The 72,089-nt window shown below is 38.4% G+C and overlaps 1 protein-coding gene across 2 annotated transcripts; it reads left to right on the top strand.

Annotated features, from left to right (window-relative positions):
• Positions 1-3,674: 3,674 nt before the first annotated feature.
• On the top strand, positions 3,675-43,326 carry CLDN17 (claudin 17). Of its 2 annotated transcripts, none has more exons than XM_084800542.1 (3): positions 3,675-4,649; positions 39,485-39,622; positions 43,210-43,326. In XM_084800542.1, the coding sequence occupies exon 1, from the start codon at positions 3,911-3,913 to the stop codon at positions 4,583-4,585; it is 675 nt and encodes a 224-aa protein (XP_084656668.1). In that variant the 5' UTR covers positions 3,675-3,910; the 3' UTR covers positions 4,586-4,649; positions 39,485-39,622; positions 43,210-43,326. The 2 variants fall into 2 exon arrangements, with proteins under 2 accessions (XP_084656668.1, XP_084656667.1); XM_084800541.1 differs by lacking the exon at positions 43,210-43,326 and adding an exon at positions 40,281-40,313.
• Positions 43,327-72,089: the final 28,763 nt, after the last annotated feature.

The raw sequence follows: 72,089 nt of genomic DNA on the forward strand, positions 1-72,089 counted from the left end.
TGAGCTAAAGATAAAGGGGCAGCAAGCCTGATAATATGACAGGAGCAAATGAGGTGAATCTCAATAGCAAACATTTTCTGCTGCGTGTTCCCTAGGGGCCAGACATTTTGCACACATTACATAAATGTAATCTTCAAAGAAGCCCCATGAATTCAGTGGTATTGTGATTATTTTTTTTCATAGAACAGAAGATTTAAGAGATTTAAAAGCCCACTCAAAAATAGTTAGCTACAATATCATAGGGCTGAATTTCTTCACCAACATTTGTTCTTTTGTCTTTCATCAAAAGATGTTAATTCCAGAAAGACCCAGAAAACAAAACTATGGAAGGACTCATTGGTGATACTAGCCAGTATGTCTGGATGGTTTGTCACATTTCCAGTATACTGGAGCATCAGTGATGTTAGGTTGACTCCAGTGTGTGGAAAACAAAAGTGCAAGTGAAATAAAATATGAATGTTCATACATGACCAGTGTTGCGCACTCAGAATTTAGATATCAATGATACAGACACAGACACAAGGGTAGATTAACGGATGCTAAGCCACTTGGGTTGACAATGCTTACCACAAGAATCTTAGACTAAGAAAAGAAGTGTAGTATGCTAGAGAAATTTCTTTTTACATATTTTGTTAAAGGAGTCCTATTGACTCCCAATACAACACAGGTTGTTGATTTGTCCCACAGTTTCCCCTCAGAGGTAGAAGGAAAGCCCCTATTGTTAAAGAAACTGTAGACGTAGAACACAGATTTTGGGTGATTCAAGTTGGATCACCCTGAAAACCTCCTTCCTTTGGTTTAGCTTCCATAGTACCAGAAAATACTATACAACCTGACAGAAGAAGGAAGCAATTAATAATTCTCCTCAGCTATAACACCCAGGATCCCCAGCAATCACAAGTGTGTCAGGCTACCCAAAGGTAGAGTAAGTGGCATTCACACGCTGATGATAACCAGTAGCTACCTAATGGACTTAAGGCCCACTCAGTAGAGGGAAATCATGACTGCTATTAGAAACCCAGGCTACTTTTGGGGACTAATGAGGCCATTGACCTTAGCAAAGAATCTATTGCCACCATTTAGCTAAACTGTCCTAATTCCCAACTAAATTCTAAATCCTATCTTGACATCTGCAGATGAGTATAGCTACTACCCCTCATCAAAGAAGCTTATAGCACATGGAGACTATGGAAAACCACTACTGGACATAAAGCATAGATTAACAGATCATGAGAAGCCCATCCCCCGTGGACATTTCCATCACTGCTCCTGCGTCTGAAACTCAGAGACCTTTGTGGAAGAGAGAGCAGAAAGGTTTTAATAGACTGTATAAAAGGATGTATGCTGTGAAACAGTCTCTTCGAGAAATGGGTACATAAACAAGATTGGAGCAATGGCAATGTCAGTGGACATGCTAATGTGGGAGAGAGGAAACTTCAAGGGTTCCCACCCTTAGACAAAGAATTACTGGAAACTGATGATGAGAGAGGAAAAAATAGACTCACACAGGGGTAAGCCTCCTTGTTAGATATTCAAATCTAAATGGTCAGGCCTGAAACCATATAAACACAAACATCAAAAAAGACTCAGCAGGTTACATTTACATACTTGTGAATACATATATGTGTTTGTGTGTGCAATATTAGTAATCAGCGATAAAGAAACTATCAATTTAATAGTGATACATTTGGAGGCAGGAAAGAAAATAGGCAAAGCGATATTATTCTATGCTAAAACTATATAGTTTTTTTTTCAAAACACAGTGGAAGATCTTTGGATATGCTTGTTTTCTAAAGAGTAACTTGGAAAACAAGAGAGAGCTCATGTGTAAAGAAAAGAGAAAATGGAGGATGGGAAGATGTCTCCCAGCAGGTTGCAGGTGATGGGGCCTTAGCAACACTGAGAGGAAAGCAATTTCTTCTCCGGAGCAGAGAAGTGAAGGCAGGGTGACAACTGGGACTGACTTTTAAGCACACATGCCAAAGGTTCTTAAACTATTTATGATTCTGAGATTAGTCGTACATGCAGGATATGGCACTCTGTTCTAAGTCAACACACTCTCACTTGTGGATGCTCCTAAAATGGGCCAAATGGTCTCGCTGGGGGTGGGAGGCTGGGAGGGGCAAGAGGGGTGGTGGAAATCAAGCAGCTGGAAAAGAACAGCAATCTGGAACCTTCCACAACCAAGTGAAGATAGGGCTGAAATCAATTGGAATGAGGAAAAGCAGAGGGAACCAGGAAGAAGAACTGAAGGTTGCAAAATCGGAGTTCTGTTGGCCAATCCTGGCAGGGTGGGAATAGCTAAACTTGTGTGTCAGGACCCAGAACAAAGGGTCCCAAAGCCTTTCTTCCTGGCTGCTTGCCGGAAGCTGTCAACTACTCAGATCATCTCCTTCCTCAGTGACTCACGCCCTACAGAGAGGGAGCTCTCAGCCCATCCATCCTTAACACCCATGACTACAGACGTCTGATAGTGCTGGCCTACCCATTAGTTCTTTAGTCTGTGCTTTGCTAGAATAGAAGATCATTTGCCCATTACAATATCTCCCAGGGAAAAGCTGGCTGACACATTTACATTTGATTAAAATGATTCCCACGGGGATGTACTAAACAGTTAGCAAAGTCCATGCTCCTAATGTGAGGCCCAGGGCAGTGCAGTCCAGAGTGCAGAAGTCGCACGTGACTTTCAAAACAAGCACAGTTGGATGTTGCTTGTATATAGTTTGAGATAAACGGAGAGGAGGTGGTGGTCAAGCGTCAGATTCATATGAAAGTATTTGACAAATGCGTCTCTCCAGCCTGCCCTTGAACCAGATGAAATGTAGACAGGAAATCAGGGAGCGAGTGCAAAGCTTGCCCCTGGGCAGATATCATCCCAAACACCGTAGAGCTCACACTCCGTGTCTAGTAAATGAAAGATGCGGGTTGTAAACTGCGGCGATACCTTCTTGCTCTGAAGAGATGGGTGCACATGAAAATTTTGAGTGATACAGCAGCTCAAAGGGCAATTTTAAAGTTTTCCAAAAAAAAGTGGAATGTCACCTTTCAGCCTCCCTAAGTACGATGTCATCAAGCTGTCATTGAACAACAATCTAATGACAGTTTGCATGTTAAGTGTCTTTCAGCAGGGGGAGAGGTGCCATGAAGCAGCTAATAGAATAATTGCTAGCATATTCAAAACATTATAAGCAGTGATCTAGGTCCCTTCTTTCAGCATCAGAAGAGTAAATGTGAAATTTGAATCCCGTGCCAAGGGCTCTTCCTAAGTATTCTTAGCCTTAATAGAAATCCTGATGAAATATAAGTAAACATTTCTCTTGATCCATACGCCTTAATAAACTCAGAGTTCATGAACACCATTGGGAAAAGAGGCTTTGCACAAAAAGAAACTAGTGGCCTAAGTCAAGAATGGTTATCATTTTATCTCAGAAATACTGGCCCGGTTTTGACATCTTCGAATTCTGCCTTAACCACATATGTTTAGGCTTTCATATCAAACTGCTTTCTAGATGGATGTTTTCAGCTCTGTAATTAGCAATGCACAATGGAGCCTTTGGTACTTAATTACAGCATTGCTAAGACAATAATAACATGAGAAATGCTAAAATTGAAGAGAGTATTTCTTGACACACCTCTGGCTACATTCTTATTGGCTGGGAAAGAATTATATATGCTTAGTGAATAAAGCAAACAGAAATGAAGGTGTGTGCGGGAGCAGCACACAAGAACTCACAGCAGGTACTTCAAGTTCAGCCAAGTCCAGGCGCTGCTGCTGATTTGCACTAACACATCATGGGCCCCAGGAGTAGAGAAGACCGGGCACTCCTCTAGACTGGAAGAGCCCATCACATTCAGCATCTGGAGCATCTTCTACCCTTACAGGCTAGGACCAGTCTGAGAAGAAAAGACCATGGCTTTTTATCCCCTTCAGATTGCTGGACTGGTTCTTGGGTTCTTCGGTTTGGTTGGGACGGTTGGCACAACGCTTCTGCCTCAATGGAGAGTATCGGCTTTCATCGGCAGCAACATTATTATCTTTGAGAGGATCTGGGAAGGGCTTTGGATGAACTGCATCCAGCAAGCTATGGTTACACTGCAGTGCAAATTCTATAACTCCATACTGGCTCTCCCACCAGTGCTGGAAGCAGCGCGTGCGCTCATGTGCGTGGCGGCGGCTCTCGCCTTGATTGCTCTCATTATTGGCATCTGCGGCATGAAACAGATGCAGTGCACCGGCTCCAGTGAGAGGGTCAAAGCCTACTTGCTGGGAACCTCAGGAGTACTCTTTATTCTCACTGGAATCTTCGTTCTGATTCCAGTGTCCTGGACCGCCAACATCATCATCAGGGACTTCTATGACCCAAACATCCACGCAGGGCAGAAGCGAGAGCTCGGAGGAGCACTCTTCCTTGGCTGGGCGACCGCGGCTGTCCTCTTCATCGGAGGGGGGCTCCTCTGTGGTTATTGCTGCTGTAACAGAAGGAATCGGTGGCACAGATATCCAGCCCCAGCATATCGTGTACCACAAAAAGATAACCAGAGGAAGGTGACAATGCCTAGCAAAACTTCCACGAGCTATGTCTAAGGCATGCTTCCAACATCAGCCCACGGCTTATGCTCAAGTGTTTTATAAAGCCATCCCAGAAACTGTGAGTACATCAGGCAGAAGAACTACCTTCATAATAGATTTAGACTGAGATGAAAGTTTCCATTTTTTTTTTTTAAACCTCAGGTAGGAATATAAATGACTCATTTGGACATTGTGATTTCCTATGCATTATCTGCGCTCACGCTTGTTGAACTCAATATTTATTCCAATTTATATAGTAAAATACCAAGTATATTCCTCATTATGAACATGTGATGATGCTCTATTCGTTTTTGCTTGTCATGTATTCTGATAAAAAAGTAAAATTTCAAATGATATATTGCATCAATAAAACATAAACATATTTTCAATGGTAACCTGTGATTTTTCACTCCAAATTTTTTATTACATACACAGTAATAGCTAAATGGTGATAATTATAAGGAAATAGTCTTGAAAAGTTCACAGAATAAATACATTTGGTTGAACTCATCAAATAACATTTAAAAAATTTTTCTGGGAAACTCATACTGAAAATTCAACTTTTTTTTTTTAAAGGATAAAGGAGTTCTGGTTTCTCTATGCAAGATGATTTTCAAAGCCTCCAATTTACATAGGTTAATCTTTCTTAGACCCAGCCATTTAAAGAAAATAATTTATAAATGAAAATAATGTACTCCCAAAGTTTATGATTTGTACATTCAAGCAAACTGAATCGTCCAGCTGGATTAGGTAAAGAAATAAATCGAGACAGATGAGCTTCTTGTTGAAGGGATTTACTGACTCAAGCACTGAAGGAATGGCGCCAGTTCCTCACCTGACGCCAGTGTACAGGGTACAGTGTACAGGTCTAAACACGCTCAGAAAAATGAAGATCCAAGGTGCTTATTCAGACGATTAGTCAGGCTGAAATAACTCCCACCTTTCTTACTCTCTAGTAGACAAATAGTGATGCCAATGCATTTTGTTTTGCTTGAAACGTTTTCTCAGTTTTTTGCAACCCATGTGTACATAACAATATCAAGGTTAAAAGTGGTGAGGGGCTTGAGAGCTTAAGATGCACATAAAGTGTTAGTGACGCAAATCTATTCTTGTGGGTGGCTCCTAATGGCTTTGCTCTGCTGTGAATTAGTGTTTATATATTCAATATTAATCCTTAAATGGCATATTTATTTTATAATAGAATATTTAATATTCAGAATGTAATTTCACAAAAAGGTTTTAGCTAGTTCACCAAATCTTTTTGTGTTCATGTTTATCATAATATAACAAGCTAATAAAATAACTATGTCATCCAATGATGTTGATTTGTTTAGTTACACGATTAATTGAAGAATGCATATCTATCCATTAGTTAACCTATTAACTGAAACATTAGTGTAACAATAAGCCAAAACTAAGTCCTGTGTGAAACTCTTACTATAGTCTACAAACCAACCAAGTCTTCATTACTTCAAGCCGTTTAAAAAAACAAAATTTTGCCTATGTCCTTGGTCTTTTATTTAGTTATGGGTTATCTTTCTGCTTCATCATTTGGCCTCAATTAAAAGTCCATTTGTCTATCTAGGTACCTGAATTATAAACCTAATTAGATAGCTTTTTCTTGGTATCTCTTCTGTGAGAATAATTATGTTCTAGGAATTTCTGTACCTTCCAGTGCCCAAGGGTGACATATCCTCACTGCTGAAATTTGTATACAAATTTATAGGCAAGATGAAAAATGAGAGGTAGGGCTGGGAGTGGGAATCTAAATTTTACTTTATCTTTGGCAATGGACTTTTAGAGAAATAAATGAATGGGTTGTGGTTGTCATGTGTACCTACAACCTCTGGAACTAGAAACACCTGTAAAACAGTTCTTCAGGTTTCTACACAGTAGAACTAAAATGAACTTTGAGTGTCCTCTCCATGTTTGAGATAGCAAATCTTGTCTATTAAAGTACTTATTAAAAGATTGGAATAATGAAAAAAAAAACAAAACAAAATTATACTCAAAACATTAAGATGTTAAAGGTGACATGGAACATAACTAAATATTTTCAAATAAAAGCAATAACAGTATTTTAAATATAGTCATGTCAGAGAGGTTTTCTGATGACTTTCTTTTACCTGTAGAAATCTAATATGGTTGTACTGAGAAGGAGTCATTTATCTTACACAGCTGAGTAGGTAAGCCATAAAGAGAGTGAAGACAGATGCTTAATGGTTGTCAGGTAATCATTTGTCTTACCTTTTCATTCACCTAGAAACAATTAGCATTACAAGAATGTCCCTTTAATCCTAAATGGAATATGTCTTTCTGCTGGCCAGTGCATCAGAGAGAACAAGTTTTATTTTTGGGTGGAGTCATGAGACAGCATTAGCTACCAAATATTAGGCAAAAGCTCACCAAGAGATTTGTTACCTGCTCTTCCATTAATCAAGGCATCCTTCTGAAATGTTAATTTTTAATCTTTCAGTGGGCTGTGATATTTTCTCTCATACAACAAAATGAACTTACTAATTTTCAATAAATTTCAAGACACATTGCAAATGAAAAGTACCTATATTAAACCTGGGTTATACAAAAACTTTCTTATTCCCTAAGGTTTGACTGAAATTCAACTTTGTGGAAGTCTCATCATGTATTACCAAGTTCATAGAATTGAGGCAGGATTTGTGACATTACTAATATGCAAAACCCTACATGATTACTAGGTCCAGACTTAATAAATATTTGAGGATTGATTCCTAAGTGATGAACAGACTGTAAAATAGTCGCAGGTTTTAACCAATATGGGCCCATTCCTCAGGGAAGAGATAAAACAAAAGAACTCAAGAAATATAAAAGCAGTTACTATTTTTCAATCTGAATGTATGTGTCCTGAGAAAACTCTAAATAAACTGTAGCATAGCTCAGTGGAACCATTTGTTGCTCAAATTTAGGATTATAGAATGATTTCCTAATTAAGAAATTAAAACAGTGGGGGCAGGGCTCACACCTGTAATCCCAGCATTCTGGGAGGCAGAGGCAGGCCGATCTCTGTGGGTTTGAGACAAGCCTCGTCTACAAAGCAAGTTCAGGACAGCCAAAGCTACACAGAGAAACCCTGCCTTAGGGGGGAAAAAGTGAAACAGAATACCGTAGTTAAGAGGCAGTAAATAATATTATCTTTAGAGTACATGGAGGGTGCCTCCTCTTATTTTTTTAAATACTTGAGAACAGGACTCAGGAAAATGAGGAAATCTCAAGCAGATTGAGGAAGAGGCCAGATAGAGCTATGTCCTGATTTATATGGGGTGAGGGTGGGGGTGGGAGTGGGGAGCATGGATGAGTTTTCAACAATCCATGTAGGACATAAGGAGATAAAAAAGTGATAAGAATATATGATGTGTTTAGTCTGAGAGATAGAAAAAGAAAGTCTCGCCAAGGTTTCTACAACTAAACCACTGTGAGAATGAAGAATATCACCCCTTACACACACACACACACACACACACACACACACACACACACACACACATGAAAGAGAAGGCCTTTGTATCCTTGTCTTTCCACTAAGATCAGTCCTTTCACCTTTGTCTCATGGAGTTTGTGATAACAATATTCTATGCAAAGTAGGTAGTGGGACTGTCATCCTTGGTGCAGAGGGTAGTGGGACTGTCATCCTTGGTGCAGAGGGTAGTGGGACTGTCATCCTTGGTGCAGAGGCGTCATCTATAACATATTACAAAGCATGGGAAGGGGCAGAGGGCAGAAAGTGCAGGAGAAATGATATAATAACATTAAATTTTTAAAATAAAAATTATTGTTTTAAAAATTATAGATATTAAAATGAGCCAAATGCTACAGATCTTTTCTATATTACTTTGAGTTGGTGACTTTTCTAAATAATGCCAGATATAAAAAAAAAACTGTTGCTTAAAGAGAAAATTAAAACATTGCTCAATTTTCTCAATGCCCAAACAAAACAATAAGAAACAACAACAAAATATCTACAAAAGTGTCATTGAGCTATTTTTTGTTGGCCATCTACTAGTGGTCGCGGAACATACTTTTAAGTGTGTTTTGTATGCCTACTAGAAAAAAATGATTTTGTCTTTGAAAATGGTTGGAAACTGGAAAAAAAAAAGCTTTTGGTGAAGGGTGAGAGATTATGTCTACTTAATCTTCTTAGCACTGGGGCTACTTCTGGCTTGAACCTGTGAATGCCATGTGTCCGCTGCCCTGGTCTCTGTAATTTCATGTGTATCAATCCTGTTGTATGTGGAAGACACTGTTTTCTTGGTGTCACCCATCCCCTCTGGCTTTTACAATCTTTTGGTCTCCTGTGTAGCTTCCTGAGCCCTGAGGGAAGGGATTTGACAGAGAGATACCACTTAGGACTGAGTATTTTAAGGTTTCTTATTCTTGTCCAGTTGTGTGATTCTGTATTAGTTCCCATACATCAGTGGGACATTTCTCTGATTTTGCCTAAATCACTGGTCTGTGAGAATAACAGAACTTTGTTAGGAGTTATTTTATTGCTGTTCCTTTGGTGGTTTTTCCCCTAGGCTCATGCCCTATCCAATCTTAGGTCCTTATTCTCCTGAGCAGGGTCAGGGATGAGTTCCATCTTTTGGCCTTAAAGCCATTCAGACAGTTGCTGGTTGCTCTCACAGCATGTAGCACAGCGTGCAGGCAGCTCATCATTGTAGACTGCGTGATTTGTAGCTAGGTTGGTGTTTGCCTTGCTCTTCAGGTATCATGCAGAATACCACCAACTTCTCTGGTACCATGAACACTAGTTAGTATGGGTGAAGCCTCCAGTTGGCACCAGCTGCCCTTCTCCATGTGGGTCTGGAGTCTGCAATCAAACACATGCCACTCCCCAAACCCAAAGAACTGAGAAGAGTCTTCATTAAGTAACTTACATCAACCTGAGAGCTTAAAACAAAACAAAACAAAAAGTTAAGTATGAGTCTTTAAAACAGTTATATGTATAAGCCAAAACACCTGGCACTTGGGAGCCGGCAACAATTTACAGATAATGAATATTTCATGAATTAATGAAGGAAAATTTAATCAGCATATAATAAAATATGGCACCTGGGGGAAATCAGATCTCTTAGTAGTCTTGCACTTTTAATACTGCTTTAAAAGAGGATTTCCAAGAAAATATTTATTTAATAGATAGATACTGTTCACTGAGGAACCATTCCAGACAAAATAACATGTAAAAAGCAGGCTGTAAAATGCAGCAAAGCTGTTGTTTCAATTAAGACGGTGACTTAGGGAACCCCAAGAGTTTCTAGCAAAATTGATGATGGAAACAATTACTCAGAAGATTAAAAAGTAGATAATGCCACAGCAGAATCACGGACATGCTTGATATGATAAAGGTGTATCTGATATTTTTTAAGTTTGTCTGACATTTTGACATCATATGCTTGAGAATTGTGCAATCAAGTTATAAAAATAAATTTTAAGGTGTTTTGAGTAAGTTTGCAATTTTGTGTTGGGGGCACATGCATCCTGGGGTACATGCTGACTATGAGGTCAGGCTCTACACACCTGGTAGGGCAAAGAATACTTTCTTTGAGGCATATATATCAGCTCACACCATGAATAACAAAGTTGACTCTGGGAATATGTGGCAGAAACGTGATAACTAGATTAGAAGAAGCAATCACATATGCAAGGAAAGATCAAAGCACAGGTTAGAGCTGATGGGAAGGCATCATTGTGAACATAGAGAACCCGGCAGGGGAGGTTTATATTTGTTCCGTGTTTCAGAGATTTCAGTCTGTCTTGGTAGGGAAGCTATGATGACTAGGGTCTGTGTGAGACTCTTTCTACATCATAGCAGATCAAGGCACAGAGAACAAGGGAGGAACCAAGGGCCCAAGTTAGAACTGGCAGATAGGTCCCCGGTGATCTGCTTTCACCAACTCTTTCACATAACATCATCTGAAAGTTCTACAGCATTCTTCACCTCTAAATTGTATCAATATCCAGGGAGAACATGTCACAACATGACCTCGTGATCCCCCACAAATCATAAAGAATAAACATTAAGGAAAGGGAACACTCAGTTTCATCCTAAAGAAAGACATACTGTGAGCATTGGCACTTCGGTGGTGAGGGATACTCTCAGAAGCACTGGGAAACCCACGGCCACGTTAAACATCCCTCTTCTTCCCTGATTCCAAGCCAACGCTGCCAACTTGGTAAAACTCTAAGTCTCTAAGTGTCGGGAGCGTCCCTAGATACCTCCTTTTCAGTCAAGATATCTGACGCATGCAATGCCACATTCCAGCCGTGATTCTGGAGACCTAACCTGCCTGAGAAAAACTCACCCTTCAACTATTTCCTCACACTGCCTGGGATCCATTAGTACTCCCTGTCAGAAAGTCCAAAATCCACAATAGAAACGCTGTCCTTCCCTTTTCTACCTTTGATCTTCCATTCACATTACATTTTGTGCCCTTGTAATGACTTTTATCCTCATTATCCTCTAAAATATCCAGTTCATTAAGATCCTCAATACATGTCAATAATCTTGTTGTTTTAACTTGCACCTTTCAAATTTAATTATTTTTTTTAAAAATTATTATTGCCACTTGTCTATACACTTTGGAAAGACACAGTTTGCCTTCTTTTTGTATATACCTACCTTTTGAGAACCCACTTAGTCCCCCTATTTCAGGAAAGCCCAAAAGGCTTAATAGACAAAGCACTGGCCTAGGAGATTTGAGTTCATTATTTGCTTCCTCCAGCTAAACTGAGCCTCAATCGTTTCATTGTTAGAACAAAAACAATATGCATAATATTATATATGTGAACTATATATAAATTGAACTATATCTAAACAAAACTTTACACATGGAAGCAAAAAGGTAGAATATTGATTCTATTTTTTTTAATTTACAAGTTATAGAAAGAAATTAATACAAGGAGGCTTTCTCTCCTTTCTAAGGACACACTGTGAGGACATTGCTTCCCCACTGTCTCAGAAAACATACTGAAAGGGCACAGGCTGTATAGCTCCCTTCCTCTTCACATAAGGAGGCTGATGGGACTCACTCCCTCTACTTGAAGGGCCACTGTGAGGATAAAGTGAGGCAGTGCCTGTGAAAGCCTCTTAATCACAACACATTATGTAAATGTAATGTATAATTACTATTATTATCCCCAAGCAGTGCAAGCCTTAAGCTCTTTACATGTCTTTTGCTTTCTCCATCCATAAAGCATTTCACTGTCCTGTTGGACATAAAAGGAGGCAAAATAATATTCATTATGTTTTTCAAGATTTGTTTAAACATTTTTTCATTTAAAAGCCACAGTTTATTTAGTTTTTTAAAGAATTGGAATGACTTTTCATTCTGGTTTAACCCCTGTTTTCCTGGAGTTTTTAAAATAAGGTAACAATTTATGTAGACACTTCATTTCTTTCAGTATCACATTGGTTATGAGTGGTGGTGAGGTGCTCAGTATTCTAAGCCACCTCAGTCATTCTAATAATCCTTTTTGAAGTCTCTGACATACAAATGAACTCCAAGCTCTATTAAATGCAGCCTACATGTGTTCTAGCACATTGGTACACAAATCACTGTTCTCTAGAGCTATGGTTGAAAGAGCAATGCTTTCTTGACTCGACTTTGTTTATCTTTTAGTACAACTGTATATCAGTGGCAATAGAATTTCTTTTCTTCCTTTCATTCATTTTCTACTCTTCCAATGTCTTTCCAATGTGCAAGAATGTCTTTGAGAGTCCTAGTGGACTACACAGACTTTTCCAAAATTGTTTTGCTATCTCTCTGTGACACTATTAAAAAGTAGGAGGGAGAAAAACAACCTCCCTACAAAAAACTCTGGTCTAAAACTTACCCTACCTACAAGAACTGCTGGGATAAAGATAGAACAGATAGAGAAGAGGCTGAGAGAATGTCTAACCAATGCCTAGCCCAACCAAAGACTGACCCCATCAAAGAGAGCAAACCCCTGATACTATCAACTAATACTCTGCTATACTCTTAGACAGGACCTATTAGAGTTGTTTTCTGAGAGGCTACACCCATAAGCAGTTTGTACAGATGTTGAGACTCACCACCAAACATTGGGCAAAGCCAATTAACCAGGGCCCAGAGGGGCCTGCAGAGTCTGAAGCATCAACCAAGGACCATGCATGGACTAGACCTAGGTCCTCTACATAGATATAGCCAATTGACAGCTCAAGTTTCACGTAGGTCCACTAGTAAAGGGAGTGGGATTTGTTTCTAACTTTGACTCTGTCGCCTGCTTTTTGATCACTTCCCCTTGACAGGTATGTCTTGCCACATCATAGGGAAAGAGGATGAACTGAGTCCTGACGCAATTTGATGAGCTGGGGTTGGTGGTGGGGACTCTCCTTTTCTGGGTAATAGGGGAGGGGGAGCAAGAGGAGGAGGAGGAAGGTAGGGCTGGGAGGAGAAGAGAAAGGGATTATGACTAAGATGTAAAGTGAATAAATTAGTTTATAAAAAATAATCAAAAATCTAAATATCTGAAGGGGGAAAGTAGGTGCTTCCACTTTTAGATAAACTCACCATTAGAGCACTGAGTAGCTTTAATAGGTTTTTCCAAGCCATCAGCATCTTCTACCAAACTGCAAACCTCTTCTTTTGTTACTTCTATCTCCTATTCCCTGTGTACAATGAAAACTCATATTCTTTGGAGAGAAAAGTCAAGCAACAAGACATATAAACAAAGATGAATCATAAAAGCATTGCAACATGATCCAATCTATTATAACTGCCATAGGAGATCAAGGTGCTCTCAGAATGCAGGAGACAGGGTATGAATAAAGATGCTTGGGGCATGCTTCCTGAGAGAACTGCAGTCAACCAAGCCTGGCCCAGAGGAAGGCAAAGTAGAAAAGAAAACACAAGTCAATTGATTACTAATTGATTACTTAATGGCAAATAGCATGCTCAAAAAAAAAAAAAAAAAAAAAACAAAGTTACAAATAACTTACAGACTGAGCAGGTTGTTGTTATCTATTTTGCTGTGTGTGTATGTGTGTGTGTGTGTGTGTGTGTGTGTGTGTGTGTGTGTGTGCGTGTGTGTCTGTGTGTGTGTACTTACCAACAATTAATGGAAGAATGAGATCATGAATTTGAAAAGAGTGGGGGTATGGATATGGGACTGTTTGAAGGAAGGAGTGGTAAGGAAGAAATGATGTAATTACATCGTAATCATAACAATTAAAAAATGCAGAAGTGGATATGCAGATATTCAAGCCCTTTGAGTAAACCCAGGTAAGAATCTACAACAGCGATCAGCTTGAGATGTGCTAAGTGTTCAGAACAGGGAACATGCTGAAACAGGATGCAAAGCTGTTTTTGTTGTTGTCTGTTGGAGGAATTTGCTCAACAGAACTGTGTCCTCACCAGTGCCCTAATGTTTTCTGAAGCATTGTAATAGACTCTACAGCTTTATCTTCATATTACATATTCTTAGCTTAGATACGCAAATATTTAAAAGGTGTCTTCCATTCCTTGTTGGACACTAAGCTCCTCAAAGCCACTAGTATGTTAATGTGTGCTATGAACATATTAGTGTACCTTTATTATTTGGAGCTTAGCTAGAAGCAAGGAATGTAGACACATACCTGCATAACTACATAGTCCGGAAATAGCTCCTGTTCAGCAGACAAAACAGTCAACAAAACAAGAAGGCCACCTATAAAATGTGAAATAATATTTGCAAGCCATATGTGCGATAAAGGCTTAACATTAATCACCTTTGTAAGTGGACTAGTTTCTGTAAGTGTTATTCATCTCAATTCTACTCCGTAAAGCTAAAGCTATACTCTGAATTTTAAGGATTTTCTTTAAGGTAGCCATATTATCACTCGCTGTGCTTTTAGTGAGTTTCCTCTTTTATTTCAAATAATCTGATGTGGTTGACTATGGATAATGTCCTCTGAACCCATTTACAGCAGCCAGCAAGATGGCTTTAAATGGGTGCCTGCAGGTGTGTCCATAAAGCCCACCACTGCCTCATTTCTATTAGAATAATGGTTTTCTGTGGGAGTCTAATTTACAAAAGGGGCTTAAACTTGCAGTGGCTTTGAAGTGAACTGCAGTGATCACTCCTGACGTACATCTGAACAGGACTGCATCCTTGGCTGGCTTGATGGCGTCTCACCTGCTGCAGAGCTGGAATTATACCTACATCTTAGAGGCCACTTTGTCATTTTTTACCCCTAAACCCATCACTTGCAGTATCCTATGCTTCAAACAAGTATAATCACTCATCCAGGGACACATCTGAAATGCACATCTTAAATATCAAACTGAAATTAACTAACTTATCTGATGAGGATTAAGTATAATAAAAACCACAATCTGTGAGTTTCTTTTTGGAAAACTCATTCTCCACAGGAAGATAATAATTGTTATTTTAATTGGCTACCTGAATTCTCAGACCTCGCCTCTCACCTTGTGCATGATTATCCTGTTTTTTCTTAATTACTTTTAGGCTATTTCTCGTCTTATTTAATCCACTCATTTTCATCTTGATCTCTCACAGTGATATCTCCAGGTAGTAGATCCTAACAGAGCTTTGCTGTGGAGGGCTGGGGGTGACAAAAAGCAAAATTCAGTTTCCCAAAATGTAATGTTAGGCTTGGTGAGATGGCTCAGTGGGTAAAGGCACGTGCTGCCGAGCCTAGCAGCCTGGGCTTCGTCCTTATGATACCTATCATGATACCACCTACCTATGGTAGAAGGAGAAAGGTGACTTGCAAGTCATCATTTAATTACAGAAGCTGTTCTAACACAGCAGTAGCTCCTGAAGCCCCCCCTTCTCATCTTACCTGTAGTCTTGGACATTCACCCTACCTTGCTAAGACTTGCTGTCTGGGACTTTTGAGGCTTTCTTCTCTAGCCTTGGGTTTGGTAATACCAGCAAGTGGACTTTGCACTCGTAATGCTTCCTTCATCTTTCCTCTCCAGGGTCTGTAGACTTGCAATAGAAAAGAATTGGGTAGTCCTATTGTTTGTGTTGCTCTGTGGAGCTCAGGTGAAGGCAGGAACAGTGTATCCTAGGTGAGTACTGTACCTCTGACCTACACACGCGTTCTCAGGTAGCTGTGAAAAGCCCAGCCCGCCATCCTTCTTTTACCTAGGTGGATAACTAGTGTTTGTATTTTCTTTTCAATTCTTTTTCCCTCATAGTAGTGATCTCTTGCAAATCCCCATGGTGTATTAGTCACAACCGCTCTCTAAGACTGAAATCTAACCAGGCTCTTACTATTCACTGGCGTTTTCTCCTTAATCCTTTCCAGAGAACAGCTTGCCTTCTGAACCTCAACATCCGCAGGGCTTTTAATGAGATCACCCCACCTACTTTTTAAATGCCACCTCCTGGTGTTCAAAAGCACACCCAGAACTTTAAGCCACGCTGATTTACTGGCAATTCTTGAAATGGGCCTCAGGAGCTCATGATTCCAGGGTTGTATGCTCTTTATGTGTGCTTTCTTACCTCTGAGGTCCCCGCCTCCCAGCAAACTTCACAATTCAGTTTTCAAGGCAAGGATTTCCTTCCTGGCATTTCCTGGGTTTCCGAGATGAGTCAAGAACCTCACCCACTGCCTCCATGAATGATATAAATGACATCACTTCAGCTTTCTTTCTGGCCTCTCCTACCCATAGCATAGATGGATAAATCATTTTCTTGTACAAAATTTAATTTTTTTTAACATTCTGACTTATGGACTCTACCATTTTGCTTTCCTAATCATATTTCCATAGTTACTTTCTTAAGTTATTTACATATAGATCCACTGGGTTTTCTGTTTTTGATTATGGAAAACTACCTCCTATCTTTGCCAGAGTTGGTTTTGTTGTTGTTGTTGTTGTTTGTTTGTTTGTTTGTTTTTTTGCATGGTGTGCTTCTCCTGTCTGAGCTCAAGACAGAGAAATAGGCATCCTTTAGGTTTCAATCTTCTGTCGCCCAACCACAAATCTTCCAATTTTACCCTTTTCAGTTGACCAAATAGAGACGCTCTATTGTCTAACATGATGTTTGTAGCCTTTTTGTGCTTTTACACGAATCTAAGGTGTCTATTGACTGAGGAGTTTAAACTCGCTGAAGACAAGAGCTTTGCATGCCTTTGGCAATCCTCTTGCTCTGGAGTCAAGCTTGACGGTTGGCAATAGCAGGACCTCCCAAAATATTGGCAGACTTAACAAATAATAATGACCACACTCTGAGTATTTGTTCCTTTGTTCTACAACTAGAATACAGATAGAATATTCTAGAGATAGAATATTCACACCACTATAATGTCATTATTGTTGTACCAAGCAGTATCATATTATATGTATGGTAGTGTTGATCATCAGCATGACCAAATCCAGAATCGCCAGGAAGATAGGACCCTGGATGTGTCCTCATTGCAGGATTAGCTTCAGTGCATGGATTGAAGTAGAAAGACATGAACCGTGAGTGACGTCATTCCCTGGATGGGATCCTGGGCCCTATGAGTGGCAAGATGAAGCTGAGCAGCAGCACGCACTGCTGTTCTCTACTCCTGTGGAGAGGATGCTCTTCAGGCTGCTTCTTGACTTCATTGCCAGGATGAACAGTACCTTGAATTGTAAGGGGGAAAAAACCCTTCTCCTTTCAGCTGCTTTTGGTGTATATTTTATCACAGCAACAGGAAAAGAAACTAAAATAGTGTATTGAATACAGAGCCAGTCAGTAAACAAACCGCTAATCTCATAAATTACAAGATTATTTTATCATAACTTAAAAGATAAGTAGTATAAATTTGGCTCTACTACCGAAATATGTCCATGTCCTCTGTCAATCACAGTGAACTGCAATCACTGTGTCTTGACAGTGACTTAGGCTCAGTAAGCCTTAGTCTTCCTGCCATTTTGATGGTGTAAAGCAATTTAAACTGCTTCCTTGTAGACACCAACCAGGCTTCTGTGGTGTACAGTAGAGATTAAAGTAAATAAAGTTCCACTGTGAGAGACCTAGCATAACAAGCACCTAAACCAATGTGCCTAAATTCCCATTTCCTCACTGGATGATGTCAACAGAAGTGAACTGACTTCTCACAGGGCCTAAGCAACCTGTGCTTCTGAAGATTCAACTTTTACATTATTGGAATGAAAATAATTCATTCCCTAGAAACGAAACGTTGTTACATTTTATTTTACTTAATATTTAGCTTCCAAGGCAGACCAGAACATTGCTGCCTCCTTCTGCCCAGTCTTCAGCATCCTAGGTCCTGTTAAGATGCTCAGTCAGACTGTGTGATCGGTAGTGACAGAATGATGACGTGACATTTCTTACATTGTTGTAAAAGGTTTTGACTTTCATTTCAGGCACTGTGGAGGGAACAAGTGTAATTTTTGTGAGCTGCTGTGGAGAAGACCACATGCCAATAAAGTGAAGCTGCCTCTGGCCAACAGTAGCACCAGAGGAGCCGACTCTAAGAATAACACATGGGATAGATGTAAAAAAAAAAAATTAGTCATTGCAGGGATTTTGAAGTGTCCTCATTCCTTGTCGATGCTCCAGGAGTTCACCTTTCCGGGGACCCTGAGCTTGCAGCTTGCAGCCCCGACTTGACGGACCCCAGGTCCCTCACTCACAAGAACAGTGCCGTAGTTTCTGCTCCCAGGAGCTCCTTGGGGATGCTGTACTGTGCTACAGATAATTAAGGTAAGTATCAAGCAGACTTATTTTATGCATTGTATACCTGCATTATAGCGCCATCACAAGGATATCCATATCTTGTAAACAGTGGGCTATTTATACATGCCAAAAGAAAATAGAAAGGCAGGAAGAAGATAACAAGGAGGAAGAAAGAGCAGAAAGATTCCCTTAAATATGTTTTCGTCATATGCCTGTGGCTATGGCATATTTTAGGGATGAAAAGACCTACACTGAACTAGAACTCATCATTAGGATGGAAGTCTGGACTGTAACCTCTCTCTGTGATAGACGCATCATTTATTTATTGAACACTGCCCTTCTGGATGCTTCTCTTGGTTTTCAAAGCTTTCTGTGATGACTAACTTATCCAAAAAGTTGATTCTATCCATTATTACCATGTTCAACCAATATTTTCATGTTCAAAGATTCAAGTTTCTCCACATTTCTAAGGGAAAGGGCTAGATATGAATTGCTGAATTTTCCACTGAAGAGATACCTCAAGTCTGGTTCAAGGGTCTATTAGTTTAAAAGCTGTTTGGGAAATTTGGGGGGCTATTTGTCTCGGATATAAGAAGTGAGCTGAGGATAATATATGTACTCCTTGCAAATATTTCAATATTTTGTGTAGCAGAAAATATTCTAGCTCAGTGGATGCTGGGTTTAGAGGTGGCAAGAAATTTTACAGCAACACACACAAGATCAATGTAAGTCAGAAGTTCAAAACACACTTGAACAAAAAGTACCCTGCCAGGCAAACACTATGACCAAAGATCGGTCAACAGATATTCACCTAGTTCTTACTGGAGATTATGCATGAGATTCTACGACAGCGTGGTGCCAGACAGGTGAGGTCTAATTGTATGATTTTGTTGGTATATTGAATACATTATCAATATTTTCCCACAATGTGTGGGCTAGAAACCCACATATAAGAGGAGTCTTCAATCTTCATAACAACAACCTGACATGATTTCATTAATGACATCATTCAGGTATATGAAAACATATAAGAATTACCCATATCTGCTATGCATTCGCCTGCTCTTCTGTTGATTTTTCTGCTTAACAACGCCTTGGGTGGAGCAGGCAGAAGTCAAAGAAGAGCTTTGGTTGAGAGCCTCAAGGGCTGAGTTGGACTTCCAGGTTTGGGCTGTATTTTGCTGTTCTCCTTTGTAACATCTCTGCTTAGTTAATACCTAAATCATAAATCTTAGCAACATGGTGTGACTTCTCATCTTGCCAGGCCGGTAGCTCCAATGGAAAGCACGTTACCACCTGGAGCTCTGTGCATTGGAACAAATTGGTGTTATTTGTTCAATTACTAACTCCAGGACCAGTAGCTACGACCTAGGGGATGACCAAACAATCACAACCCTCCTTGGCGTGTATTATTCTCTCATAAGATATAGAGTATTAGAAGTTGTGGGGAGGGGGGGAATCTGATAATCAAAACTATTCCTTACTTGAATCCACGATCCACTTTAATCTTTCAACCTTGTCTTTCTTCTTTCATGATTTTTCTAGTTATCTAAATTTATGTAGTTTTGAAAGTTATACTCAAATGTGTTAAAGTTACATAGGATTGAAAAACTGAATGTTTATTTCTCCTATTAATATACATCTTGCATCATAGTTTCTTCTGCTTCTGAAGGATATAATTCAGTCATAAGCTGTGTAGTCAGTCACTCTTCCATTCCCGGAGTAGTTTTACACAAGCATGACAGTGACTGAATCAATCTGACCGCAAGGTTTTGTAATGATGAAGCCCCACCCTGAATTATGACATCACTCAAAGTGGCAGAGACTGCCGCTCACATCTGCTGCCACGGAGAGCCCATCTAGTGTCTTGAGCACAGACTCCTATGAACATGTCCAGGTGACATTTTCGTGGCTCCACCCTCTGTGAAAGACTTCTTAACTCTAGTAGCTTAGGGCATCTCATTAAAATACCTATTACAAGCACTGGCTTCTGAAGGCTTTTACTGTGATTTTACTATTTCTCACATATTCTATTGTAATAGAAAATCAGAGATTTTTCTCATTGAAACAATTAAGTTTTATCCTTTTCTGAGGAATAGGGAAGGGAGCAGGGAGAGAGGGGGGAGTGGGACTGGGAAGAGAGGAGGGAGAGGGCTATGACCAGGATGTAAAGCAAATAAATAAACAAACAAACAAACAAACAAACAAACAAGCTACTGGAGAAACAGTATAAAGCCGGGCTTTACTTATACCGTATATATAAGGGGAAATCCAGGAATGTGGACCAAATGAGTAACTCAAAGATACAATTACTTTCCCAAGTGTTCAAATTCTACAAAAAGGTTGGTTGTAAAGCATAGATTTGTGTTTATTTCATACTTGTAATGACCACAACAGTCAGAGAAATGGACAGTTTAAAGCATAAACTAATTTAAAGAAACTCAGAAATTAAATGAACTATGAAACTATCGATTTCTTATTTACACCTGGATCCTGCTCTATTCTGCCTAACAAATGTTTGTTCCAGTGGAACTTGGGCAAAGAATACTGGCTACGCTGGAATGTCCTAATGGCGTGGCTGGCTCCAGCTGGAAGTTCCTGGTATGTGTGACGGAAGGCAGTCCTCTGGCAATTCTGGGTTCCTGGGTAACCTGGGAAGCAAATGGAAACGACTCCTTAGTTAATTGGCTTCTTGTGGGCTGTCAAAACCAGAGAGCAGAGGTTCCCTCACCAAGGTGTTCTCAAAACATTCTGGATGATGACAGCTCCATTTGGCAAAATTTGCACCATAAATGCACAAATATATATATGATCTTCCTAACACACTGGAAGTGATAGTTTTAAATATATTGAAAACACTCCACTATATTTAACTATTTTTGTAAATATCTAATATTACTAAAGTTTTACTGAAGTATTTTTAGACTGTCAGTATTATCTGAAAATGATGATATAAATAATGCCTTTTCCTTTACATAAACTCTTGATATTTTCAGTTTATGAAAGTGACAAAATATAAGGTCAACTTATGTTTAATATTAAAAAAAACATAAAACCCACTTTTGTTAATTAGTGTCCTAAACTATTTGATATAACCAACTAATGCACACAGATTCTTTTGTAGATAGTGATACACAATTGATGTGAGCACTCAATGAAGAAGACAGATACTTTTCAATTCTGGGGCCTGCCCTGTAGCATCCAGTCAAAGAGACCTCTAGCATGATGTTTCACAATTTTAAAGACTTCTCAGCTTGCTGCGTCTTGGCTGTGAAACCACAGATCCTTCAGACAGTGGAAAGGTGGGAATTTTGAGGAGCCTGTAGGATTCTATTTGAGACCTAACCCAGATTCTTGTTTGGGACCTAACCCTATCTAAGGCTTACACCGTATACGGAGTCAGCCTAGAGCAGATGGAAGCAATACAACTCTTCAGAATGTTCAGAACTCCCTGGCCTGCTAACCTCTTCATAACACTCACCCTGTCATCCTCAGCCACCAGCAAAGGCCAAGTCTCCAGGCATTAGATCTCTTTTTCTTACAGTCCTATTTCTGTAGAGTTTGTAATACTTCCTGAAGTGGATCTTAATTTTAATACATTTTATTGTGATAGTTAAAATTGAAATGCTGTTAGTAGAAATGGCAGTCTGTGATCTTAATAACAATCTTACTTGGCCATAAAGAACATGCTAACATTCTCCCATTCTTCTCTCATCTTGTTTTATTGGTACCAGACACTGCCCGAGCCACGCTGTCCTGGAGGTAATTGTTCATCCTCCTTCGAGCCCTGTATCTTCTTTGAATTGTTTTTTCTATTTTCAAACATACTATCTTTAGACAGGAAACCCCATGTTTTGAGATGTCTATGATGTTTAAAATATTCTGCCTCAGCTGTTGCATAACACTGCAAAAATTTTTCATATGTATGTGTATATGTGTTTTATGTATATATACTTATTTTTTAATTCTTAGGCTTCTACTTAGTATTAGCACTAGGGATGTTTACCATGAGGAGAAAGTTTCTCACACAAAGCCTTTACATTTGACCTTTCCTTTGATGTCCCTTGCTCTGATAACTCTTCACCCCCTTCCACTCTTATGTTCACATAGTTAATTGTGGAGGGACTCAAATTTTCCATCCCAGAACTTCAGTGTCTGATTGTCTGACCACATACCCCACTGCGTTCCTCTGTCTTATTCGTGTCCCCACTTACATTAAAAGATTATTTATGGCAGACACTAATGTATTTAGAATTTACAATGAGTTCTACTTTTTAACTGGGCTGATCAGAGGGATACAAAGGTCACTGCAGAGAAAGAGGTCAAGGTCTTATCTGGATAGATGCTAATGTCTATCGTAAGTGCAATGACATCACCCAATGTCAGGCTTTAGGTGAAAAGGAAAGCCACAATAACCCTGTTACTCTGTGTCTTCCTTCCGCTGTTCTACCCTCACATTCCTTCTTCACTCAGCTCTCAATCCTGCTTTTCTCTCCTGTCAATAGCTTGTCTATATCTTCACTTTGTTCTTCACTTGGCTCAGGTAAGCAGCCTCAGTGGTCTTGGTGTCTAATCCCTTCACAGATACCACTGAGCTCTCACCTCTCAATTCTATACAGGCCTCCCTCCCTCACCCGTCAATCCATTCCATAGTCTGGACCTTAAATTTCACCTGTCACTTTTTTTGATAATATATAAATCACCCCAGTTTTATTTCACCAGAAAAAAATAATTCTAGAATGTTTTTCATCATGTTTTTCATCTCTTCACAGTTATTCTCAGTGCATGGGGCTTTTACTTGCCTTACCTTTCATTCATTTATGGATCTACTACAAATTGGCTTTTTTTTACAAATTAGTTTCAGCATCTCCTGCTATTCTGCTAAACAAAACAAAACAAAACAAACAAACAAACAAAAAAAACTACTGTTGGAAAATTGCCAAATCCAAAGAAGAGTTTTCAGTCTGTTTGTAGCATTATCCATGGCCAGGTTACATCCATAGTGATTCATCCTTAAAACCCCTCTTGATTATTTTTCCATATCTCTCTCAGTTATTTTCTGATCCCTTTCAACTACATTCTTACCCTCCACATCTCCTTACTAAGTATTCACCAAGAATCTTTGCTCCTCTATTTTCCTTCTTCTCTCTACTTCTAGGCATTTAGTTGATATCAACGATCTTAAGATCAGCTTAGACTACATATAAGAACAATAGTTTCTGTCCTTCGTCTTTCCTCTCTTACTGTATTTCCTAACTTGCCTTGTGACATCACCATCCACAAGACAGAAGTGCCTGCTTCCTTGACTCATTATCTTCAGTTCCATCTGTCAAGCTCTTGGTTGCCATGTCTTTATTCTGAAACAACTACATCCGTTTCTACCTGTAGTTTCATTTGCATTCTCAGGTGTGTCTTAAGAATCTGTCACATGGAGGATTACACTGTCATGTCAACTGGTTTCATTACTTCTATGCCTTTTCTTTTAAATCCTCCATCTATAGCAGGCAAATTAATGTTTCTTGTTATAATACAATGATTTATTCATGAATTTCTACCATGAATCCTGGTTTTCCACCATCTGCCTGTCTCTCTTCTACTTCTATTCCCCAGTTCCCCTCAATTCTTCTCAAGTACATGGCTTCCTTCTCTTCCATTCTTACAGTCACACACACCTACTGAGGGCATTTAGTGTTACTATATGGATGTGAATATACTTTATTTTTAAGATCTAAAAACTAATTTTCTTATGATCTAGACCCTAGTACATCTGAAAGAAACTTTTCCCTAATAGCGGCATAACTTCAGTATGATTATTCATGGCACAGTTTCCATATTGCAAACTTTCTAAATTTCAATACACTTATTTCTACTCTACCTCTGAAAACTTCTGTAGCTGTACAGGGATCATCAGTGAGTTCCACCCTGTCCTCATGAAACTCACCCTCTTGTCTTTTTCACTAGCTTTCTCATCCCAGCCCAGCTCTATAATCACTTTATGACACACACCTTAAAGTGTATTGTCCCTCCCTGGCTTCCTTGTAATCAGTGGGAAGTCAAATCCAATTAAACCCAACTCACTGCATAACCTTCACCTGAACACAGGCACCTGAACAAAGTGCAATGGGGCATGTACTAGTAGACATCCAAGATTTTATTCCTTGGTATTTTCATTATGAGTGTGTGGAGGTTTGTGTGCATGTGTGCAGGACCCACAGAGGACAGACATTGTCTGATTGATTACCCTGTAATTGCAGTTGGAGGTAGTTGGGAGCCATCCTCATTAGTGCTCTGCCAAATTTAGGTCACCTCCAAGAACTGTCTGTACCCTGAACCATGGAGCCACCTCTCTAGCTAAATTGTTTATGATTCTTACGACTTTGAGAAACCATCCTATAGTCCTCAAAGCCAGTTCTTATTATACTTTCCTAGATAATTATTCGCTGTCCTTTTCATGTTCCCGAATTTAAAAAATCTTCTTTTGTACCCTCATTCTCCCTGATGAACAACACACCATCTATAAGAGAAGAAAATTATGCGCACAGGCCTCCTCTGACAGGACCTGTGTGGGCATAGGTATGTATACTTTATGTTCCTGGATACTTAGGAGTCTTTCTTTCAGTACTACTTTTCATCTACTTGCTTAGTTGAGCAAATTGCTCAAGAAATATCCTTCTGTGTTCCTCACATCATCTCCCTTACTTTATTTGACAAATTAATTCCATTACTTGACAAATTAATTCCATTACTATACAAATTATAGAAAGTCTAGTGTTTTCCAATGTGATTTTCACCTTCCATCTTTCCAGAATGTAATGGATATTGTCCTCTTCTTATGAACTATCTTATATTAATACACTTAATTGTAAACCCATTTCAGTGAGTATGAAAATAAACTGTATTTTTGCTTGGAGATTGAAATGGGATTGATAAAATACTCTTTCCGCTTTGCCTAAGAGTTAAAAAGAATAGCAGACATCTAGGGAAGTTCAGCGGCTTCTTCAGCTCCCTGAGAGTCTTCATGGGAACAGAGGTTCGCATAGTGGCCTGGATTATTAAAGGAAACACTTAGAGACTGTCATACAGCTTTATGTTTCTGAGTACAGGGGTAAATAGTTCAGACTGAAAGAGCGGTAACAATTTAGTTTCTGCCATAAAGATGAGCTTTGGCCTTCTACACTTGCGATACAAATTTCGTTTTAGATAGGCACACAGAGGCATAGATGGAAAGGTGTGTGTACATGTGCTGTGCTGTATCACGGGTTATTTGAAGAATATGTTCTATTAGCCTTCTTTTGGTTGTAATAAGAATGAAGTCTTGGCCAGAATTCTTAAATCAGTTCTTCTAGTCTATAAACTAATGCAGTTACAGCTTTCTCTAGCAGAACACTGAGCCTTGTAACAAACTCATTTGCACCTGAACCAATAGAAACGGGGACTTGTTGAAAATTAGGACATAACAGTAGAAATAAGTGTGCTAGGATAAACTCACTTCTATGCTTGGGAATAACATGGTATAAAATGAAGAATAATGAAAATGTCAGCAATTTGATGAACATGAAGAGAGTTCTGGCATAGAAATAGAGTCAGCCTAAACACACTACTCTGTTTAGTTTGTAAGACTGAGAAAGGGGGAAATTAACTTAGAAAGGTTGTGTCAATAGGATGTCAAAACATCCAATCAATCTGATAGTTGCTCTGTTCAATCAATGAAATAGTCACTTTAAGAAAATCCATACTAACAGTGAAATCAATAAATATTTGACCAGATGCTAAAATTTTAAATGTCATACAGTAATTCCTTTAAGGAATTGGAAAAACAGAAAAATTTCATATGTAGGAAGAGAATTAACACAACATGGAGAAAAGCAACACCAATATTAATTAATTAACAAAGCCTTCTGTCTTAGAGAAAATGAAAAAGGATGCCTCCTGGGATTCTTGTTTATTAAGAAACACCAAAAAGTAACATCCTCTTTAGCACATTGACTGTAGATAATGCCAAGTGATGCATCAGAAAAAAGGGATTAACAAACACCATGCCCCTTTAAGAAAGCTCTGCCATTGTAGTATACTCTGCTTTTCCTCGGAATGTTCAAAGAAATATAGCTCTCAATCCTAGCTGGTCTGAGGTTATAAAAGATAATCATACTCCTGTACCACTTAATGATACCAGGAGCGAACACCCACTCAAGCATGGCTGGATGTGAAAGGTGGAAGACTAACAGAGTGAAATAGCTCCCCTCTATCTACAACGGGAAAAAGAGAAGATTGAAAATACTAACATACTAACATTGCATTCTCAAAGAACAGTCTACTCTTAACAAATATTTTTTAGAGGAAAAAATAGGCTTATTTGTACCCTTGACTAAATATTTGCTTTAAGGAAAACAATGCCTCATATTTTGTTTACTATGTTACAAGTTCACTTGTAAACTCTGGGGGGAAGAGTACATTTTTACTTTAGTAAGTATTTGAGATCTGGGTTGGCGTCTATGGTGAGATTTTTTGTGCCCAACAAGCTCCATATACACCACCACTTTGAGTCAATAGAAACACTTTAAAAATGTATTTTATTAATTTATTCATATTACATCTCAATTGTTATCCCATCCCTTGTATCCTCCCATTCCTCCCTCCCTCCCATTTTTCCCTTACTCCCCTCCCCTATGACTGTGACTGAGGGGGACCTCCTCCTCCTGTATATGCTCATGGGGTATCAAGTCTCTTCTTGGTAGCCTGCTATCCTTCCTTTGAGTGCCATCAGGCCTCCCCATCCAGGGGACTTGGTCAAATATGGGCACCAGCATTCCTGTGAAAGTCATACCTCACTCTCCACTCAACTGTGGAGAATATCCTGTCCATTGGATAGATCTGGGTAGGGGGTCAAAGTTTACTGCATGTATTGTACTTGGCTGGTGCCATAGTTTGAGAAGGACCCCTGGGTTCACTTACCAGGAAAGTGGGACAGAGGGGAGGACATCCTATTGGGACTCTAGATGAGAGGAGTATGGGAGAATGGGGAAATAGAGGGATCCAGAGGGTCCTAGAAACCTACAAAAAATAGAAATACTTTTAAAGTTCTGGTTATAACCTGAGATGGAAATATAGTCTGAAAGATCATGTTAACTACATTTAATGAATCTGCATTTTATAGAAGACCTAAGATCTCAGAGCAGGATAATGATGTGAACTTCATAATCCTTATTTATTGATTTGCTTATATGCTCTTTAGAAACAATCATCAGGTTAGCTCCCACTCAAGCTATAGACATCCAAACTTTATAGTCGCCCTTTGCCAGCTTAAATGTCCTTGTAAATATGGAGGTGAACTGCTTTGAAAATATGTCTGCACAAGTGAATTGGGGCCTTGAAACCACAAAGGGTAGCATTCAGTCTTCCAGCACAACACTCAATTTCCAAGCCATTATTGAGTAATTTATTGGGCAAGCATTCCCAAAAAGCATAAAGTATGACATCTTCTCATACAAATATGTTTATCTAGTTGAGGAAATAAGATAAAGAGGCAAGGGAGTGTTAGGTAATGATGTCTAGTGTGCATACGCTTACAAAGCTCACTGTAGTCAGGAGGATGGAGACATTCGGGGAAATGAACTAAACTTTAAACTGCACCTTGAGATAAAAAGTAGGCCTTTGTGAAAGGAAAGTCAAGTACATTGAGTGCAGAATTTGTTAGAGGAAGGCTAAAACTGAGAGTGCAGAAGCAGAAGTGGAAGTGTCTGCTCTGTGGGAGTGTTTTCCCCATCTTGACCGGTTGGCTATAAGATGTTTGCAGCCTGAGGCATCCACAAGATTTCTGAACAAGATGGTTAATATTCATCACAGGGCTTTATGACTTAGTGTGGGATGCATGTTGGTATATGTCTACACATGATACATGATCTGGAGATAACTGCATGGTCACGATGTATTTGGCATGTTGTGGCTTAAAAAACTTAAGCATTCATTCAGACCAAGTTGGTTTATATTATTTTACAAGGTTTCTATACTTATGTTAACTGTGAATGTATGTGTCATATCAGTCACTGAGAAGAGAGTGCTAGAACGCCAGAGTGTATTGTGGGTCCACTGTTACTCATTTGCATTGCATCCATCCTGATACTTTGTCCATAGAGGGCCAAACATATTGTGCTTTCTTGACAAATTGACTATTTTTTTTTTAAATCATGTAATGATTCTATTTATTTTCATGATGCTTTGTGTTTCTTTTAGTCTGTTTTACTGGAAAATACTCCAAGCATTTGATAGTTTATGAGGATTGTCACAGATTTTTTATGTCTGTTTTAAGAGTTCTAAACCATGTTTTCACTAAATGTAATTTTCACCTGAAAATAGAGAATAAATCACATTCATTGGTTAGTGTGTATAAACTAAATCATTCTTTAGATTAAATTTTTTCTGAGAATTTTCTTTGATATTTTAAACCAACACCTGTAAAATATAGTTCATTTAGAATCATTGATGAAAAGATTTTTTTCTTGTCCCAGGATTATATGGTGAGTGCCTATAGACATATAAAGTCTTACCTTCTCTTGATTTTAAGGAGTATGAGATAGTATCTTTAGATTTAGATTTGTTTTGCTTACTTGGTTTTCTCATGTGTAATGTGGCTCAGTTCCTGGTATAGTAAAAATGTGTGTGTGTGTGTGTGTGTGTGTGTGTGTGTGTGTGTGTGTGTAGCAAATTTGTTGAATGACAGTGAGAATAAAGAAAAATTCTTTAGCTGGGTGTGGTGGCACATGCCTTTAATCCCAGCACACACTGTGAGTTCGAGGCCAACCTGGTCTACAAAGTGAGTTCCAGAGCACAGCCAGGGCTACATAGAGAAACCCTGTCTCGAAAAAAAAAAAAAAAAAAAAAAAAACTAAATAAAGAATAAAAGAAAAAAAAAAGAAAAATTCTTTAAAATAATTTGGCATTGTTATAAATGTAAGTAACCTCCATAACTACAGAAAATATTCCCAAACTATATTGAAATGACAGATGAATTCAACTTACAATTTCTCCTGATTTTCCACATTTATTCTTTAATCCATTTTTTTCTGCAACACAAAACTGAATCATTTCCCTTCCTATTTAATTAGCCTCTCCCTCCCTGTCCTTTATTCAGTGAGTCACACAAGATTTAAATCTCTCAACAAATGCCGAACCCTCTCCTAATTCCTTCTCCCACATCTCTGTCTTAAGTTTTCTGTACCTTTGTTGATACCCTGAACATGAATCATTAATCAATTCGATCTGAGTTGGCCAAACATGCCTTGCTCCTCAGCCCCAATAGGGCAATCTGAATCTTGAACAAACCTGAAACAAGATGGGGTTAGCAAATTTGTTTTCTTTTGTTTAAAAACATGTAGGAACAATCCCATGATTTGTGTAAGTTGGCATTAAAACTCAGGTCTAGTAAAATGACAGGACAGATAACACTGGTTCACATTGCTAGACTGTTGGCCTAAGTTTGTATTCTGACACTTCATTCTATACTAAAGTTAATCTAAGCCAAGAATTATTCAAATCAGAGTTCACACTTAGTGGAGTAGTACTGGAGATAAAATTTAGCTTATTACTTATCTGCCTCCATTTTAAAAACACTTTTAAAGTGGGAATTCCATACCTATTTTTCATGAATGTTGTTCAACTTAAAGTGACAAGGTAAATGAAGTACATGTCACCTTTGCAGTGGTAGTTGAGAGAGAAGCAGAAGTAGTGCATTGCTGATACCTGGCTATATCTAGGATGTTAGTATTGAATCCTATCATCTATGATGTGATGTTGCAATGAGAGCACATCCTAACACTTGTGGATGGTGGGTCCTTCAGGTCTACCAGATGGCAGTCAGGAAAGTGTACAGCAGAGGATGACTTTGCATCGGTGAAGCAATGTGGGTCTTGGTCTTTGTCCAAAGGGAAGGGCTCGATGGAAAGTGGAACATGTCATTAACATATGTGGCCCTTGTTCTTACCAGTTCTGCTATTCTCATTTCATTTCCTAGAGAGTTTTATCAGAAATAAACCTGAAAATCAAAAGCCAGTTGCATTAGATTCTTTTCTTTAGATGTAGGAAGGTTTGGAAACCCTATACAAAAGTGGAGCTGAAGATCGCAGCTGCTCACATGGAGGCATAATTGGGAGAATATGGCAGCACTGGGTTCAAGGGAGGTAGAAGAAATGAGGGTTGAGAGTGGGTCTCCAGGGTCTGGTTAGTAAAATCCTTCTTGCTACTTTGTAACAAAAATTATAAACCCTTCTGTGGTCTTCCATTTATGGCACATGCACACAACAGTTTTAAAATTGATTTTAGGATTGGATCACAAACCATGAAACATACATCTTGTTAATGTTGCCTGGTGTGTATTTTAAGTTGAAAGTGGAAGAAAAAATATATGTTTGAAATAAAGAGATGACGGAAAGGATTCCTGGGATACTGGGACTCACACACCTGCTAAGGGGTCTGAGATATTCTTATTCCTGAAATTGAGAGAAGTACTCTTACTAAAGTTCAAAATGGGGAGCTTATGAATTTATATACCAAGACCATAACTATAACACAAAGTGGTGTAAGGAATAATGTATTGCACACAATAGCTGTTCTTTGTGCACTGAATACCACTTTAAAAATATATAAATGGTTACAGAGAATTGAAATCATAGTTTTTTAAATTTGTAATTTTATTAATTTATTCAGATTACAAATTAATTGTTATCCCATCACTTGTATCCTCTCCTTCCTTCCTCCCTCCTGCTTTCACCTTATTCCCCTCCTCTAGGTCTAAGACCAAGCGGGACCTCCTCCCCTACTATATGGTCATAGGCTATCAAGTCTCATCTTGGTAGCCTGCTTATTCTTTCTTTGAGTGTCATCAGGCCTCCCCACGAAAGGGAGGTGGTCAAATATGGAGCATCAGAGTTCATGTCAGAGTCAGTCCCCACTCTCCACATAACTGTGGAGAATATCCTTTCCATTGGGTAGATCAGAGTAGGGGTTCGATGTTTACTACTTGTATTGTCCTTAGTTAGTGCAATAGATTGAGCAGAGTCCTCTGGCCCTGATCCACCCATCACAATGTTCTTCTTCTAGGTTTCTAGGAACCTCTGGGTCCTTCTATTTCCCCCATCTTCTATATTTCTCTTACCTAGAGTCTCAGTAGGATGTCATCACATCTATCCCAATCTCTTGGTAAGTGAAGACTTTCATGGGACATGCCTTTTGGGCTAGTGTCCAATTATAAGTGAGTATATACCATGTGAGTCTTTCTGCTTCCGGGTTAACTCACTCAGTATGATCATTTCTAGTCCCATCCATTTGTCCACAAATTTTGGGATTTCCTTGCTTTTAATAGCTAAGTAGTATTCCATAGTGTAAATGTACCACAGTTTCTTTACCCATTCTTCAACTGAGGGACATTTAGGCTGTTTCCAGGTTCTGGCTATTATGAATAAGGCTGCTATGAACATGGTTGAGCATATGACCTTGTTGTGTGGTAGAGCATTTTCTGGGTATATTCCAAGGAGTAGAATAGCTGGGTCTTGAGGAAGCCCTATTCCCAGTTTTCTGAGAAAGCACCAGATAGATTTCCAAAGTGGTTGTACATGTTTGCATTCCCACCAGCAATGAAGGAGTGTTCCTCTTTCTCCACATCCTCGCCAACATGTGGTGTCACAAGAATTTTTGATCTTAGCTATTTTGATGGGTGTAAGATGGAATCTTAGAGTTGTTTTGATTTGCATTTCCCTTATGACTAAGGAGGTTGAGCATTTCTTTAAGTGTTTCTAAGCCATTAGATATTCCTCTGTTGAGAATTCTCTGTTTAGTTCTGAGCCCCATTTCTCAATTGGGTTAATTGGTTTGGTGATGTTTAATTTCTTGAGTTCTTTATATATTTTGGATTTAGACCTTTGTCAGATGTAGGGTTTGTGAAGATCTTTTCCCAGTCTATAGGCTGTCGCTTTGTTCTCTTGACAGTGTCTCCTGCCTTACAGTAGCTCCTCAGCCTCATGAGGTCCCATTTGTTAATTGTTGACCTTAAGGCCTGAGCTGTTGGTGTTCTGTTCAGAAATTTTTCTCCTGTGCCAATGTGTTCCAGGCTCTTTCCCCCTTTTTCTTCTAACTGATTTAGTGTCTCTGGTTTTATGTTGAGGTCTTTGATCCACTTGGACTTGAGTTTTGTGCATGGTGACAAATATGGGTCCAATTGCATTTTTCTACATGTAGACATCCAGTTAGACCAGCACCATTTGTTGAAGATGCTATCCTTTTTCCATTGAATAGATTTGGCTTCTTTGTCAAAAATCAAGTGACCATATGTATGTGGATTCATTTCTGGGTTTTTGATTCCATTCCAATGATCAACCAGCCCGTTGCTATGCTAGTACCATGCTGTTTTAATTACTGTTGCTCTATAATACAGCTTGAGATCGGGTATGGAAATTCCTCTGGAGGATCTTTTATTGTATTATATTGTTTTTGCTATTCTGGGCTTTTTGTTTTTCCATATGAAGTTGAGAATTGATCTTTCAATGTCTTCAAAATATTTTGTAGGTATTTTGATAGGGATTGCATTGATCCTGTAAATTGCTTTTGGTAAGATGGCCATTTTTACTATGTTAATTCTCGTGATCCATGAACAAGGGAGGTCCCTCCAGGTTCTGAAGACATCTTCAATCTCTTTCTTCAACAATTTAAAGTTTTTTTTTCAAACAAATCCTTCATTTGCTTGGTTAGAGTTATTCCTAGATATTTTATATTGCTTGTGGCTATCGTGAATGGTGTAGTTTTCCTAATTTCTTCCTCTGCATGTTTGTCATTTGTATATAGGAAGGCTACTGATGTTTTTGAGTTAATTTTGTATCCAGCCAATTTGCTGAAGATGTTTATCAGCTGTAGGAGTTCTCTGGTGGAATTTTGGGGGTCACTTATGTACACTATCATATCATCAGCAAATAGGGATAATTTGCCTTCCTCCTTTCCCATTTTGATCCGTTTGATCTCCTTTTATGGCCTATTGCTCTGGCTAGAACTTCAAGAACTATATTGAAGAGAGATGGAGAAAGTTGGCAGCTTTATCTGGTCCCCGATTTTAGAGGGATTTCCTTGAATATCTCTCCATTTAATTTGATGTTAGCTAGTGGCTTGCTGTATTAATCACAGGGTTTTTTAATGTACAAAAAATGCAATGAATTTTAGAAGGTTTGTGTGGTGACTTAGCTAGGAGAGTGGAATGGAGTATTTTTAATTTTAAAACAGCAAACACTACAAAATTTAAATGTAAGCAAATAAATTAGAATTCAATCATATTCATGAAAAGCATCACTACATATCATGTGTCACTCAAATGTATTTTATAATCTTCTACTGGGATCATTAATTTAAACATTTCCCAAAACACGTTCAATACTCTGAAGAACTAACATTGGAAATAATTTTTGTTTAAGTTACTTTTTGGAAATATGTGTTGTGTTCATCTATTGTTATGATTCAAAGTAATGAATAGCTTTTTGGAATCACAAAGAATTATTGCAGTAATGAACTTACTAGGTTTAAACCAGTTTCTCAAACCCAAGCTAGCCATCAAATTTTATGTTTGAAATAATACCTTTTAAAACCTGGGAACTGAAGTTTGCAAAACTCTGAGATCAGAGTCTTTGTTGCAATACACCAAGTTGCAACATGTTATTTTGGTGTGTTTTATCTCTCTATATTATAACAATTTCAACTGTAATCTCCCAAGGGATATAAGGATTGATACAAAATAAAAACATGGAAGACCTACATACTAGTTGGTACATAATTTTGATTTAATAAATAATAGTTCACTGGACAATAAATGAGTATTGCAACTTATTTGCTTGGATGCTGAGATTCAAAATAAACCCTTTATTAACAGAAGATAAGGTTTAGTCAATACAGTGCTAGATAAGTAAATAAAAGGACCTGCATTAGGATTATGCAAACCACTGTAAAAGCAAAGCACAGTAGTGCATGTCTGTCATCCCAGGGCTCCTACTACTAGGCAGGAAACAGATGCAAGAGAACTCTGCAAAGCACATGTGCCAGCAAATCTAGTACATGGAATTGTAAACAAGAGACATGGCCTCAGTCAGGAAAAGAAAAGGACCTTGAAAACTGTCCTCTGATCTTCACATAGGTGCTGAGGGGCACACATATAAGTACACTCACAGACATGAACCTGCACATACATGTACAACACACACACACACAGACATACAAATATGTGCTTTTAATTCTTTTACTTTGATATATAATTTAAATAATATATGTACATATGTAAATAAACATTATATATGTATATGTGTATATGCATGTATATGTGTATATATGTATATAAAGTTACATATGCTATATTTCAAACAGAACCCACATACATATTAAAAGTTTAAAATGCAAACTTACTGTTAATACATCCAATGAATTCTATCCTCCATACTATTTTAAACTAAATATAAATTTTATGTATGGCTATACTTCAATAAAGTGAGGTACTAATAACTCCATAATCCATATGCAAAGAAATTTAGATTTAAAACAATTTAACATCCTGCAAAGAATGTTACCTACATATGAAACAAAACAAAATGGATATTTCATATGAGAAACAGTTGTCATGCTGTGTGACATTTTAAAATATGTTTTATTTTTAATTTGTTCACTTTATATCCCAATTGTAACCCCCTCCCTTACCACCTCCCTCATACCCTCTCCCTCCCTCTTCCAGTCCTCAGAAAGGGGAACCCTCCTCCCCAAACATCTGACTTCAGCCTATCAAATCTCTTCTGGATTACCTGTATCCTCTTCCTCTGTGACATGGCAAGGCTGCCCTGCCAGGGAGAAGTGATCAACGTGTGGGGTCCAAGTCCATGTCATATGCAGTCCCTTCTCCCCATGTTATGGGATCCACAAGGAGACTGTGCTGTTTACATACTACATTTGAGCAGAGGGTCTAGATCTTTACCATGCATGGTCCTTGGTTGGTGCAGCAGTCTCTGCAGCAACCCCCTCCTCTGCCAAGATTTGTTAGTTTCATTGGTCTCTTTGTAGAGTTTCTGAGCCCTCCCAGTCCCTCTATGCCCCAAACCTAAAAGACTTCCTACGCTCCACCCCCAAAGTTTGGCTGGTGTCTCAGCATCTGTTTGGATCTCCTGCTGGGTGGGGTCTTTCAGAGGATTCTGTTTGCCCTTCTGAATGAGAATTAAGCATCATTCCTAGAGCTCCACTTGTTATTTAATTTCTTTAGGTCTGTGTATTGTAGGGTGGTTATCCTGTATTATTTGGCTAATATCCTCTTATAAGTGAGTATATACCATGGGTGTCTTTCTGGGTCTGGGTTACCTCACTCAAGATGATCTTTTCTAGTTTCATCCATTTCCTTGAAAATTTCAAATTTTCCTGGTTTTTAATAGCTGATTAGTACTCCATTGTGTAAATGTACCACAGTTTCTTTATCCATTCTTTGTTTGAGGGCTGTGTGATATTTTATTCTATATGCACAAACCACAATTTCTCAATGGCCTCACAGGATGTCCCAGAAGGCCAAGGTGCTTGCTAGGTAAGCCTAGCATCCTGAGCTCGATTTCCAAAATGCACTCAAGGAATAAGAGAGAATCATCACCACAAAATTATCACTGATCTTCACACTGGTGCCACAGCATGACACACCTGCCATAATGACATCTAAAACTTAAAAGATTCATCCACCTGGTTGGTGTTCATAAATTGAATAATATTTAAGGTAGTTTTGTTTTACTTAGTGATTTTCACAGGCCAGCAGCCATATTTTGAATGTTATACTAGCACTTAAAATATATTAGAAACAAGTATTTTGTTCGCTACAGTGTTTGGTAGAAAAATGCAATTCCTATTCAAAAACACAGTTCTATTATCTTTTCACAATCACAAATCCTTTCATATGCTTCCTTTGTGAATACTTGGATTCCTCAGCTCCCATATCAGATCTCAGATCTTAATTTCTCTTTTTTTGTTACTGGACATCAAACTACAAAATTTCATGTCAAAGACGATGATTGATGATCAAATTAGCATCTTCATCTAGTCAAAGATTCTTTGACTGACACTTTGATAAGCAATGTTTATTCATTAAAAAGATTATATTAAATTTTCAGACAGTGTCTAAGAAAAACACAGAACAATCAGAGGCTAAATGAGCACTTATTTTCTGTGACTACTTGCATGTATCGCCTAAAAAGACGGAAGCAACAAAACACAAATTAAATGTGAGAAGAAGACACTGAATAAATGGATGTGGTTAAAAATGTCTCCAGCTTGAGATAGCTATATTGATTTATAATCTCTGCTTGGTTGTGCTGTTCTCTGGGCCCGAGCATACCAATCCATAATGGTACCTAGTATTTCTAACGACTGACCTGTGCATTGCTAAGTGCATAAAAAGGGGGAGGGGGTAGAAGTCAAGCAAAAGTAGTGTGGAAACTAACTAAACGAAGCCCTCACTGTGTATTTTACATGTGTTACACATGGCCAAGCATCCTGTCTCCCACACTTTGTCAGGGGAGTGGGAGTGGCTTTGCTCCCATCCTGAACTGCAAGGCCATGGGATACTTCTCTGAATTATTTAGCCTGAATTCTCTGCCTCACGAGACCACTGGGAATGCTTCCAAGAATGTAGCTGTCACAGGCTCTAGCTGTGAAAAGTGACATTTCAGAAAGGTCCTGAGAGAATGTTCCAAGGATTGTGTAATGCTCCGTGTTCTCGAGGTTATTAGATTTGTCAGTTTTTGTGTTGCAAAATTCTGGATGGAATACATAGAGACCTTTCTATTGTGTATTCACAAATAGCAATATGAGCTGCCCTCTTACCTTACCAAAACAGAATAAGCAAGAAAGGAAAAAAGGTTTGAAACTAATATTTCATTCTGTCAGCATTTTTCAGAGGCCACTAATTCTAATTGAGGTCCATTGGATTTCTTCTCAAATGGGTTACTGGCATATTTACCAAGAGTTCGCAGACAGAATAACATCTGCTCCTTAGCAAATAATTCTAGTGTTTTAAAAATATTTCTATCCATTGGCTCGATCTGGGTAGGGGTTCGAAGTTTACTGCATGTATTGTCCTTGGCTCCTGCCATAGTTTGAGCAGGACCCCTGGGCCCAGATCTGCCCATCATACTGTTCTTCTTGTAGGTTTCTAGGACCCTCTGGATCCTTCTATTTACCCATTATCCCATGCTTCTCTCACCTAGAGTCCCAATAGGATGTCCTCACCCTCTGTCCCACTTTCCTGGTAAGTGAAGACTTTCATGGACATGCCCCTTGGGCTAGTGTCCAGATATAAGTGAGTGTATACCATTTGACTCTTTCTGCTTCTGGGTTAACTCACTCATTATGATCATTTCTAGTTCAATCTACTCAACTGTGAAGAATGGGGACTGACTTTCACATGAACTCTGGTACCCCATATTTGACCACAGTCCCTGGATGGGGAGACCTGGTAGCACTCAGAGGAAGGATAGCAGGCTACCAAGAAGAGACTTGATACCCTATGAGCATATACAGGGGGAAGAGGTCCCCCTCATTCACAGTCATAGGGGAGGGGAGTAGGGGAAAGTGGGAGGGAGGGAGGAATGGGAGGATACAAGGGATGGGATAACAATGGAGATGTAATATGAATAAATTAATGAAATACATTAAAAATAATAAAAATAAAAAAATACAAAACAAAAATTATTTCTATAATTGTTCATTGCTTTGATTCAAAGTGAAAAGTCCCAGAGAATACAGGTGCATTTTTAGAAAACATAAGTGATGTGTTATCTGTTTGACTAGAAATGAAAGATGCTTTCAATTCAGAAATAACTGATTTCCATAATATGGTGTGTTTTCACTTTTCATATCTTGTAACAAATGTACATTTCATTTATGTTTCATGGTGTGTGGTGTGGAACTGATCCAAGATTTGAATTAAGTATTTTCACATAGATCTCAATAGTAGTTATGAAAATTTGTACTTCTCATTTCTAGTAACTGAAAAATCTCAGCTCATAAGTAAAAACTGCATCATGGCCATACTTTGTTATGAGATAGTAGATTAAAATGGGTTTATCATAAGTCATTAAAATGGATCACTTAAGTAAAGCTGTTCTACAATAAAATAGGAAAATCCAAATAAGATTTGAAATAAAACATGTCTACGTCATGAATGTAGTGCAGAAGAAAAAATTCATTATCTAAGAAGTTATTTTACAGATTAATAATTAGTAATAATGTAATTGTATAACTTTCAGAAAAACATTAAGGTGATTAAAGGAACTCTAGTAGGTAACAAAACACCTGGAATGTAACATTTATATAATTCCTGATTGTTTCATCGTTTTTGCTGCATGTGTTTTTTTAAATTTATGTGTAATAATTTAAATGTATATGCCAAAAAATAAAAATAAAATCGTAAAAGAGTAGGTGAAACATTTTAAAAATAAAAGCCCATAGAGATAAAACTACAATTTCCGGGAACACTGCATTTCAAGTTTGTCCTCAAACAACAGCATAAAGCATTGATATCAGAGTTCTTTAAAATATTGCTGCCACTTGGAAAATTATGTTGGATTAACATTTTAGTTTTTAACAAATTATTTCACCTAGAAAATTCATATAAAATGTAAGGGTAAAGGAAAACCGACTACAGAATTACTTAAGAACATATAATTGAAATTATCAAAAAGGTTATTGTGTCGTGAATTCCACCACCAAAAAAGAAAGAAAGAAAGGACGCTGAAACCAGGACAGATAAGCTGAGAGAGAAAAACACTGAAGAAATAAAAGTAAGCTACCCAGACACAGCACTCTGCAGATCCTTTGATACTATCAGCACTTAGGCTCACACTGTGCACACAGTCAGGCTTAATAAACACCAGGAAGCAGATTGATTCATCTGCAACTAAGAACAGTAGGTGAATTAACCAGTTGCCACAAGAAAACTAAACTCATGTGTTGGCTTTCTCCATTGATTTAAGTGAAAAGAATCTCTCCAGTTTTCCTCCCAGTCTCCATGCTTTCTTTTGGAGAAACTTCAGCAAGGGGATTCTAATTACTATACCAACACGTTGATTACAATTTTGCTAGTGAAGGGTCAGTTTTAACAACAACAACAACAACAACAACAACACAGTTTTGTGGAGGGTAGATTCCTGTCATTAGAGCCCATAAAATTGACTAATAAATTTTAATGTTCTCCTATAGGACTGTATCTTCTTTAGGATTTCTTCATTATATTTACTGTGCCTCCATCTATGCCTTCAGACTTCCATCACTCCAAACCTCCAGTGCATATTGATCACATAATTTTTTCCACAAGATGGGTATCTCTTTGTCTAAATTGTAAGTATGATTGTATAAATATTAACTTTATAGCTATTTGTCTGTGATGTATACACAAACATCAGCACCTCCCTTAACACACACACACACACACACACATACACACACACATACACACACACACACACACACACACACGTGCACATATGTACATGCGTTTAGACCTTCAGAAGTCATTTGGTCTTTGACATGACTTCTTCTCAACTTCCCAATAATCCTAGTTTTTGGTATTCATCAAAAGTATTACAGATTTTCAATTTGCTTACTGATTTTTTGCTCCTCCTCTTCATCCTTCTCCTCCTCCTCTTCCCCATCCTTCTCCTTCTTCTTCTTCTTTTCTAGACAAGCCTTCATTTTAGATGCTCTACTAACCTCATGTTTCCAATAGGCACACCCCCACTTTAACTGTTGTTGCTGCTGCTGCTGTTGTTGTTGTTTGTTTGGATTTCTTGTAATGGATCTTGTTATGGAACACAAATCGGCCTTAAACTCACAATGCCTCTGCCTCAGCTTCCCGTGCATGAGAATTACTCAAGTGTGTCACTACGACCAGTAAAATTTCATCTCTCTTCTTCCTGTTGGTCTGCAGCTACATCACTCATCAACTAATGCCAACATAGCCACTGAGCGTTCCTAATGCTGGAATGTTTTTTGACAGGTACAGTTGTTGGACTGTAGCTGCAGCAGAACAGAAGTGATGGCCTCAGATCCTTTGCCTTCCATTTGGGTAGGTAGGTTATTACAGCGAAGAGCAATTGGAGGAGGCAGTTGTGGGATAGTGTAGAGAACCTTAGCGTTAATATGCAAGTAGAGTTGGTCATGTGATTAGGAATAGCTTCCTGGAATAAAGTAACATTTAAAATTGCAGTGAGAAGTAGCCATGAAAGGTTGATTTTTAAACCAAAAGAAATAACATGTTTATGAGAATGAACTTGCACAGTTTCAGCCAGAGATTCATTCCAGCCAAAGCTGAAAATCTCCTGAAGAGATGCACTTCTAAAACATGAAAAAGGTTTATGCAAGTCTACCATGGAGGACATGAGACGCAATAAAAGGAGTTTTTTGTAGAGATGAGTCTGAGTAATACACATATGACTTCAGATATACCTCATTTGTAGAGTGCTTCACTAGCGAGCATTATGCTTTGAGTTTAATTCCCAGCATAGCAAAACTGGGTGTATAACTCCAGCACTTGGGAGGTAGAGGTAGGAGGATCAGAAATTAAGGGTCATTTTGAGCTACATAGCCAGCTCAAGGCCAGCTTGTGCTACATGAAACCTAATGAAACTTTCTCTTTCTCTTTCCAGATGATAGATAGATAGATAGATAGATAGATAGATAGATAGATAGAAATAGATATGATAGATGGATGACAGAGATGTTAGATAATTAGATAGATGATAGATAGATAGATAGATAGATAGATAGATAGATAGATAGATAGATAGACAGACACACAGAGACAGATGATAGATAATAGAAAAGGCTATCCTAATTGTCTGCTGATAGAGTATCTGCCATATAGCTATTTGTTATGTAAAAAGAAGTAATTCGAGGCCCAACTAGATGGTTCAGCAGGTACATATGCCTACTTACAAGAATGATGACCTGACTTCAATCCCTGTGTCTCATGTAACTGAAGGAGAGAACAGATTCCTATAAAGTTGTCCTCCCAACCTCCACACAAACCTCAATGGCTTAGCCTCTCCCCTGTCATACACACAAAATATTTTTAAGTTAAAAAAGTAGTACCAGACATGTTAAGACTAAATGACATCCCCAGACATATACATTTATATATGTATAGATTATGCTTACACGTAATGGATATATTAAGCATTATTAAACATGTTTTATTGTCCCCATGTCCTTCATGGTGGACTTGAACAGGCATTCCTAGAAAAATGTCATATCATTTTGTCTTCTTGTCTTGGTTCTTAGACAGATTTATTTTCTTGCCATTGCTTGTGCATGCTTTTATTTTCCTAAGGTGTTTGCACAATTTAGCAACATAGTAATCCGCTGGAAGTACTTTATCCAGGTGAATAACACAACATGACTCATGTCACAGGTGTGCCTTAAGGGGAGAAATGTAAGCAGACAGATATGGAGGACCAAAGCTAGTATAAACACATCAGATATGAGTGTGTGCACATCAATGTAGGAAAAACTGACAATACTAGATAAACGCAATGGCAACAGAAGTATGCCAATGAGGCATGTTTAGTAGGGACTTAGAAAATATAAATAAGAAGATGTGGCAATAGATGGGAAGGGAGATTAAAGAAAAAAGGGAGGACCAATAATCATAACAAAATTTCTGGATTGCTTAATTGGGTGGAGAATGGGCTCTCATTGGGATCCTTAGCACTGCAAGAAGAGCAGATATTAAGGTTTCTGCACCAGCTCACGTTAGTCACAGATACATTGAGTTTTTGAGTTCTGAGGTATCAAATACCCATTTTGAGGGTCAGAGCCATTACTCAGATTTGGGCTCCATTGACAGGTGAAGTCCCTGGAGTGGTTGACCGGATTATAGAGTAAGTGATGAGTTAGCAGAGCACGTTAGCAAAGAATGTAAGAAAAACAATGAGTCAAGCATAGATCTATAACACTTGAGAGAAAGATGAAAAGTAAATCAGTATCAACAGTTGGATTGGCTGACAAAAGTGCATCGGTGATTTTGATAAAAACCATTGACTGTGCATACCAGGTTCCTATGAATAAAAAGGAGCTATAACGAAATCAAGGAAGGAATACATTTATTCTGATGAAAGAGAGTTTCTGTCCCTGGGAGATATAATAGAAATAAAGGAAACATCATGTGGATGGCACAGACAAGAACAGATTTTCATAGCTTGGCCAGGAGCCAGGGCAGACAGCTGCTTGAGGTTGCATGATGCAAAGGCAATTACGGATGTACAGTATTTCAGATGCAAAAAGATAGACAAGAGGCCCAGGAAGACTGGTTCATTTAGCACAGGAGGAGACATATCTTATCCTTCCATGTCTGTTTTAAATACTTCCAACTTTACTAAGATCCTACCATGCTTTTTATTTCCTTTTAAATATATGCAGAAATTCTTTTTGGGGAGTTGAAGAGAACTCTGTTTGTCGTAACATCTTTCATGGACATCCTCAAGTATGATGTCTATTTACTACTTATATTTGTTTTATCTTGACTTTCTTCTAGCATTCCTAGTTCTATGCTAAATAAAATATCTGCATTAAAAATCAAGTATTCTGTTCTCTGTCTCTGTCTGTCTGTCTCTCTCTTCTTCTTCTTCTTCTTCTTCTTCTTCTTCTTCTTCTTCTTCTTCTTCTCTCTCTCTCTCTCTCTCTCTCTCTCTCTCTCTCTCTCTCTCTCTCTCTCTCTCTCTCTCTGATATAGAAACCTTCACAAATTTGCACATCATCTCTGTGTAGGAGTGAAGCTAATACTATATCATGCCAATTACTACATTGCGGTAGATGTGTTCCTTAAACAAGTACTGTTTCTTGACTCACTTGAAGGGATTTTCTTTCTCTTATTTCTTTCATATTAAAACCGTTACAACTTTTACCTAAACATTCTCTCTATTTTTCAGGTTTTTGAGACAGTGTTTCTTTGAGTATTCTAAAACTACCTCTGTAGACCAAACTCAGTGTGCTGCGGTTAAATGCGTGCACAACGCCTGCCCTGCTATTCCCTCTTAAGCACTGCCTTCAACTCTGGCATTATTTGTGGACACCATGTGCTTCTTAATGCCTTTCGTGGTGAGTCCAGTCTTTAACTCCATCTTACATTTGTAAGTCTTCTACTTGGGTCCTCTTTGCCTCAGTTGTTTGTAATCTAACTAATGATGGTGTTAGTTTCAAAATATGATAAAAACTGCATACAATAACAGATCTATCTCAAAATAATAGCTTCTGTCTTAGAAGCATGGCATGTAGAAATATATTCAGTAAATGTAAGGCATTATTTTTATTGTTTTAATACAAAGAGATGGCCACATACTGAACTAATTATTTTTCATTTTGAAAAATAAAGAGCAAGTAGCATGCTCATTAATCAAGTAGTAGTCAAATTCATTTGTTTAAGCCATTGGAGCATTAAGTTTGCAATCCTACAAACAGAAATGTATTGGGAGAAGCCTTATCAGTTTGCTAAATGTGCTGTGGCTCTAACCATAACAGACTGTAGCTTAAATGATAAACTTTATTTCTCTTAATTTTGTAGGCAAGACCTCAAATATGTCAAAGTGGGGAGGTATGATATCTTCTGAGGCTTTTTCCTTCTGCTTTGAGATGTTTGCTTTTTCCTTGTGTCTTCATCAAGTCCTCTTTCTCCATATGTTTTGACCTAATCCCCTTTCCTTAAGATCAAATTGGCTTAGCATATACCCAAATAACATTTTAAACCTAATTACCTCTTTAAAAATCCTATATCCAAACTCAATCACTTTCCAAAACACTCAGGGGTTAAGGGTTCAATCTGCAAACAGTTAAGGGTAAAGAGAACCATGGTTTACTCCATAATACTCTTGTGGTCATGAGCTTCTTGAGATGATATGTCAGCAATGAAAGAGAATTTACTGAAAATTTACAGTCAGTGTATGTTCCAAGGGTTCCTGTGAGCATTTCAGATTGCTGGGAGGGGGGAGTCCAAGGAAGACTGTGTGGAGCTACAGAGGACACAGCACATTCTCCATAGCTGTTGACCTATAGGTACCTTCTCAAAACTGACTGCGCCAGAATAGTTGTCTACGTTCCAGTTCCCGATGGCCACAGGTGTTAAATCATTACAAAAACATGAGTGAAGAATTCTGAATGTTTAGCCTGGGCTATTTTTTAAAGTCTGCAAAGTTTCTAAATTTCCTTATGCTTATGTAAAACTTTCCTAAATTGTTTTGCATCCTATTAACTTTTATAGTATGTGAAGCTACACTGCAATGCAAATGCAGTTTTCTTTATTCTAAAATCAAATGGATGTGTTTTGGGATTCACGAAGAATAAAAATTGTAAGTATAAGGTAAGAACTAAACACTGATTTCCCCAAGAAAATATCTATACCATGGAAGAAGTACCTGGATTTTTCTTAAGCTGTTGTAATTTAAACAGGCAAAGTGCCAAAGGGATCGAGCCTTTCAAATTCTTCATACCATTGAACCATCTCTCTGCATGTGTGTGTTGTGTAATGATTATAATGTTCATTCTAAAGCTATCAGTTTTTTAGCATGAGAAGAAAATCTCTCACTTCAAATATTTCTGATAATATGCATATGATTTTATACTGTGTGTATGTGAAGGGGGGAGGTGGGTGGGTGATCTGTGGCACCAAGGGTCACATGGAAGCACCTGTTTTCTGCCATGTCTTAATTTCTTTTCAATACACACACAAGTATCTATATAGTCTATCAAGTTCTAAAGTTCAACTATTCTGACACTATGCTATTAAATTATTTTGTTTTGTTCAATTCTTAACAAATAAGCCTAACTATATCCAATCCTTTATAACTACACAGTTCAATAACTGTGTTATTATAGGAAATGTTTCCATTATTAAGAGAAGTACATAAATTATTATTTTGATACTTTACTTGTTAAGGTAACAAAACATTAAAGTAATATATTTATAAAAATTCCATTGAGATGTAATATGAATAAATTAATAAAAATGCATGTGCACATGTGTGCACACACACTCACAAAGAACTAAATCACTGGGGAGCAGTGAATGTTCATCTTATTGGAGTTTTCTAAGTATATTCCAGACAATAAGCAAGGCTGGAGATAGTGGAATGAGTCCAAGAGAAAAAACTGTTCGGAAGACTTAGAATGAGGAAGAATCACATGTCTTGTGGAGACAAGGTAGTTTGCAGTGAGGTCAAAAGTCGAAGAATTGTAGAGAGCAGCTTAAGTAAAATGGACAGAAGCTGCACTCTTGTACTAGCAGGATCATCACAGTGTGGGACGCAGGCTTTATCCAATAGGTAATGAGGCTCCCAATCAAAGAGATAGCTTGACAAACATAACATTCTGAAAATGATGAAGTGCAAGATGATTTGGCTTGGGGAATGTTAAGGTTAATAAGGCTTCAAAGTTTTCGTTTTTGAATTTATTACAATGGGGATTTGAATAAAAGCAAAAAGTCAATAAAGAGTCAAACTGTGTGTATACAATTAGCACAATGGACTCGATGGTGGTTGTTTTGATAACAGAATTAAAAACAATGGCATCCATCATGGTTTTCCCACTCATTGTCTGTACTATGCTGTTCCTAGTAAGAGAGCTGGTGAAACTGGGAGAGAAATGACTGAAAGAAAAATCAATTCAACCCCAGCTTAATGAGATGTGATTGGGGGACTGAGAAGAACAAAAATAATGGTGGCTGCAATTGCAGATCAAAATGAAACAAAGATGGTGATATTGATTTGGAAAAGGGCATCAAAGTGAAAACTGAACAGTCTAGGTGAATTGTAGGGCCAAGGATCCTTGTTGTCCAGGGAGCCATCCTGGAGTAAGAGTGAGACTGTCCAAACACTGAAAAAAAAATCATATCTTGAGGCCAACAGGAGTGAGACCGTTCCCTCTCTACCTTGGGCCTGCATGTGCCAGCACATGTAGCTTTATGTCCCCTACCTCTGGCACCACTGAGATGGCCATGTAGCCTGTTTTTGCATTGCTATGTTGTGCAATGTTTTTTATCGTGTCAGTGGTCTTTGCTGGTCTTTGCTGCACAAAGAGAAACGTTTCAGAGAACATTCCATGGTACTCCCCTGAGTCTGGCCACTCCCACTCACTTGTGCTGACTGGGTGGAGCCTTGCTGTTTCTGCTGGATTGTGCCACCACTACTGATTTGTGTTGCTGTTTGGTGTTTGCTATTGGCCTGGGCTGCTGGTATTCTGACAACACAGAGTGGAATTGCCCCAAGGAACTATGTCTAAAAAGGTCTATACCCTCCACTCCTATTAACCATTGTTCTCTTCTACCTCTGGTTTTGGGTTGGAAGGGAGGTAGAAGCCTTTAAGAACCCCAAATAAAGTAGGTTTTTGAAAAATGTAAGTCTACACTGTCCTGCATTTTTGTTGTAGGGATGTGGGTTATGCCATTTTATTATAGGCAAGAAAGAGATCACTCCTTTTTCTGAACCTTCAGACATGCACAGTCTAGATTTCTATCTCCATCTCCATCAGGACAACACTCCTTGGCATTTGAATTTTGCCAGTACCCGCAGTATTTGGCCGTAAGCACCCCACTGCCTCCCGAGATTCACAAAGTCAACTTTAAAATGACAAACTGCTTCAGCAGCCCAGACGTCCCTGAATTTCATATAACCTCCCTATAGAGTTTTCACACCACAGGTATGAAGCTGGGGTGCATGGTGATGGGGGCTCCCCTTTTCTGAGAAAGAGCGGATGGTGAGTGGGAGACATGGATGGGGGATGGCACTGGGAGATTAGTAGGCATGGGGCTATGACAAGAATGTAAAGTGAATAAACTTTTTTTTAAAGAAAAAAAGTAAATCATTTTGAAATAATCTTTACAACAAATGATAGTTATAGTCCATTATATGTGATGAAATGCGAACTCTACTTAGCAGCTTTGTGGTAAGAGTTCTGCTAAGATTTCTGAACAACTATAACTTTATCACATATCAGGTGACATTACCTTCTTTATAGTGTGTGTGTGTGTGTGTGTGTGTGTGTGTGTGTGTGTGTGTGTGTGTGTGTTTGAGAGAGAGAGAGAGAGAGAGAGAGAGAGAGAGAGAGAGAGAGAGAGAGAGAGAGAGAGAGAAAGACAGAGACAGATACAGACAGACAGAGACAGAGACAGAGACAGAGAGACAGAGAGCTTTTGATATTTCTATAGCTCTTGAAGAAACCACAATCTCTCTTAAAACACTGAGAAAATCTACTTTTAAGAGAGAAAACACAGTCACACAGACACACAGACACACACCACCACCACCACACCCTCTGGTTCCTTAAAAGAAGTATTAAACTATTTTATCTTTGCTGAATTATTTGAAACTATAAAAAAGTTAGCTGTATGTATACAGTAATTTGCTAATAGCTTTCCATATGAATTACTGCTTACCCCTGAACTTTCAAGAACATATATTAACTACTAAAAACAAATAAAGAGAATATAATTAGAAATGACTACTTGATTACCTCTATGAACCCACACAAATGCCCCTAAATATCTAGTATTATGATCAAGGACTATGACAAGAATCACAAAATAATTATGCTTTGATGAAAATTTGACTAGTTAAAAATAGTTTATGTGAATGTTATGGTTAAAAAATAAAATGATAAAGATATATAGTTATTCATGCTAAAATTGTTTTATCTAATAATAATTATTAAAATCTTACTTAATTTATGAAGCTAAATGTAAAAATAATTGTAGGATGCTAAACAGAAAATTGGATCATAGATTTAATAATATTCCTGATAGGTTGAAACATAAGGACACAGGTCAGAGAGGCTTAAGTTTGTAAATGTCACTTATAAATTCTGTGCAAAGTCAGATCTGGTATTAGACAGATCAAATAGTTAAGGTGAATTTCACTTAACTTACAGAGAACCAGCTTTGGGTTTGAAAGCATGAATGCTGTCAATCACCCTGAGATTTTTCTAAATTCTAAGGTCTCTGGCTCTGGCTTACTTGGTTTTGTGTTAAGGTGTACACTGATAAGGAGGCTAGAGGTGCTTTTGATGAAGAGATTAATTGTTCTTCATGTTAAAAAACATGAATGGCTTTGAGTTTAATTACCTAAGAAATATGATTATAAAGAATAATAGAATGATTTCATATTTTCTTGTGACCCTGCAATCTTAGTCTGATATTTAATATGGAAGGGTAATTAGATAGATTGAAAGTACTTGATTTAGTAGTGGAAAAGGCAGATGCAGACTCTGTACAGCTGCTTAATAAAGGCTTGCTAGGAACTTTGAGGATGTAGTGGACAGTGAGCCACTGCTTCCATACTGCCATAACTTACTGTGTGTCTCTGACAATCTGAATCAGAGATGCTTCTCCTGAGAAATGTTTGCCAGTGGTCATTTGAGTACCATTCCATCTGGATGAACAAGTACTCATGGAAGGCCTAGGATAATATCTTTGGTTAACTATTTCCAGAAACTTCTTTGTTAGCGTAGACATTTAAGACCAGGTAACAGAGTTTCTTAGATACAAAAGAAAACTGGAAAATATATCCTAAAATACTCTAAAGGAAAACCTTAATTAAATTTACATATATTAGTAAATATAACTTGTTTTCACACAACATGATGCACAAGGATATTTTTAGTTCTACTTCCCTAATGATGCTATTGTTTTATTAGTTACCCAGGATGTTAGTCAACTCCAACAGCTTAAGCAGCAATAAAAGCAGAGTCTAAAGTCCTTAACTATCTTCTTGACTACATCAGGACATCTCCACTTTCTTGACCCAAATATTCCATCTTCAATGATGATTGTCATCCCTTGTACAAAGGACATGTGCATTCTACATTTACCTCATCTCTTGGCCGCCAGGTTTTCTCTTCCTGTGCTTATCTCTATAATTGCCACTGCTATCAGATTCTCAGACTCAACTTCAGATTTGCTTACTAACATCAAGGTCAATGTACTTTTGTGAGTCATTGCCTTTCTATGAGCTCATAACACTTGTTTCTCTGACCTCCATTGTTCTTCCTCTTCTGTATGCCAGTGAGCATCCACAGTCATCCTTTATATCAAGAAACACTCTCTGTGTCTCTCATGATCTGTATAAATTCTAGTGCCTGTGATCTCACACACTGAGCAAGCGAGAACTTAGACATTCCTACCCATTAAATCATGTGAACTCATCCTGGGATCACTTTAGTTGTGCATAAAGAGATCCATAACCCAAAGTTCTCCACTTTCTATTTTCCTGAAATTTGTCTTTCAGTATTTTAGAAGGCATGAGAAGATCAAAGCAAACAACAGAAAAGCGTTCCTTTCCTCAGCCAACTTAAAAATATTTTAACGAAAAGGTTATCTTTATATTAACAAGGAAGATGTAAAATGTCACTGAAACATGTTATCAGGGTGATTATACACTGATATTCACTTGGCAATAGGTACGGCATGGGTAACCAGAAGTTTACCTCGCAATGCAGTTACATGGCTGTGGTGCTTTTCCATCTCTTCTTTGCCCCTATCCAGGTTTTTTGTAGTTCTTCGCAAGAGGAAGTAGACCTTGGTAATAGGTGCAAAGCACAGTGAAAACTAAGATACTGACCCACATCTGGATTCTAGGACTTAAAAGAAACACCCAGTCCTCCGAGATGAACGATGAAGGTCAGAAGCTATGAGGCCTTGAAGCTACTGCAGAAAGCAATCTCCCTAATATCAAAGATGCTATCATGCTAAAGGAGAGTCATGAACATGACATTACACACATAACAAGCATTGCTCTGGATGATCCTGCCACAGAAATCTAATGTGGCAGAGTGGAGCAGCACCTGGACAGAAGAGAGCCAAACAGTCTCCTCACAGAACAGAACAGAGCAGCTTCTAGATAGAACAGAACCAGCACTTGAGAAATATTGCATGGCCTGAGACAAAGTGAATCCAGATGTAGACTGTTCCAGATGTAGACAATTCAATAATCAGAAGAAATGGAAATGTATATCTGACCCCATCCTCTTATGTTCTGTATAGCTCATGACACATTTTAATTTTTCTTACAAATATACATTTGTAAAAGATGAGAAGATACCTAATAACTACCATATTAAAATTCTACCAGTGACTGAGCGTATAAAAGATGACTTATTTTCCTACATCTAGAAAGTAGAATACCTGACTGGTGGCCTCCTGCAGGATGGAGTTACAATGATGGTCAGAGAATGAGTCTCACCTAAGCAGTGCTGCAAGATGGAGCTACAGTGATGGTCAGAGAATGAGTCTCACCAAAGCAGTGCTGCAAGATGGCGTTACAGTGATGGTCAGAGAATGAGTCTCACCTAGGCAGTGCTGCAAGATGGAGTTACAGTGATGGTCAGAGAATGAGTCTCACCTAGGCAGTGCTGCAAGATGGAGCTACAGTGATGGTCAGAGAATGAGTCTCACCTAAGCAGTGCTGCAAGATGGAGCTACAGTGATGGTCAGAGGATGAGTCTCACCAAAGCAGTGCTGCAAGATGGAGCTACAGTGATGGTCAGAGAATGAGTCTCACCAAAGCAGTGCTGCAAGATGGCGTTACAGTGATGGTCAGAGAATGAGTCTCACCAAAGCAGTGCTGCAAGATGGCGTTACAGTGATGGTCAGAGAATGAGTCTCACCTAGGCAGTGCTGCAAGATGGAGCTACAGTGATGGTCAGAGGATGAGTCTCACCAAAGCAGTGCTGCAAGATGGAGCTACAGTGATGGTCAGAGGATGAGTCTCATCAAACAGTGCGTATGGAATGAAGGGCTGTGTATGAAAATGTCGCAGTACGATTTCTCTGTTCTCAGAACTGTGATAGCATATGCAATTGAAAAGCCATTTCAGCAACTCTTATTACAGAGAAGTAGACAGAAAGACAGACATAAACACTGATAATAAGAAATCATTGTTGCTAATAGAAAGGAAGTCATTTCCATTAAAACAATGATATGATAGCTAAATTACTTTTTACTGCACTCCACCTACCCTTTAATGAGAAGCATGGATGAGCACAGCATCGTTTTCCAAGGCATAATGCAGTGAGAAGGCAACACGGAGTTCTCTGAATTGTAAGATCTTTTTCATACTTGTGAACACTGCACAGAGCTTAGTACAGGCTTGTGTTTCAGGAAACTTTATTGATTTTCTCCATGATATTCCTGGATTTACTAAGTCTAAATGATTAATCAACCAGTCCAGATCCATCAATTAACAAGGTAATTAATGGACATTTAGTTCTTAGCACAACCATGATTTAAGCTCAGTGAAAATTATCTTTAAAAACTATTAATTGGATGTCCTCCCTTCTTACCCACTATCCTGGTAGGTACAGTTTTTCATGGGGACGTACACCTTGGACTAGTGTCTCGATATAAGTGAGTATATACCATTTAGCTCTTTTTGCTTCTGTGTGAACTCACTCATTATGACAATTTCTAGTTCAATCCATTTGTCCACAAATTTTGGAAATTCCTTGTTTTTAATAGCTGAGTAGTATTCCATAGTGTAAATGTACCACAGTCTCTTTGTCCATTCTTCTATTGAGGGACACGTAGGTTGTTTCCAAGTTCTGGCTATTATGAATAAGGCAGCTATGAACATGGTTGAGCATATGACCTTGTTGTGTGGTACAGCATCCTCTGGGTATATTCCAAGGAGTGGAATAGCTGGGTCTTGAGGAAGCCCTATTCCCATTTTTCTGAGAAAGCACCAGATAGATTTCCAAAGTGGCTGTACTAGTTTGCAATCCCACCAGCAATGCAGGAGTGTTCCTCTTTCTCCACACCCTCGCCAGCATGAGGTGTCAGTTGAGTTATTGATCTTAGCCATTCTGATGAGTGTAAGATGGAATCTCAGTGTCGTTTTGATTTGCATTTCCCTGATGACTAAGGAGGTCGAGCATTTCTTTAAGTGTTTCTCAGCCATTTGATATTCCTCTGTTGAGAATTCTCTGTTTAGCTCTGAGCCCCATGAGGCTTTAGGTGTGAGAAGCCTGGGAGAAAGAGGAAATAGAAGGATCCAGCGGGTCCTGGAAAACTACAGGCGAGTCCGGGCCCTGGGATCCTCCGCAAACTATGGCAACAGCCAAGGAAAAATAGGCAGTAAACCTCGAACCCCTACCCGGACTAGCCGATGGACATTCTCCACTGTTGAGTGGAGAAGGAGATCTAACTTTCACACGAACTCTGGTGCCCCATATTTGAACATGTCCCTTGGATGGAGATGCCTGGTGGCACCCAGAGGAAAGATAATAGGTCACCAAGGAGAGACTTGATACCCTATGAGCATATTCAGGGGGAGGAGGTCCCCCTCAGACACAGACATAGGGGAGGGGAGGGAAGTAGGGGGGAAGCGGGAGGAAGGGAGGAATGGGAGGATACATGGGATGGGCTAACAACTGAGATGTAATATGAATAAATTAATAAAAAAAACTATTATATTTTAAAATAAATTCTTAAAGTTTTTATTATATACTTTGTTTTACCAAAAAAAATATGTTAATTGAAGCATTTAAAAAATATTTCCCTTCCCTCCTTATCAAGCCTCTTATACACACTCTCACCTTGCTCTCTTTCAAATTCATGGACTCTTTTTCCTTAAGTGTTATTACATATCTTTAAGTATTTGTGTGTACATGTGTGTGTATTCCTACATTCATAAATAAAAATTGCTTTGTGCACATATCTTATTTTTATGCATGTATTTTCTGGTATAATATTTTGATACTGGGTACCCAGTCACTATATCCTAGCCCTTTCCCAGCATTCCTCAGTCACCTGTTCTTTGCCTAGGTTGGGGCCTCCTGCGATTTCCCCTTCTCATGTTAGCATATCTCTTGTCATCCTTGTCCAGGTTGTGCCCAGGCAGCCTTATCGGTGAGACTTCATGTTCAGAGCCTCTGATATTTCTGAGAGTCACAGCCTTGCAGCAAACTCCTTGTTCCACTGGCTCTTATGACATTTCTGCTCCTCTTCCCCAATGGCCCCTGAGACATATGAGCAGAACAGATGTTTGTTGCAGATGTTTCAGTGGCCTTTGCTTCTCAACTCTGCATTATGATGGGTTTAAGATTTTCTGTAATGATCTCCATTTGTTGAAAGGAGATGTTTCCTTGACGAAGGGTGAGAACCACACTTATCCAGGTCAATTCTGGAGAATCATAGCATTTTAAAATATATATATAGAAAATATATTTTTAAAAATCCAGTAGAGTTCACAAGCCCTACATCAAGTTGATAATCTTGCTCAACCATTGGACTTTCTCTTTAAATCTCAAAGTAGTGTGCTTATCAAATATCTTTCCCATATTTGAACATTTCTTAGGACAAAATTTTACATAACAAGCTATATCAATATAAATAATTAGTAATTTTCAAGTTTCATCAACATTTCTACCAAATGTATACCAGTTTCCCTTCAAAAATAACCATATAAAAGGTCAACTAAGAAATGTTAATTTAGATATTTGTTAGCTTTAATTGTTAAACTATACCTAGATCATAGACATCTGTTAGGTTTTTAAGATTCATTTTAATTTTTATTACTTTTAATTATGTAAATATGGGGATCTGAGGGTCGTGTGTGCTTATGAAAGGTGGTGTCTAAGGGTGCTATAACGGGTTGTCTGATCCTCTGGAGCTGGTGTTACAGGCACTTTTGATATGCCTGACACATCAGAATAGAACCTGATTCTTCCTCAAGAACAGTGTGTTCTCTTCTGTATAATAGTTTGGTTATCTAATACCAAATAATTATATCATGTTGGAATATCATGTTGATACTAAAGCCAAAGAAGGCAATGTGCTTTTCTTTTCTGTTATTTATTTATTGTCTTTTGAATCTTTATTAACACATGTATGATTCATAAATTCTACAGAAATATATTTGGTTTCGATGTATTTTTGCAAGTATATGCTTTTTTGTTATTTTGGCTTAAACTATCTTAGAGGATCTTGATTTGATGATGCACAGATATACATACACATAAGTGCAGCCTTAGCTTGAAATTGTCTTTCTTTTTAAAAAGTTTCTATTGCAAAGCCAAATACAGAATTTTACAATAATGCACTTCTGGGACAAACTATATCATTGTTTTGCAGTTTAGTGAGTGGAAAGAAAATGATTGCTACTGTTGGGCCAGAGGCTTGACTATAGTTTTTTTTAAACACATTTTATTTTGCTAAAATTGAAAACTGAACCTCAATAATATTAGTTTATTTTAAAACAGACTTTCATTAAGTCAATGGAAATAGAAGCTCTTTGAAACAATGAAGTAAATTTCTGAGTCTGGACTCTGTTGCCTGCTTTTCCATCACTTACCCTGGCAGTGCTGCCTTGCCTGGCCACTGTGGAAGCGATGTGTTCAGTCCTGATGTGGCCTGATGTGCTGGGGTGGGTTGGGCTTGGGGGAGTGCTCCACTTTTCTGAGAGGTAGGGGATGGGGAAGAGGGGAAGAGGGAGGGAGGGCAGACTCAGGAGTAGAGAAGAGGAGGGAGGCTCCACTGGGACTTAAAATGATGCATAAATTTTAAAAAATAAACTAAATTGAATCTAGACAGAGAAGAAAATGTTCTTGGGGCTTTTCTATTCCTAATACTTTATGAACCAACAGCTGATAATTAAGAGGAACAGGGTCAGACGGATGGATCTGGTACCAAAGTCACTATCTGGCCAGAAGCTATCATTTTCTCAATTCCTCTCAACAGAGCACGTATTTACGCTCTACTTGATTATTGCTGTGATGCAAAACTACGATTCAATTCATATGAGATCTTTGTTCCTGAGACACGTGCAGTCAAGTGATGCTGTCTATCACCGACACTCTGAAAATGCAGTGGGGCCTGTGAAGACTAATCTAATGAGCAGCTTGTTTCTCAGGCCAGGGACAGCTTGTGCAGCCTGAGAAGCTGGAGAGTGCTCTCTGAGATATATAGCACTTGTCGAAATCTTCATGGACCTTATTACAATGAAGTTAACTTGAACTTAAGTAAAGCTGAGACTATAACAATGAATGAAAGATACACGGGAGCGACGCGCCCAGGTAGAGAAGAGGCTTAAGAATTGATTGGTCCTCTCTCAGCCCTCCCGGGGAAAGGTTGGTAGGGAGGATATAAAACACAATGGACACTCTGCTGGGACAAAAGGACCAGAAGAAACTGAATGTTCAGTTGTAAACTATTCAATGTTATGGAGTCTACGTAGTTTGAGTCTTATGTCGGGTAGCTCAGTAATAGAGTGCTTGTCTAGGGTGCATGGGGCCCTAAATTCAATCACAAATATTTCAAATTCAAAAACAACACAATAGCATGGATGGGTGGGGCTTGGTCCCTAGCATGACACACTGCTGAGAAAGTGACACCTTTGAGAAATAATGCTTCTGGAGTGTGGCTCTTGAAGCTGATTCAGGAACACACGTTTCTCTCTCCTTTGTCTTTCTGGCTATGGCTGTGAGATGAGTGACTTGAATCTACCAAGTCACTTCAGCTATGAAGTGCTGCATCCTCGAAGCAGAAGCAATGAAACCAATCAATTATGGAAAGACATCTTCCAAACTCGGATGCAAATGAAAGACTTCCTCTTTCTAAGTTGATTGTCACAGCTATTTGGTTATAATAATGCAGGGTTGGTGAGCACACTTGTTTTAAAAGTTACTCAGAGGGATTGCCCCAGACCTAAATAGAAGAAAGCACCTGAGTTTGAAAGTTAGGTACTGCCAGATACACAGAAGTAAGAACTGATGACAAATAGTCCTCAAACTCCAGTGAAGGGAAGAAATATCAGAGGAATTTTTTTGTTTATTTGTTTTTGTTTTTATTTTTTATTAATTTATTCATATTACATCTCAATTGTTAGCCCATCCCTTGTAGCCTCCCATTCCTCCCTCCCTCTTGCTTCCCCCCTACTTCCCTATGTCTGTGACTGAGGGGGACCTCCCCCCCATATATGCTCTTAGGGTATCGACTCTCTTCTTGGTAGCCTGCTATCCTTCCTCTGAGTGCCACCATGCCTCCCCATCCAGGGAGCGTGGTCAGAGATGGGGCACCAGAGTTTGTGTGAAAGTCAGATCTCCTTCTCTACTCAACGGTGGAGAATGTCCTGTCCATCGGCTAGGTCTGGGTAGGGGTTCAAAGTTTACTGCCTATATTTTCCTTGGCTGGTGCCATAGTTTGAGGAGTACCCCAGGACCCAGATCCGCCTGTCATAAAGTTCCTCTTGTAGGTTTCCAGGACCCTCTGGATCCTTCTATTTCCCCATTCTTCCATGCTACTCTCACCTAAAGTCTCAATAGGATGTCCTCTCCTCTGACCCACTTTCCTGGTAAGTAAAGTTTTTCATGGGACGTGCCTCTTGGACTAGTGTGAAAAAGTGAACTCAGATACTATGACTCACAATGTTCAGAGCTGATCACGGGCACCTGGCCTCTAATTGTTCATCATAATGGAATTTTCTTGTTTCATTCTTTACATTAAGAATCTCATTCACCCAGATCCTAGTTCCTAGAAAAAGAAATGAAAGAGAGAGCAAATGGAAAGGTCCAGAAAAAATGTCTTTAGAATCTCAAAGTCAATGCAGAAGTGCTACAAATTTCTCCACAATTGTCATCTCCTATTAAAAGCATTAGTTTCAATGAGGGGAAATCATTGTTGAGGCAGGAAGGATAACTGGTCAACTCAACATGCATATTTTAAAAACATTTCTACTCGGTTACTTGTATGAGTAAACTTTAATATAATAAACAAAAGAAAACTAGAGTAGTCTTAAACCTTAAAACACAAATCTGACTCTCAAACAAGACAAATTGCACCTCAATTCATCTTTTCTTCACTTAAACAAAATAATACACAATAACAAAAAAAGAGCTTGTAGTAAAGTACTAACAAAACAAACACAAAATAAAAATATGATGGAACTACAGTAAAAATAAATTCTGGCATGGAAAGTCCAGAGGACCATGAAAGCACAACAAATCCTGAAGTAGCATTGACAAAATTTAGAATAGGACTTAATCTTCTAACAAAAAGGTATATATCAAAATTCTCTAAATACCTACTGCAAATGTCCCCATTTCAAAAGCTCTTGTGAGATCAAGGTCAGGCTTCATAGAAGTGGGGTGCAGAGAAGGAAGAGGTAATTAGAACAGAAAATGAACGCAAAACAAGCCATACAATTAAACAAAACAGAGCACAATATCCTAATCAACAAAAAGTACAAGGTACATGTTTTGAAATTTTCCTAATTTCCCTTATATTTTATTTAAAATAGGCAACTGATCCCAAACTTCCCTCCTTTTCAATGGCAGCTTTTTACCATGGATCATGAGTTGGCAGGCAGCCAACTGATGATTCTTAATCAAGCTAAACAGCCTAGGTCAAGCAGAAGGAAATTCATTTCTCTCACAAAGACAGGCTCATTTCTCAGACAAAGCCAGAATCTCAATGGGACTCTTTCTCAGTGGAGTTATTTCATGGATACCTCGTGAGACTTCTGTCAGCAAAACATCATAACACATACTCAGAGAAAAGGGGTGTCTATTGAAATAAAACTATGTGCTGGCATGGAGTCTCATGAGCTGGGAGGCACCCTGATCTTAGAGAATGTCACATCTGCAGTGTTGATGTTCATCTTAAGTCCCTTAATTCATCTCTGCAGAAGTTAAGTTATTCATTCTGCCTAGGACTTTTTTGTTGTGCCTCAGGTAGGATTAAAAAACAAACACAAACTCTGATGCCCCATTTTGACCATGTCCCCTGGATGGGGAGACCTGGTGGCACTCAGAGGAAGGATAGCAGGCTATCAAGAAGAGACTTGATACCCTATGAGCATATACAGGGGGAGGAGGTCCCCCTCAGTCACAGTTATAGGGGAGGGGAGTAAGGAGAAAATGGGAGGGAGGGAAGAATGGGAGGATACAAGGGATGGGATAACAACTGAGATGTAATATGAATAAATTAATAAAATATATACTTTTAAAAAACTATTAAAAAAAACAAACAAAGCAGGCATGAGACATGAACAGTTAAGATTGCCTTTCTGTAGTCTTCAAGGACAGTGATGCATTTCATGCATTCTGACAAGTGCAATTGGGTTTCGGAGGGAATCAAGGCAGTAACAAGATCATCTCCATTTGGTTAAGTCTTGGTTTATTTCTGATTAGTAAGCCAGAGAGATGGTTTCCCAATTAATTCTGACAATAACCTGAAGATGACTTTATCTGGATGGAATGAGGAGTCCCACTCTAGAAGAATGGGGAGGCTGTCAGGAAGATGGTGGGAAACAAGAACAGAAACAAGTTCACCCTGATTAATCAGAGACCAAGGCTTGTCTATTATTGTGCACACATAATGCTCTACTAATTGTTTTTACCATCTTTGATGTTTTTGTGTTAAACTCATTTTGTTTTCAAAGACAGCATTAGGTCATTTTTGCAGGAAATTGCCTCTCAAGCATTCAACCAAAAATGTGAACACATTACTTTATTTTTCTTCCATGTCTTATTCTCATATGAATTTACTGCTAATATAGCAAATTACATATTTTACTAGTATATCTACACACAGGGGTTCACTTCACTAAGTCCTATGAGGGGATATTTAGCAAATTACATATTTTACTAGTATATCTACACACAGGGGTTCACTTCACTAAGTCCTATGAGGGGATATTTGTTTATAATTACACCAAAGCCAGAAATACTAGAAATGCTTTATAATGTTTGTCATGGATTCTATGAATAAATTCACCACCTTCTAATGTTAGCCCATATTTCTAAATCTTTATGTATGAATTAAAGGCAACATTGAAAATTACTGTAATTAAAACTCATTTAAAAATCAGACTTTTCAGGATAAAATCTTTCTCTTTTGTATCAAGGCAACTATTCATCAAAATGACCCAAAATGGTAATTAAGGGCATCTGTTTCTAAACTCTACCCCAGACCTATCAGTTGAATCAGTGTCTGTTGCTTTGGGACTCAGAATTACACATGATAATAGGCCTTCCCACACAAATCCTGGGTATGCATGCTATCATTAGAAAACTGTCAGAAAATTTAACAAAATGCTTTTAATATTCTGCTTGTGTATGATCCTAGGAGATAGTAAGTGATGGCTTAGTACATGTATTTGAATGTGTGAATTATAGATATGTCGAGACTTTAGACTCAAAATTTAATGGATAAAACATGATTAACTTTTTTTTAATGTCAGAGATCAAACTCAGGGTCTTGTGCATACCAGACAAGTGCCATACCACTAACTTCTACCCTACAATCTTAAAAAGTATTAGCATGTAACAAGAAACTATGTGAAAAAGAGTTACTCAGATTTTATTTATAACTGAAATCAAAATAAATTTTATAAAGACATAAAGTTTGTAGAAGAAAAGAAAAGAAAATGGGTCTGAAATGCTCAATTTGACTATATAGAAATGTGCTGTAGATTTGTTTTAATTCTTTGAAATATATTAACCTAAAGGGATGGAAAGAGAGCCTAGTAGTTAAAAGCATTGGCTGCTTTTTCCAGAAAACCCAATTTTGATTTCCTGTACCCCTATAGCAGCTCACAAGCATCTGTACCTTCAACTCCAGGTGATCTGCATCCCTCCTCCAGCCTATGTGGGCACATCACTCATGTGGTGCTGGCAAAGCTTCCATAGACATAAAATAAAATAATTATAAAAGGAATATTTTAAATGAGAAGATATACAATAAAAGACAATGATATCATTTTTACAAAACAACATGTTTTAGAATTTTCAACAATGAAAATAAGCAAAAGAGGAAAAAAATGGAGCTGTTAAACACAACAGATGGTGTCCAGGTCAATTTAAGCTTTGTAATTAAGACAGCTAGTCTGAACCAAGGCTCCTGGAGGAAAGCTTTGGAAACTTTAGCTTACTTTCTTCATTTGGGGAAATGCTTGTACCTTCAAAGAACAGAAGCAACAACGTGTATGCAACAACATAGGGGAGGGTGCTTTGCACATGAATAAATGGGCCTAATGATAATAATGCTTACACATTAAGAACAGTTATAGTTTTATGACTAAGTAAACACACCCTTGCCAGCAAATTATTTTTCTCAGTACAAGCAAAATAACTGCTTCCCAGATAAAAGACAGACCTCAAAGTTTTCAGACTTCTTGCAGTTGATTTCATTTCTTTTTTAATCTCCCGAGTTTCTGGAGGGTCAAGAGGACTTCAGAGCAGTCAACTCTTTCTTACAATTAAGCATTCCTCTTCACGGGCCCTTAAGCCCGAAGGGAAAAAATATTTCCTTTTAGCAGGACAGCATGTCTGTGAGACAGGAGGAACTAAGCTCTTTACTGCATGCTAAAGAGAAAAGCGTTTTCCCTAAAGTGTCCCTTCAGTAGACAAGCTGCAGTGGCTCCTTTACACTGAAGGACAGGCCAGTGTCGGCCTGAAGCACTTGGCTTTTAGACAGCAAGGACTTCATCAGTTCGGTTTAACTCAACACGGATTCCTATGTGGAAGATGCTCCTCAAGTTTATGAGGCACAAAATAATATAAAAACCCTAATTTCTGCCCTTTAGCATCTTATAGAACAGTAGGGAAAATAAAACCTGCATGGATTGTTACACATAGTACTAAGAAGATCACATGACAGACGTCTGTTCTGGAGAAGTTTTCTGATGATCATGCTTGTATCTAGCGACCACATGATAAGTTGGTTGGGAGACAGATATATTTGAGATGAATGGAGAAGTTACAGGTCCTGGTTTTCCTGGAAGAAATCCAAGACTAATGACAATCAAGCTACCAGAGGTAATAAAAACAAAATACAGTCATTAATACGTGCACACAAAAATAACATAGACATAGGCAAGTCTGTTTCTTAGTTCAGTTGGAACCAATCTCGGAAAACTGGAAAATTAAAAATCCGTGCTACCTGCTTACCACGATCCGAAGTGTCAGGTAGGGTGGTGAGAAAACCAAATGAAGACTGAAACAAGTGACTGCTCTTTAAGAGTATGGCCAAAAGAGTGCTGGCAGTGCTGAACGCCTGTCTGGAACACCAGGGACTGAAGGGCCACAATACTTCAGTGAAATATAAATTCACGTGAAAAGACAGAGTATAGTAATTAGGGCTTCCAGAGCCAGCACCACAGGTCAGCAGAGGAGCACTCACCTAACATGGGGGAGGCCCTGGGCAATATATTTCTGTATATAGTGCTTCAAACCATAAAGATCTTTTGATCCTTTTCTTCAAACATCTTCATTTCTCTTCAAGATTCTTAATATTGTTGGGTAGACTTGGCATACCAGGCCAATATATTTTAAATAAATATTTAAAATAATGAACTAAAATGACACCATCTAAGTATTTCCTAGATAATATTTTGTTTTTAAATCTCAAATCAGGGCAGCTGTATTCACTCAGCCATGTCTTTTGTTAATTTTGGGTTTTGAGAGAGGAGCTCATGGTTTTCTGACTGTCTTTGAAAACACTGAGGATGTTTTCAGCTTGAGATGACATTGAAAGTCTGGTCTCTACCTCCTGAGCCTGCTGATGGCCACTGAATCCAGGGCTTCCTGCATCACAGGCAAGCACTGTTTTTTTCTTTTAAATTTATTTACTTATTCACTTTACAGCCTGATTGCAGGCCCCTCCCACGCCTCCCCATTCCCTTTCCCTTTTTTTCTCAGAGAAGAGGAGCCCTCCCCTATGGGTACCAACTCACCCTGGCACAGCAAGCCACAGCAGGACTAAGCACATCCTCTCCCACTAAGGCCAGACAATGCAGCTCAGCTAGCAGCAAGGAATCCAAAGGTAGGCAACAAAGTTTAAGACAGCCCATAGTCCAATTGTTAGGGAACCCACAGGAAGATCAAGCTGCACATCTGCTACATATGTACTGGGGGTCTAGGTCCAGTCCTTGCATGCTCTTTGGTTTGTGGGCCCAGGTTAGTTTACTCTAAAAGTATAAAAAGAGTTTACTCTAATAAAAGCAAAAGGACCGGATTAAAAAATTAATTTAAAGAACCCAGTAGCTCGCCTTTATACAAACAATAAATGGGCTTAGAAAGAAACTAAGGAAACAACAACCTTTACAATAGCCACAAATAATATGAAATATCTTGGTGTAACTCTAACCAAGCAAGGGAAAGACCTGTATGAGAAGGAATTCAAATCTCTGAGGAAAGAAATTAAAAAAGATATCAGAAGATGAAAAGATCTCCCATGCTCATGGATTGGTAGAATTACCATAGTAAAAATGGACATCTTACTAAAAGCAATCTACAGATCCAATGTACTTCACATCAAAATGTCAACACAGGTTTAAAAACTACTCTGTTGTTCTGGGGCCCAGGTCCATGTCTTCCCTTCTAGGTAGCCAGGCACCAATGCCAGGCAGGACGATTAGCAGGTTCTCACTTCAGCAGTGAGTGCTTAGGGGAGGGGTTGCAATCTCCAGGACAGGTCTTCCAGTGGTACAACTCTCTTTATTGGAGGATAATACAGCCTATATACACCTTGGGGAAATGGATAGGAGTTTTCAGGTGAGTGTACATCACTGGCTGGGGCTGAGGTGCATGGAGAAGAATTCCAGGTGCTAGCTAGATATGTCCTGGTCACCAGGCTATGTGACTTCCAGGAGGATGACAGAGGTGGGGGTCACAAGACTACTTGTACCAGGCTATGCAGACACAGAACAGAGAGGGAGTGCTCTTTACTCCAGCAGGTCTCAACACTAAGATCTCTGGGGGTATGTCCCCTGGATGGGGAGGCCTGGTGGTACTCAGAGGAAGGATTGCAGGCTACCAAGAAGAGACTTGATACCCTATGAGCATATACAGAGGGATGAGGTCCTCCTCAGTCACAGTCATAGGGGAGGGGAATAAGGGGAAATGGGAGGGAAGGAGGAATGGGAAGATACAAGGGATGGGATAACAATTTAGATGTAATATGAATAAATTAATAAAATATATTTTAAAAAGAAAAAAAGATCTCTGGGGGCTTGGATAATTTGACCACACAACACTCAATTTCCTATAGAAAAACAAACAAACAAACAAACAAACAAACAAAAGTAGGATAGCTAAAACAGATCTTGTACAGTAAAAGATCTTCTGGAGGTATCACCATCCCTGATTTAAAACTACTATAGAGCAATAGTAATAAAAACTGCGTGGTATTGACATAAAAACAGACAAGTTGATCAATGTAATCTAACTGTAGACCCAGAAACAAGCCTACACATGTACAGACACTTGATTTTTGACAAAGAAGCCAAAACCATACAATGGAAAAAAAAGAAAGAATATTCAACAAATGATGCTGTTCTAACTGGACATCTGCATGTAGAAGAATGCAAATAGATTCATATTTATCACCCTGCACAAAGCTTAACCCTGAATGGATCAAAGACCTCAACATAAAATCAGACAAGCACTCTTATACTAATTGAGCTACATCTCCTTCCACGTTCATATTTTCCTAATATCAGCGCTTTTAAAGTGAACCAAGAACACAGATCTAGGTAAAATGCAAGGTGCATAAAATGCTGTTGAATTATACAGCAGACTTAAAAAACCCTATGGTGCCATTGTTTCCTTCATTAGTCATAGTTTTTTTTTGTTTTTACTCATGCATAATTCAACACCACATTATTGAAGCTTATATTTTTAGAGAATTATGAAATACATTTTTGTTTAGCTTTTAGAGAAATTACTCGCATCCTTAAATTTCATCTTACTATCTGATATTTAGTTAAATGATGTTACTGTAAAAGACAGACTTAAACTTATAGAAGGAAATACAACCAACTGTTAACTTGTAGAGTGTTTGCACATGAACCATGTATGACAGCAAGCAACACAGGCAACACTTCTAAGCTACTTTTCCATTTGATGAGAAGTTTAAGGGAGAATGGGCCAATTCTGGACCACAGTTCCAGAAGACAGTCCTTCAAGACAGCAAGAGCTTCAGGTGGCTGATCTCATCACTCCTGCATCAGGAAGAAGACAGTAATGAGTGTTGCTCAGTCTCCCTTTCTCTTTGTATTCAATGCAGGATCTCAGCCTAGAGGGTACTGGCACCTACAGGGAGCAGGTCTTTCTGCCTCAATTAGTCTGCGAGACAATCTTCACAAGCGTGCCCAGAAGCCCGTCTCCTGGGTGATTCTACTTCTCATCAAGTGCATAACTGAGACAAATGACCACACTATTCTATCACCATATAATAAAATGGTGTTTATCAGCTTTTCTATTCCATAGCTTTGGATGACATTTCATAAGTCAGAGAAAAATTATACTTTAGTTGTGTGAAGTTACCTAATACATGTGTTTCATGACCATACAGACATATAAAAATGTTGGCTGTAGGAAAATCAGTAAATAATTCATAACTTAGAGTCATTTGTTCTTGGTCTTGAGTGGCAGGTCAGATCACAAGATAAGGGAAGAAAGAAACATAAAATACAAAAATAAATACAGTATTGATAGAGTTGTCAATAGAATACTCAGTAAAATTTATTTTATTGAGAAATAACAATACACTCTAGGGTAAATATATTCCATAAACTGTGTTATATATAGTAGTATTTCTAAATTACCTGATTTTGTTTGATGAGTTGAAAAATACTAACCATCAATCAGGCAATTAAATCTAAGTTCAGTTTCACTGGGACATTAACTTGCCACAGAAAGTAGGAATAAAAATTTGAAAGGTTTTTGGAGACATAATACATATTGTGTAATTCAAATGCTGGTTTTTGTATCCCCTGTATCTGGTTGCAATCCTTGTTCTGAGAATCTCCTGTCTCAGTGTTGTGTAAATATGCTCCGCAATTGTCCCCTGATATGCCAATAAAGAAGCTTACAGTCAGTCTCTGACCAGGGTAGAGAATAGGACTGGACTTCCTGGCAGCCAAGAGAGGAGGATTTATATGAGGAAGAAGGCAGAGGTCCAGGGGACACCAGGAAGAGAGAACTCAGCAAAGAAAGCTACAAAGTCCAAGTATCACTGGGATATACACTGGGAGGAAACCAAATTAGCTTACAGGGTTAAGAATAGAGTAATAACTTCTCAGTTCTTCTGCTGTGAAATTTATCATTAAGCAAATATAAAAGTGGCAAGTATTTGTGTGAAAGCTGAGTTAAGAGAGAAACAGAGAAACAAACACAGTTTTATAAAAATAATCTTAATTGGTCTTATTTAGATATAAGCGTAGGACTTTTAAAACAACTAGAAGAATGTCAAAATTATATTTCTAGTAGAAAAAAGAGTATATTAATTAAATCACACATATGGAAATAAAAGATTAAATACATTCTTTTAAATACTTTCAAGTTGCTTCCTGAGCATTGCTGTTGAACTTTAGCCCTTTATGGTCTTTGTCTGTAACTGGTAGCACATGAAGATCATGCTTAATTCCAGGACATACAGGGAATCAATATTTTGTTCTTTGAACATCACTGGCTACTACATTCACATCAAGTATATTATAGTCTATATTCTTCAGACTTTTATTTTGGGAATTGATTACTAGCTTGCAGATTAAATATATTCTTAATATACTTCCTTTCATTGCAGTCATTTCATATTGTTATCACCTTTATGAGTGAGTGACAAAACTAGAAATAACAGTGAAAAAACCATGCTAGTTCCACAAAGTACTGAAAATACATATCACTCTGGGAGACTCTGGGAATACAAGGGCAAGCAAGAAGATTCTTAAATTGAAGAATTTAATTATCCATCGAAGTTCCTAATTAGTTCTTGTAAATTATAGCGAAAATGTTTTAAGGTAAAAAAAAACTATTAAAACATTTAGAATAAATGTATTTCAGAGTATTTACAAAGGTTTCTATATTTGCTACAGTTTAATTTTAACAAGAATGAAGGGTTGGTTGTTCATTTGTTAATGTAGTGGTTACTCATATGTCAACCAATAGCTTTAGAATCAATCTTAAGCAGCTTTTACCAGCCGTTATGAAACATGGTCTTAATTTAAGGCTTGCTAGACTCATACAAGACAGTGATAATACTTTGTCTAGTTTATTGCTGGGAACTACAAGAAGGATGCTGATGTTAATGAACAGAAATTCCATAAGTAGTCAAAGAAATAGGGAGCAAATGGTATCACTTTTACCCAGAAAGAATAAGTGATTTGAATACAATTATTGAGTAAAAAGCAAAAGCATTTAAAGGAGAATTGTGATTGCCAGCATTTGTATAGCTGTCACATAAGAAGCTTGTATTATGCTTGCTTTATAATAAAAGAAAGGCTGTGGGAAACACAAATTTTGGAGAGTGTGAAAACAGAAGAGAATATTAATAGTAACAAAATTATAGACTTTTTTTTTTAAATAGGGAGATTTCTTATTCAATTGTGACCCCTGTAAACTACCATAATGACTAGGATAGCAAGACTGGTACAATTGTGGTACAAACATTATGGGGGCAAAAAGTCACTTTTTAAATTTGCTTTGTGGTCTCATCTACAAAAATGAAAACCGTACTGGCACCATTACCATACTAAAAACCTGTGTCTAGACAGGTTACAGCCCCTAGGAGAATATGCTATGATAATAATAATATGACAAATGGGCATTGGATTAAAAACAAAATCCTCTTAATGAACTTGCTCTGCCCATGGTTAATGTCTATTTCAACCTTTATCAAAGACACTTCTATATTCAGCTCATTGTGAGATCCACTGGGTGTGAGACCACACACTGAGACCCTCAGTGCAGAAACGAAATGTCTACAGAATGCTCATCCCTAAGGGGACCATACACAATGAACTCCCTCCTTCCAAGCTCAGGAATCTTTGTGGAAGATGAGGTAGAAAGAATGTAAGAGCTTGAGGCAGTAGATGGATGCAGGGAAACAGGGTCTTCTGAAGAAGAGCAGAAAAGATGCCGCAATTGGGACACCATTCACAGAACATGCTTAAGAACACGATGGGAATTGGACACACCCACCCACCACTAGTGTAGGAATATTGGCAGTTGTTAGATGCTTGAAAAGAGAAGGTCAGTTTTCTCTAAGAATGTAGCCTTTGGTAAATTAAGCAAGCCCCAATTGAAGACCATACAAGCAACAAGCAAGAATATTTGTGGATCAAACTGACTTTAATGTTTTGGTTTGGGCTGGCTTTTAAAACACAAAGTTGGATAAGTAGTTTTTTTTAAAAAAAAAAGTATATTGGAGTAGTGTTGGAGGAGGAAACAAATATGGTCAATACACACTGAAAAACTCCTCAAAGAACTAATAAGGAACTATAGATGGGGGCTGGGCTGGCAAGTGGTCTTCTAGCAGACACTTTTAAAAGCACTGTGCTACACTGTTTTCTCAATAGTTAGACAAAATACCATACAACGTGATTGAGGCAGGAAGTGTTCATTAAAGCTCAAAGCTGGTGGGTAGCCCCTCATGGAAGGGAAGGAAGCATCAGTTACATTACATGGCTGCAGAGAGGAGGCAAAGAGAGATGGAAGCCTATGCTCAGGTTGTTTTCTCCTTTTTACTCAGCCTTGGACTCCAGCCCATGGAATGGTACCACTTCTAGTTAAAGTGGTTCTTCTTACTTCATTAACCTAACCTAGAACATCTCTGCATGCCTAGAGGCTTGCTGTGACTTGACTCTAGATCCCACCTAGTCAACACTGTCAATCAGTGCATATACCTTATCTGTCACTTCTTCTGTAGTATTCTATTTCCACAATGAGGGTGGCCTTTGTGCATAGGAAAACACTGCATAGGGAGGCTCATGGGGCACAATGTGTAGGGGTTTCCATGAGGATTGTTCTCCACAGGCTCAGAGATTGAAGTACCATGTCCTCAGAGGAGGGTACTGTTTGTTTGGGAGCTTTATAGCACCTTCAGGACATGTAGCCTTGCTAGGGGAGAGTCATTAACATGAGCAGGCTTTGAGGACTTATAACCTGCCCACCCAGTACCTAACCTCCTCCCCCAGTCTCTGCTTCTCTGTCTCTGTCTCTCTCTATTTTCTGTCTGTCTCTTTCTCTGTTTCTCTCTGTCTGTGTCTGTCTCTGTGTTTTTCTGTCCTCTCTCTCTCTCTCTCTCTCTCTCTCTCTCTCTCTCTCTCTCTCCTTCCCTCCCTCCCTCCCTCCCTCCTCTCTCTCCTTCCCTCCCTCCCTCTCTCCTTCCTTGTGTATAGGTGAAAATGTGATAAATAATCAACCAACTTCATGCTCTACTGTGATGATATACATGCCATGTATAAGTCCCTTTGAAACCCTAGCTAAAATAAACAGTTTCTTCCTTATGTTGCTTTAGGTTATAATATTTTATCATAGAAACAGAGAAGCAGCTAATGAATATTGATTCCAGGCCACCTTAGTGTTACAAGTGAGAAGAATGCCTTTGAAAAACTTCTGTTTTGAGGAAGCCCTATTCCCAGTTTTCTGAGAAAGTGCCAGATAGATTCCAAAGTTGTTGTACAAGTTTGCTTTCCCACCAGCAATGAAGGAGTGTTCCTCTCTCTCTCTCTACATCCTTGCCAGCATGTGGTGTCACTTAAATTTTTTATCTTAGCCATTCTGATGGGTGTAAGATGGAATCTCAGAATTGTTTTGATTTGCATTTCTCTGATGACTAAAAACATTGACCATTTCTTTAAGTGTTTCTCACACATTCGATATTCCTCTGTTGAGAATTCTCTGTTTAGTTCTGAGCTCCATTTCTCAATTGGGTTATTTGGTTTGGAGGTGTTTAATTTCTTGAGTTCTTTATATATTTTGGATATTAGACCTTTGTCAGATGTAGATTTGGTGAATATCTTTGCTCAGTCTATAGGCTGTCGCTTTGTTCTCTTGACAGTGTCTCCTGCCTTACAGAAGCTTCTCACCTCATGAGGTCCCATTTGTTAATTGTTGACCTTAAGGCCTGGGCTGTTGGTGTTCTGTTCAGGAAGTTGTCTTCTGTGCGAATATGTTCCAGACTCTTCCCCACTTTTTCATCTAACCGATTTAGTGTCTCCGGTTTCATGTTAAGGTCTTTAATCCACTTGGACTTGAGTTTTATGCATGATGACAAATGTGGGTCCAATTGCATTTTTCTACATGTAGACATCCAGTTAGACCAGCACCATTTGTTGAAGATGCTATCCTTTTTCCATTGAATAGATTTGGCTTCTTTGTCAAAAATCAAGTGACCATATGTGTGTGGATTCATTTCTGGGTTTTTGATTCCATTCCAATGATCAACCAGCCTGTTGCTATGCCAGTATCGTGCTGTTTTAATTATTGTTGCTCTATAGTATAGGTTGAGATCGGGAATGGAGATCCCTCCAGAAGATCTTTTATTGTGTAGGATTATTTTTGCTATTCTGGTTTTTTTTGTTTTTCCATATGAAGTTGAGAATTGATCTTTCAATGTCTTTAAAATATTGTGTAGGTATTCTATCCCATTCCTTGGAATATGCCCAGAAAATGCTCCAATACACAACAAGGACATATGCTCAACCATGTTCATGACAGCCTTATTTATAATAGTCAGAACCTGGAAACAGCCTAAATGCCCCTCAGTTGAAGAATGGATAAAGAAATTGTGGTACACTTACACTATGGAATACTACTCAGCTATTAAAAACAAGGAAATCACAAAATCTGTGGATAAATGGATGGGACTAGAGATGGTCATAATGAGTGAGTTAACCAGAAGTAGAAAGGTTCACATGGTATATACACACTTATAATTGGGCACTAGCCCAAAAGACATGTCCCATGAAAATGTTCACTTACCACTTACCAGGAAATTGGGATAGATGTGAGAACATCCTACTGAGACTCTAGGTAAGAGAAATATAGGAGATACACAAATAGAAGGACCCAGAAGGTCCTAGAAACCTACAAGAACATCATGATGGGTGGATCAGGGCCCAGGGGTGTCTGTTCAAACTATTGCACTAACCAAGGACAATACAATAGTAAACATCGAACCCCTCCTCTGATCTAGCCAATGGACAGGACATTCTCCACAGTTATGTGGAGAGCAGAGACTGACTGACATGAATTCTGGTCCTCCACATTTGACCACTTTCCCTTGGTGGGGAGGCCTGGTGGCACTCAAAAAAAAAATAAGCAGGCTACCAAGATGAGACTTGATAGCCTATGACCATATAGTGGGGGAGGAGGTCCCCTCGGTCATTTACCTAAGGGAGGAGAATAGGGTAAAAGCGAGAGGGAGGGAGGAATGGGCAGACATAAGTGATGGGATGGCAACTGAGTTGTAATCTGAGTAAATTAATAAAAAAAACTTCTGTTTTCAGTAGGGCGGAACATTATGTTTGTGTGTGTGTGTGTTTGTGTGTGTGTTTGTGTGTGTGTGTATGTGTGTGTACAGAATGTATATTTTAATTGATGAACACACAATCTATAATATAGGATATAAAAGAAATGTTAAAGAAAGAAAAAATAAGTAGATTACCTGAGAATCCAATTCAGTTCAGAAGAGAAATCAAAATTTTAAACAAATGAGGTTTCAAAATAAACCACACTTAAGTATTACAAATATTAATTTGTTAAGTCCTTAAAAGGACCACACTAATCAATCTAATGCACAAATAAGTAAATACTATAAATTACAAATTCAAAACTTTTGAAAAGAGATACTTACATTCTTTTAGTCTTTTAACTCAATGGACCCTGAATAGAATCCCTACCTTAAAGGTAAATTACAGATATTGTTTGAGATTTTTATTTGTAGCTTATACTGGCTTTTGTTTCAATGATTCTGACACTGACTTAAAACTTCATCTTTGGCTCCCAGTGCAGTCCTGTGTTTTCTTTTTTGAGCCTGGGGGCATTTTTTGATATTCTTCAGAGCTTTGAAAACAAATGCTTTTTCTCCCCCAGGGAAATTCACAACATCTGTTGAAATAGCTCAATTCTTCTTTCCTTTAGAAGATGAAATCAGAGATGAAAAGGTGTTATTTTCCTAACCACAGCTACCGTGGAAACTCCTCACCACCAAAGATCAGTCACTGGAAAATAAAGTTCTTCAGGATAGAGATGACTTCTCAAGGAAGAGACAAGGAACAAGGATGGACAGATATGCTTCATATAGATGGAGATGGAGATGCAGGTAGAGATGCAGGTGAAGATTCAGGTGGAGATGCAGGTGGAGATGTGGATATAAGTAATAACGATGTAAATGAGAAACTAAGGAAGATAAAACCATGGGGAGACAAATCAGTCCTCAAGAAAAGTTTTTTGAAGTGTGAATAACAATGTGTCTGAAAAATGACCCAATTCAAGGAAATGTAGAAGAGGCAGAGACTATGGTTTTAATTTCAGCATCTTCTCTGTGTGACGCACATAGAGAGTATTCCAGTTTTCAGTGATCTTTGCTGAGAAAGGTAAGGAAAACTAATCATCTTAGGAGAATTCTCTATGAGTAAAGTGGAAGGACCATGTGCAGTGGGAATTTAATTTATCTGTCAATTTGTTACACAAACACAGTTTAGTTTAGGTGTAATCATCGTGATATTTTTGTCTTTCTGCTGTAGTGGGAGCTATATTCACAAGATCTATTTTCATGAATAAAACATTACTAGGTCGTTTTCAATGTCATTTAGGGTAAGCAAAGCAAAAATTGCCTCTGGGACAAAAGATGCCATTAACTGAAGACACTATCACCTTGGTCTAAGACACTGCATGCAACCACTGGGCCTGAACCAAAAAACTCTATTAAAGCTGGTTTCCGAAGGTTGTATTAACTGCCTATGAGCCTTGAAACAGGACAGATGCACCAATTCATGCTGTTTATGCCTACATCTCATGTTAACATCATTTCTTACAAAACTAACAG

The sequence above is a fragment of the Acomys minous genome (genome assembly GCF_964271855.1).
Source record: "Acomys minous genome assembly, chromosome: 11".
NCBI lineage: Eukaryota > Metazoa > Chordata > Mammalia > Rodentia > Muridae > Acomys > Acomys minous.

Excerpts from the sequence above, each read along its gene's own strand:
- CLDN17 (XM_084800542.1), top strand. The coding sequence starts at position 3,911 with ATGGCTTTTTATCCCCTTCAGATTGCTGGACTGGTTCTTGGGTTCTTC.